At 35.0% G+C, this 72,089-nt stretch overlaps 2 protein-coding genes across 10 annotated transcripts; both read left to right on the plus strand.

Annotated features, from left to right (window-relative positions):
• The first annotated feature begins 1,536 nt into the window (after positions 1 to 1,536).
• LOC149531956 (uncharacterized) lies at positions 1,537 to 46,200 on the plus strand. Of its 9 annotated transcripts, XR_016358505.1 has the most exons (5): positions 1,563 to 1,878; positions 2,066 to 3,689; positions 3,799 to 3,988; positions 21,370 to 21,399; positions 42,385 to 42,781. XR_016358505.1 is itself a non-coding variant. In XM_089808965.1 (4 exons), the coding sequence occupies exon 2, from the start codon at positions 2,196 to 2,198 to the stop codon at positions 3,975 to 3,977; it is 1,782 nt and encodes a 593-aa protein (XP_089665091.1). In that variant the 5' UTR covers positions 1,563 to 1,878; positions 2,066 to 2,195; the 3' UTR covers positions 3,978 to 3,988; positions 21,370 to 21,399; positions 42,385 to 42,781. The 9 variants fall into 9 exon arrangements, 6 of the variants coding, with proteins under 6 accessions (XP_089665088.1, XP_089665091.1, XP_089665090.1 ...); XR_016358504.1 differs by lacking the exons at positions 21,370 to 21,399; positions 42,385 to 42,781 and adding an exon at positions 45,190 to 46,200; XR_016358503.1 differs by lacking the exon at positions 21,370 to 21,399.
• Positions 18,280 to 19,782, plus strand: LOC149531957 (uncharacterized). Its single transcript, XM_089808969.1, has 3 exons — positions 18,280 to 18,613; positions 18,736 to 19,134; positions 19,261 to 19,782. The coding sequence occupies exons 1-3, from the start codon at positions 18,392 to 18,394 to the stop codon at positions 19,378 to 19,380; spliced, it is 741 nt and encodes a 246-aa protein (XP_089665095.1). The 5' UTR covers positions 18,280 to 18,391; the 3' UTR covers positions 19,381 to 19,782.
• Positions 46,201 to 72,089: the final 25,889 nt, after the last annotated feature.

A 72,089-nucleotide genomic window follows, 5' to 3' on the forward strand; every position in this document is an offset into this window, starting at 1 on the left:
ATTTTACTTTTATAAAAATAAATTAAACAATATTATTTTTTAATTATATTTTATAATAGTATTTGTAATATATATAATTGATAAGTGTTACAATTTATAAATTATATCATTTATTATTATTATTATTATTAATTTAAAAAATTTATCATTTAGTTTAAATACATTTAAAACTTACATATATATTTTAATATTAAATTAATAATTATATTTTATATCAAATAAGCATACTAAAGAAATAACCACAAAAAAGAAATAATTCAATTCTAAAAGATATATAAATTATTATTTTATTTTTAAATTTTTTTTTTATCGATAAACGACCGTGGCCATGATTAAGATATATAAATTATTATTAAGTTTTTATAAACTATGTATTAAAATTAAATAGTTACATTTTATTTCTTATTTATTACATCATATGTATTCATCAACATCAAATTCATATGTATTACATCTATTTATTATTTACAAATGTACATATTAAATTATATAGATATTATTTCATAATTAAAAATTACTTAATTTTATGAAAAAATTGAAAATAAAAAACATTAAATTGTAAACCTTTTCTAATTGTGTAAAATTAAACAATTAGTTTTACTTATAAAATATTTTTATATTTCAATACATTTCATTTTTCTTATAGAAATGTGACTTTTAATATAAAAATTAAATTCTTAGTTTCATTAGTTAAAATATAATATATTTTACTTTTTTATTATAACCATGATTTTATTTTGACTATTTGTTTTATTAAGAAAAATAATTATATTTAATTCTCTCTCTCACACACACAACTTATGTTGGTACCACTCTATCTTATTGTTTTATCTCTCTTCCTGTTCCTCCTCTATATTATCTATCTTTTTTTTCCCTCTGCATATATGTTTATGTTGTTATTGTTGTATACTGTTATTTATCTCTATCTATATCTCTATCCTAGTTTTTGTCCAGTGCTAATGATTAAAAATAGTGTGAGTTCCATTTGATAATCAAGATGAGAATAATACATAGTTGGGGTAGTTATTCCAACTACTTATGGTTCTTAGTAGCATGCATGGTATGCTTAAACATATAAATGTGATAGTCCAAATGCTTCATCACTTCTTCAAGTTCTATAATTCAAATATTGGTATGGATATATTTCCTCATTGCACATAATTTAAGTTGTCAATGTAGAAGGTGCAAATTTGTCTAAAGGTATTGATCGTAATATGATATTAAGTACTTAGTGTCATATTGGAGACTTTGGCCTCTTATTCTTGGGCTTAAATACCCAAAAATATAATAATATAACACGAGAACTTAACAACAGAGAACTTAACAACAAAATATGAGCCATCCTATCAAATCACAAGCGCATTTTTAGGACGAGAATTTAACGACAAAATATGAACAATCCTATCAGATCACAATTGCATTTCTAAGCAAAAATTAATGCATTCACAATGTTAATTTAGATTCTCACTCATCTACCCCTACAACTATTATGCGTTAGGCAGGAACTATGACGCATTGCGTCTCTTGTTAATCGGCGTAATCATTCCCTTTTGGTGCAAGTGCTAGTAAAACAGGCTTAAAAATATCCGAGAGGATAAACTTTTCGCCATTCTAGCGCACCCTTGACAGCACACTAGTAATTTGAATATTTCACTCACCCGCAACGTAGTGATGATGGATTTCGTGGGATTGGTCTTATTTCAGTTTGATTTGTTAAACTTAGAACAAAACATGCCTGAAGTCTGAACTGGCCTCATGTTTCTCCTGTCGCTGTTGTCATCAGATCTAATGCAACCCCCATGCTAACTGTAGATTGCTTTGAAGATCTACGCACTCAAGAACAACATGACTGTCGAAAACAATTTTGGATCAGAACTGGTAAGTCTATATGTTTCTATTGATTTATTTTCCCTTGGTAAATGAGTGTAAGCACAAACTGCATGGTTCAAAAAATTCCTTTCCTTTGGTATATGTTGTTGCGGAGATTTTTTTTTATACCCCAAATCTTTTCACTCTAGTCATCTGTGGCTTTTCTTGGTTGTTTTCATTATGGTGTATTCATCAGAGGTGATTAGGAGGCATCAAAAGATGATCCGTGTAACACAAGAACGATATAGATTGAACGAACAGTCATAAGGGCAAAGTATTTTGCCCACCGGCGGCTTGTTTCCAATATTGAGTAACAGAGAAGAAAAATGTTTCCATATTCAAGTTTGGTGGTCTATACCGTAGTCTCTGTAGCTACAAGCTTCTTGGTTACAACGTTCAGGGTTTCTATTTGGATTATAGGCAGCTTGCACACCTATATTCATCCAGAGAATGTTGTGAACGGAGATGGAGGGAATGTGAGGGCAGCCATTAGGAGACCTGAAGATAATATAGACACAAATGAAAATTCTTCTAAATTGAAGGAAAGGTCAAAAGTAGACCCATCGAAAGGTTTGAAAAGAAAAAAGGATAAGCCGAAAGAAAAAACTGATTTCGATGAAACTAATGCTCAGATATTTAGAGTTAGACTAGCTGACTCACAGATCCAGACAAGACAGTACTTTGCAGAGTACGATGAAGCTGTATTGTATGCTTCATTAGGTCTTTCTAACCTTCTCACATATCAGTTTCTCCCTGGATGCTTATCATCCGATGATAAACGGGTTTCCGCTATGTTTTTTAGGGGTGACTTGGTTCCCATCCTTGTGGGATCCTTTGCAATATACAAGCTAGCTAGGTTTCTTGGCAGGGTATCTTTAGACAGGTACACCTCAAAAAAAACAGAAAAGCTATTGAGTGTTTTTGTGGGTGTTTTAGGGTTTCTTATATCTCTGACAATTCTTTCAGTTTCTACACCTGGACTTGTTGACCTTAGAGTTGGTGTCAGCAGCAGTGCAAAATCAAAAGATAATGATGGAAGTGAGATGTCTTTTCAACCTGGTTTTGTAAGGTTTTTCCTGGCATGTTTTGCTGGTTGGCTTTGTGGTCTTCTCTTCAGCCCTGTTCACAAGGCTGTTCGATCATTCTGGCTCGGTACAGATCAACTTCAATGGAATATGTCTGTCATTGGTTCTGGAAAAGTCATTCGAGTTTTGTTCTACCTGAATATCATCATGCCTGTCTTTACGTCCTTACTTTGGATTAGCCCAATGGCTGATATCTTTATCTCAAAGTCCAGTCAGAAACAAGGTTTGAAGAGTATGAAGCCTAGGATTCTTCCATTTGATAAAAACCCAATTGGTCAACAACCTGGCACAGAATACTCAGATCGTCTGACTGGGCAAAATATCGAAGTTGGTAATACAGGTATGCAAGATTCTGGACACCAAAGCGAAATGAGTAAGTGTTTTGAGACAAAAGAGGGTTTTCTAAGTCAATGTGAGCATGCATTCCATCAGAGGCAAATGAGTGAAATCAGTAATTCTGAAAAGAATCTAGATCTGAAGTCAGACCTGTCGGATTCTGGTGTTGTTTACAATGAAGGAGAAGATATAAAATGGTACACCTGGAGAGCCTCCCATTCATTCCATCAAGAAAATTGGGCTCAAGAAATTGGCATGTCTTCTGCATGTTTTGAACAGTTTAGGATTTGGTGTTTATTATTCACTGGAGTTTTGCAACTGTTACTAGTGCGGTCCAATTTGCAGATGTATCTAAATGAAGCTGTTTTAATCTGGTATCAGAGATTGCATGGTAGCAAGGTTCCCAATCTTGACTTTAGCAGGGCTAAACTCTTTCTACATAATTATTTCATCTGCCAGGTCGCATTACAGTTCTTCATTCCAGGTTCTTTGGTATTGCTGTTTGTAGGCTTGTCTCGGACGAAGAGTATTGCTATTGGTCCAAACTTGCCAGGCAGCTTTCTTGTTTCATCAACATTTGTTCAAGAATCAGCCATTTTCATGGCTTGGTGGATGCAATCTGTATGGGCTGTACTAACCTGCTTGAACCTTGGTCTATATCGTCTTGGATTTTTGATGGTTTCATAGTCTCACAAAAGGTAAGTGGTCATGAATTAATGGATTAAATTGTTTTAATTTTCCCCTGTATCCTGGCATCGATAATGTTCTACAGTTTTCTTTTGCTGAATATTGTGTACGAACCTACACAAATGAAAACTTCAAAAATCTTTTCAGTGTTTCCATCATCATTTTTTTCCTTTTTCCTTTTTATAGGCTTTCTTGTGTCAATGTTTGGTTTCTGATGTTCAGCTGTAAATAGTTTTCAAGATGGAAGATTAGGGCTTTGCAACTAGCAAAGCTATTGCAAACTGTGATAGGCTAGGAATTCTACAAATGTCTAGAGATATGTGGGGCATTTGCATTGAAATGCAGTTTTCTTTTGGTGACCTAATCGTAATATTCCATTGGCCAATTAGCACCAGCAGGTAAAAAACAAAGAGATAGCAATTGTGATTAGATGTTTTGCAAACATAATGTTTAATTTGTTTAAAGTGCTTGGTGGTAGGCATTATGGACAAGTTAAAAACCTTGATCAACGTGTATAGTTAAAGATAGCTGACATTTCTATGCAACAGCCTTGATCCTCCGATCAATACCTGTGATGATGAATATCCTCAGATGTTGCCAATGGGTCCGTTTGGTTTGTAGAATTGTAGAAATCGAGATTTTTACAATTCTTGATTTAGCCAAATCAAGGATTTGCAAATCTTCATTCCTATTTTTTGGATTTTACTTGAACCGTTTGTTTCACTCGGAAGATGAGTGGGAAGGACACATTCTTATGTGTAAGCTTGGAGTTGCAGGCAGACTCCAAAAAGTAGTCCAATCTATTGTTTTTACACTCAAAAAGCATAACCAGGTTTTGATTTTCAATTCCTAGTTGCTAGTAGGAAGTCTGGAAACCTGGTTTTGACACAAAATTAGAAGTCTGGTATTCTAATTCCATTTTGCCAATTTTGAAACAGACACAAAAATTTTCAAATCCGGAATAATGAAAAAGCCAATTCCTGTCATCTTCCACGAACCAAACGGACCCTTAGAGTGTGATCTTCATGGTATATACATTTTTCCAGCAGATACTGTATATTTGTAGGTAAGTTATGTTGCTGGTTCTTGTATGGATGTTTGTAAATTTGGCGAAAGAAAATTTGAAGCTAGGTTCATGTTGGGCTCATTCATACTAAAATATTAAAAATGATAGATATTGCTGATGGAGTTGAGTGTTATCTTCATGGTACTTACGTTTTCCAATGTATTGTCTATATCTTGGTAAATTTTTTATTGATGTATATATAGAACTGCAGACTATAAACAGATTGAAAACAGAAATCAAGTTTAGAATATCGCATAGCAAAATATAGTCAACAAAGCCACCGTGAACTCTATTGCATTTAAAATATAAATGTCTATAATTATAAATATTCACTGCGTAAACTTCAAGTTCAATATTAAAATAATAATATCATTTTCAACAATAATTTTTTAGTGCTATAAGGGTTTTCTAAATTATCAACACCAATTATCATCATTAACATTAGATGATGTAGGAATATTTGAAGAACCATAAGCAGGGCCATTGCCATTGCATTAAAAGTGTGCTCACTTTTTGAACTCAAATGTAACATGTTGGAAAATGAAAGCAGTTAAAAGTCAATTTGGTTTGACTCCATATCCCATTGATTCATGGAGATATGAGGGCAATGCTCCTAGCAAAATCAAGGGGTAGTGCCTCTCGGGGGTGGGGGCACTGCTCTTGGTGGGTGGCCTGTCATCATTTGAGATGGGGTTGAGGTGCGGAGTACCCAATATCAAGCCCAAATGAAGACCTTCAAAGGTGATGAAATTAGAAAAAAATAAAGGTAGAAGAATAGATTATTTCACCCTAGGTTCACTTTTATCCTGCTCAGGGTCATCACAGATGAGCCCAACCCTACTCTCTGACATATTGATTTTATTAGCAAGCAGATTGGACTGTATAATGGATCTGATTACAATTAGTTTGCCAACAGATGTAACCTAGGTTTAAAAGACCCACCTTGTGCTATAACTGTGTTAGCCTTCTGAGATTCATTTGAAACTGTAACATTCTTATCATTCACAGACCTCACCTAAACATTACCAAATCTGCATGTGTTCACACAATGACCCCAATTGATATTCCTCCATCCCGGCCTTACTGACTGAACTCTATATCTGCATTGATTAGCCTTCTGACCATAATTGTGACATGGCAATTTCCTTGAAAGATATTGTTCATTCTATTTCTCTTAACCGGATTAGACACTTGACTTTTGCATTGATTTGCTTTATGACTAAACTTATGACAACTGAAACATTGAACATTTTATTCGTTCCTCATCTTGCATTCAACAACCTAATGAAATAAATTCTTGCATATGAAATAATAACCATTTAAAGATAAGTACCTTTGAGCATTTGGTTGTCTTACAAGAGGCCTTCTTGTAGATGTTCTTGGATTCCTGACCTTGCTTCTTTCCTTAGACTTTGCTTCTGCTTCAACTACCTTCTCTTTGCCTTTGTCCTTTAGATTTGAACATTCACCGGTAAACCACAATCCTTCTTATTCTTGCGACTCTTTTGTAGGGCTAAAAGTTTATCCAAGATAGTATTGCTTTCACACACTTTTGCTTCAGATCTCAACTTCCTCAATTCTAGTTGCAACTTTTCGTTTTGTTCTGGACTCTTCTTGATGATGCTTATCATATTTCCTTCGGTCTTCTTCCAATCCTCCATTTTTTTCTGGAAATCTTCCTTCTGGAATCCTCATTACTTTTACTGTCACTCAGCTGTTTTTCCAGATTCGCCACCTGCTTGTTTGATTCCTTCAAATTTGTACTGGCTTCATTATGTTTTGTTTTGAACTTGTGGATCTGATCCCTCAGCGAAGACATACATGCATTTGCTTCCTTAAGATTCTCCTCCAGCTCTTCATTCTTTGATTGGGTACTCTCAATGTTGCTCATCATGGTCTGCCACTCCTCATCGGAATAGTACTCTTTTTCCATCTGTTTAAACATCCTTGATCTCCCTCAAGCGGTTAAACTCTCTATCTGTAAGGGACTATGCTCTAATACCTGTTAAGTTTTAATAGATTTGTCATTGCTGTAACTTGGATTTGTAAATTTTTGTATATTTCGAGTTACCTTCTCAATGCATATGTATATGATATTAACATGCATGTTTCTGTAGAGGCATGTCTCTTTAACTTATTAATCATCAATAACATTTGCTTATTATCATGATTAAGATTGTGATAATATATATAGATATCATATATCTAATATATAAATATATATCAATAATACTAATGCTCCATGATAATATTTTTGAAGGATAAACATCAAATGTTTGAGACCGATAGATCATTCAAACATTTGATTTCATCAATTGGAATCATCCGATCAACGCTACAATCATTAACACTCCCTCGTAGCTAGGGAGGATGATTTCTATACTAACAACATAGTTTACAGCTGTTACCTCATGGTAACATAAGGACTGAAGCTACAATTCATCAATACTCCCTCTTAGCTAGGGAGGATAAACACATGATTACCTATTACCTCAATGTAATATCAAGTTGGCATGATTAAGGATATCTTTGATTAGAAGATACCCACCATTTAGATATCATCTCATGATATTAGGAGTAATGGCCTCAGAATATCATGTTGCATGATATTCACCAAGTACTCTGAGTAATGGCCTCCGGAATGTCAAGATGCGACATATTCACCAAGTACTTTGAGTAGTAGCCTCTTGAACATCAAGGTGTAATGCCCCACCCGGAGATCCTTGGAACAAGGACAAATAAAAGCCAATGCATTTTTTTTAAAAGGATAAAGTATGGATACATACAACATCAACACGCAACTAATCACGAAGATCGCAATAGAAGACTCAACCAATGATCTCTGAGCATCACTACTTACCAACACATTCATTAACCATGTGTGTTGAACATACAATGTCCATTTCCAATAACAACGAACATACAAGGAATCCTGACTAGTCATCCTGAAAAACTGTGTAGGTTTGAAATCTTGAAACCTGCTAGGATCTAGAATCTTCAACTCCTGGAGGTCTGGTACCTAGCTCAAATGAATCGTCATGACATTCTCTTCTTTCTTATTATTTCTTATACTTAAGATATATTTTATATATCCCTTCACTATAGGAAGCAACAACTCCCAAAAGGGTATCTATAATACCTTTTGAAACACATCCGGCAAGTCCGAAGTTACCTGTTGTTTGCCAAGCATGTTTTCTCATAGACCCCGTGTGATACTTTTCTAGTATCATACGATACTATTCACTACTACCATGTGGTACTTTTCCAGTATCGCGCGATACTTTCTACAACTACCATGCGATACTTTCCACAACTACTGTGTGATACTTTCCAGTATCACACTATAAATTTTACTATTACCGTGTGATACTTTACTAGTTTCGCATGATACTTTTTGCTACTACTATGCAATACTTTCCAGTATCGTATGATAATTCTCACTGTAGCTATGCGATACTTTTTTAATATTGCCCAATGCTGAACCAATGTCGCCCAAGTTTGCAAGGAAACGCTAAACGACCAATTTAGAAGGAAAATAGAGTTAGAATCTCCACACTGGGGTGTACCAGAATCACCAATGTCAAAGCACAAACACTCAAAAGCATAAAGGAGATCAAATATCTCTAACATCTAATGCGCAACATCTAATCCATAACATCTAATGTGATCATGTGGAAAGCAACGTCCCAATGAACATCCACGTGCATAAATCAACTATCTCAAGAAGGAAAGCACAAGCAAAGAGACACTGAACTAAAAACAACCGTGCTCGTTTCCTCCCATCCATAATGGCATCATGAGACCTCAAAAGCCCTAACCATCACCCAAGCATGAATCTCAAATTGCCAACAAGATACTTGGAGTTGTTTCATGAGATCATTCTTACCAATAACCAACAAATAACATCATTAGAACAAGTATATCCAACATGCCAATCTACCAATAACATCACTAATCCAAGGTAATGGTAAGAAACATCATCTAGCTATATGATACAACATCATGATCAAGGAATGCATCAAGTAAACATACTAAACATCATATACAACATGATATCAATGCATCCAAGATAAACCATAAATCACAAGAGAACATATTCCAAATACATCGAAGCACTAAGTGAATATCCAATGCTAGCCTCAAACTGAAGTAAACTATCGATGTGTATCGGTCCCCAACAGTGGTATAGGTAGCTACGCCTCCCAACCACGTAGTACCCATAGGCCCACTCCCACTGTGCTAATGGAGATAATGAACCAACCACAATCACATAAAACAGTCAGCCATGGGTAACACACACACACCAATCAAGAACATGATACCAACATCTATATGATCACGAAGACAATGCAATACATCAACTTAATAACCCGATTTCCTAGGGCTTAACTAACAACTAACATATCAAAGAATTACAGTTATTACTTCTTTTTCATAGGAAGACAGTTATATCAGTGACGAATGAGATTAATGGTTACAATCAGTTAAATGAAATTTCATAACTAAGAACTGAAAACACTATCAATGAAGTTACTATGGAAATTAAAATCTACATACCATGGAATTCCAAACCGAAATCAATTTAGGGATGCTTCTGCAAACACCCAGGTTATTCCACATATACCACTTAGGATCAAATGATGATTACTATTGAATACCACTATATCAAAATCAAATGACGATTACCATCAAATACCACTATATCAATATCAAACGACGATTACCATCAAATACCACTATATCAATATCAAACGACAATTACCATCAAATACCACTATATCAATGAGGGCATCACATACTGCTGTATCAATTAGGGCATCTATTATCATTGGATCATTTAGGGTATCACATACCATCGTGTTAATTAGGGCATCAATTACCATTGGATCATTTAGGGCATCAGATACCACTGTTTCATTTGGGGCGTCAGATACCACTGTATCATTTGGGGTGTCAGATACCTCTGTTTCATTCCTTTTTTTCCTATTGCTAACTGTGGCAATAACATAAGATTAGAAGATATGCTCATAATCATTATTCTTATAAATGAAAGACTGAAATAACAATCCTATAGATATATTCCATATTCAGTTGGAAGATCATTTGATCTAACTGGTTACCAATTACATTGACGAGAAGGGTTGATTACGTCAAAGGAAATAACTGAATTCAATGATATAAATTAATCCATCATATTTTTTACTTGTATAAATATCATAAAAGTAAAAATACCTGTTACTAATAAATGTTTGAATGCTCAACTTATCGTTATCTAATACACATCCTGACATTTTGTTGAGAGGGGAAACATTGTAAAGGGCTTAACCTCCCAACCACGGACCTTGAACTTATCCCCACACTTTCTCTAATTAGAAAGACCCTCCCTACCCGAAATAGACATAGAACACCTTAACAGCCTCTGAGCATTCAGGTACTTAATTATACCATTCGACTTGACAACGGAGAATAAATTGGACATGCATCAGCTATTAAATAATTCCTTTTAAAATAATAAATAATTGTTATGTCACATCTGATTCTGTTTCATGTTATTGTAGATCTCACCTCTTCACGCTTTTCTTTGGCCATACAACCAGGTGAGTCCCAGGTGTTTAAATATCAGAGTAAACTAACTCATTCTGCTGATCCTCGACTAATGTATGAATATCACATGTTCCAGTATATCACAGCTTCTATGGTTTGAGAATAACATCTTAAGACTTGCAAAAGTACAATTCGATTTTGACTTACAACAATAAAAGAAAGATGTTTGGACTCAACATGACAATTTGTCTTTACTCAATAAGGAAAGATTAGTCTCTTTGATATTACAATGGAGACTTCTCGTGGACGTACTTCCTTCTACTATAATTTGTAATGCAGAAATAAAAGGATGAAGATGTATCACTAAGAAAAGAAGTGACCACTTAACCTGGTCTAACATAATACAGAAACGCGAGCCTTGGCCTGATGTTTGATAGTCGGCTTCCTAACAAAAGCAATCCATATGCAATATCAGAACGAGTTTGATTTTCACCTTCAACAATGGTGTAGAAACAAGGAGTAAAACTGTGGAAAGAAAATGTAAGAGTAAAACCGTGTGGAGGCAAAATACATATCTGACTTCTCTTTGCTTCCAAATATAAATTGATAAGGAAAAAATATATATACATATCAATTGATCATGCAAGGTCGACCACATAGCCTGGTTGTTGAAAGAAGGAAGAGCCTTGGCTGCGTGCTAACAATCCAATTCTTCCACTGGAGAAATTTCGAACACACAATCTCTAAGTGATTAATAATCATGACTTTCAGTTGAGGTAGAAAAGAGAAGGTAAGGGCGTGACAAATATTGCAGAGATAAATTGGAAATAGAATGGGAAGAGAAAATCAATTCTTCTTCTTGGTTTCTCATAGCTTCCAAATATATAGAGGCATTCGATTTCTCAAAGGCTTCCAAGAAGCTGTAACTCTTAAAGAAAATGTTTTGCCTTCTTAGACGCCGATATAATATGCCAAGTGTGCATTTCGGTTAAAAGTAAAGAATTGAATAAATAAGGAAAAGAACTTGAAGGTTATAAATCAAAAGAATATTATAAACATATTTATTTACTTGCACCTAAATATATCTTATTAAGATGGCATATAATAAATGTTTATCCAAGGTTGTACCTTTTAAATATGTATATCTAAATACATGTTCCATCGTGGAAAATTTATTTCATCTTCTTGTACATGCATTTAAATATACGTATTAAATAGATAAAATCTTGTATAAAAATAATATTATAATGTCACCTTTAATTTATATCTGTATACGTACATAAATATGTATTATAATGATGTGGTGGAAAAGTCAACCAAAAGCCATTTGAGGTACGCATTAATTAAGCTAAAATGATTAATAGTTTAAATATTTATTGAATAGCTCATCCATGTCTAATGTGTGTATTCTGTTATGCATTTGCTAGGTCTTCAACCATGGTGATTCATGATTTATACCCATTTGCCCAGTGATGATGATGCTCCTGTGCCCAATTCTTTTCTAACAATACTTCCACCCTTTTGATGTGCTCCCTACAAGGAAATTCTCTGTAGTTAAATTATATTATCATAACAAGTTATTAATCATAAATAATCATAATGGCTAACCGCCTTTTCAATTCCATGAATTCGTGATAAATAATCAACTAGCATGTTATCTTCATATTAAATTACAACGATTAACCATCTTACCTTTTCGCAAGATTATAACAAATTTAATTGTCAACTGACTTCATGTGAACATCAACGACTATATGAACATTTAAAATTAGGTCAAAAATTGGGATGTAACATACCAGTCCCCTTATGTTTCATCGTCCTCGATAAACTTGAACTTTATAAACGAGCATTTAAAATTGGGCCAAAATTTGGAATGTAACGTACCATTCCCTTTTGTGTTTCATTGTTCTTGATGATCTCTGCAATTTCTAGACACTAAAAGAATATTCCAAATACAAGATGTACATATAGCATCATGATATCATTTCTTTTCAAATTTGAATCAAAATCTAAGTCATGATCAAAATTCAAGGTCTTTTATTCCTTTACCTTAATGCTTCCAGAAAAACGCCTCCATGATATCATAAACTCAAAAATGGAAGACACTCACTTGAGTTTACTTTACCGTATTTGTGGTCATATTTGCATCACTTGAGTTGATCATGTTTTAGGATATTCTCTTTCATATTCCTGTCTTACTCATATAGACACTCACCATATAATTAGTTCAATTCTCATATTGATATCTTCATATAAGAGAATTTTCAGGGTTCAATAACTGAGAGTAAGATCAGTATTTAAAATTGTAATTCCTTAACTAACAAGTTCTAGATCATAACTTGATCACATAATTTAAGTCATTTATACATACCATCCGGCATATGGTACTCATTAATGAGTAGATCATCCTTGTAAACTTACAGTATCACCTGAAAAAAGTTAATAGATCCATGTTTTCTATTTATGTAATCTCGGCCTTCATGCCCATCTTATCACAATAACATTTCATCAGAATAATCATCCCATGATAGAAATATACTTCATCTCTAAACAATATAAACAACTCAATACGTCTTGTTATTTCATTACCATATAAAGTTAGTAATACATGTTTATTATACATGTATAGCAGTGTGTCAAAAGTTAGAAACATGATATACTATGAAAGATCATCATACTTCTAATCAAGATCATAGAGGTTATGTTTAACATGGTACCACACTATATGTATCCCGATCTTCTAGCACTTGAACTACATGCCCACACGCAATTTCTGAGACGGGGTGCAGTTTGATGCTTGAATGTTTTGTCTACCATATTCTGATTGTGGCTTAGACTCTGAGTCCACAAAAACTCTTACATTTCCATGGAACTCTACCTATCATGCTGAATTTTCTTAGCTCAACCCATCCTTGGGTCATGGATTGATCATAAACATCTGAAACAAATTTGCATAGGGTTCATATCGAGTAGCTCATCTGAGCATGGTTATCTTTGACTTGTAAATATTTGGAAGTTTATCTTTTCCATTAGTGTAACCTAGGCTTTCATGCTCATCTTGTCAGTGTATTGTTTCAAGAAAAAACTTAAGCCAAAGAAAAGTTACATCTATAAATAAGCATTGATAGTTTCAGTTACGCAAGTGTGTTTACTCCATACTGGAGCACAAAATGGCCTTCTTGTCATTTAATTAACATCAGAAAGGATTACCATTGTTAAATTAAAATAGTTCTCAAATTCATGGTTCACAATTTTTTTTAAATTTTTATTTTTCCTTCAGTTCGAGTACAAAATAGATAACAAAATATTACTACCATTTCTCATGAACAGGAACATAATTGCATAAAATATATTGCTAGAAACATTCAACCGAAAAGATATATTTAGTCACCATCAAGGTTATAGCAATTGGTTTGTACTGTGCAAGCCTCGACATTTGGACCTAGTTTAATCTTCTCATTCTCTACTGAGAATGACCCTCCCTCTTGGGATAAGGCATATGTACCATTTTGGGTCCTGCCACCCGAGCATCCTAGTGTTAAGAGTGTCCACTCAGCAACAAACAAGGTTGAGGATACACTTCCACCAACCTTCTCCCTGTCAGCTAGCACTACCGACCTCTTAGTGATTGATTTAGGCAAACATGCCTTTAATCTACCTTGGCCAAGGATTTAAATGGGCAAATGAACAGTCCGATCACCACCGCTTGACTTGCCAATGATGTCATTTTCCTTAGTTCTGATTTGTTGTGAGCTTCTCACACTATCGCCCCAAAAATTTTGGGGACCCCCTTTTTTTCGTTTGCCGTAGCACATTTGGAGTTGTCTAGAGGTTTTTTTCGATTTGAAAATTTTACACCTAGGACGCCTTTGGGCCAGGAGGGATTTGATTTGTTTTTCACTCGCTGCGAAATTTGATTTTCCAAAACATGTAATTTTGTCCTTAGGCCAAACAAGTTCCAACAACTTTTTTCAATGGTTAAAATAATATCTGGTAGGATAAAATTGCAAATTTTGGACTTAGAGGGATTTTTGAAAATTTGAAATAATTGTATAAGCTTGAGCATTTTCAAAATGAATTTTAGATTTAGTCGTTTTGGAAACTCTTGAATTTTTTTGGTGAAAAAGAAATCTTGATAGTGAAATTGAAATTGGAGTTTGAATTTTGACTACCAGGTGATGGAGCCCAAATTTTCACAAATTAAAGCCTCCATTTATTACATAATGTTAGAGATTTGATGTCATTTACCCACTAGATGGTAAAAAGAAAATATAAATTAGCCAATACAAATAACATGATTTGGCGAAGTTTCATAAAAATGAAAGAAGTTATAAAAATTTCACATAATATAGGAGATGAAGAAAGGTTGAGATATGAGAGTCATTGAAATCAATGGAGATAAACACTTGGGTAACATTTATATAGTGTAGTACTTCATCAATTATATTTACAAAGATATAAAGGATTGTGACTTCCAGACGAAGTTTCATAAAAATGAAAGAAGTTATAAAAATTTCACATAATATAGGGGATGAAGAAAGGTTGAGATATGAGAGTCATTGAAATCAATGGAGATAAACACTTGGGTAACATTTATATACTGTAGTACTTTATCAATTATATTTACAAAGATACAAAGGACTGTGACTTCCAGATTTGTCATATCACAATATAGCTTTGAACAAATCAAAGCATATATAGAAATCATCATGGGATTAAGAAGCAATCCAAGAAAGACGTTAGAATAGTGTTGATGACCAAGGATTGATGCCAACGGTATATGGTGAAACCATAAATTGACATGATTTCAAAATATGCATTTGTGTACGTGAATCCAAAAATAAATGGCAATATAAAACTTTATCAGACAACAACAATACCTCTTGAGACTACAAATGGCATCGAAGGAAATTATTAAGAAGTGAGTATATGAGATGAAGAAGAATGTTGGTTTGTGTTTGATGGAGCCACCATAGGAAAAAGACCGTACATTCACATAAAGACCGCCACAATATTCAAATGAATACACAGTATTGAGGACCCAATAAAAAACAGATACTTCATGCTATAATAGATTAGTAAACATAGTGAATGCCAAAGGCATCCTAAGTCATCCATGAATCAGCGGTGGAGTTATAACAGGTGTCAAAGTCATGCAGCAACAAAAGCATTGATAGGAATGAAGTTCAAAGGTGGTAGGAAACTCACCCGCTGAAAATTGTTCAGAGATAAGAAAATATTACTGCATATTTGTATCAGACGATGATATCCCTGCCAGAATAGTGCTTGAAAGGAACAATCATATCATATGGTTTGCAATCAATGTAATAATACAATCTCACAAAATAACACCTGACAAAGATGAACCAATTAGCGGCTTGATACTCATCAAACGACATCCAGATTCATGTTTGAATTGAATGCATCAGAACTAAATATATGCACAGTATTTCAAAGACATGAGTTTTGATGGAGGATATTGTATTATGTTCGTAAAATATCGTTCTCAAGTGGAAGGATGTTTATCGTGGACCATGGTGAACAATTCCAAGGATGCATAATGTCTCCATCGATTACATATATGGTAATGGTGAAGGCTTGATAACTACTGAAGTTAACGATTATCAAAAACGGTACTTTCATATTTGTGAGTCAGAAATATTAAGGTGGAAATGGTTTTTCGAAGATACTGGGTGAACTAGAATTCACGTATCGTGTTGCCCAAAGAAATATTTCTACCGATTAAAGTTAGAGTTAAGGCTACAAAATATTAATAAAAGTAATTTGTTAAAATATTAAAGAGGTGCATTTTATGAAGAGCAAGGATATTTAAATGTTATTAGTTATAATATGAAAAGACACATCTATTCGGATTTATCCTAAGTTGCCGCATTCGGACCTTGGAGCTTGGGTTCGAGTTCAGATTCATCCGAGTTCGGATTCGAGTCCTGGTTCGCGACGAGTCCGAGCAGGGTTCGTGTTTTGCCCTCAAGCACGAACCTGGGCGGACCCGCAGGGCAAAACACAGACCCTGCCCAGACCTGTCGCGGACCTGGGTGAATCCGGGCGAACTTGTGGCAGGTGGGGCCAAAAAGTGGCCCAAAAAAGCGTTAAAAATATGTTATTATTATTATTTTTTTGCCAAACCCTAAAGTAAGGCCTATTAGATGCATTTCATTCATCTAATCTCTCATTTGCTTTGTCATTTTGCTCTCTCATTTTGGTGTGGTCATTTTGCAAGTTTGAAGAGAAGGTTGTAGAGATTGTTTGTGGAGTCTCAAATCCTTCAAATAATCAGTGTTGAGTGTTCTAGGTATGCATTTGATCCTTCCTTTTGCTTCTTTCATAGTTTGTTTTTAGTTTTTTTTATATTTATTGTTTTAAATTTTTATCAAGTTTTGTATAAGTTTTTAAATATTTTTTTAAATTTGTTTTTATAGATTGCAAGAATCCAAGAATGAGTAGTCAGGGTTTAGTGGGTGGGGTGGGATCTCAAAGATTTAAAATTGATAAAGGCTCTCCTTTGTGGAAGTATACAACAAGAATTGAGCAATGTGTTGGAGGGGGAGGGTATATATGGAAATGCAATTTTTGCCAAAACCAATATAGAAGTTCTTATTACTGGGTTAAACATCATTTGATAAGTCCACCAGGTCAAGGGATTTCTATGCGTGAGGGGCTCCCAGAGGGAGGTAAAAAAGGGTTGCCGGCTCCTCAAATAGCAGACATGTTAAAAGAACAACAAGAGGCTGATATGTTAGTGTCAAATGCAAAAAAAGATAAGTCAAAGCAAAAACCACCAACACCACCCTCTCAAACAATCAGTAGACCACATCCCTTCCTACCTACCCCATCTGTGGATGAAGATGAAATAGAAACATCCCCATCCCGCAAGAGAGGCCCATTAGATACGACATTTGAAAATGACAAGAGAGAAATTGTTGACATAAAGATTGGGCGTTGCCTCATTACAAATGATGTTTCATTCAATCTAGTGAGATCCCCTTATTGGAGAGAGATGGTGAAAGCAATAAATGATGCACCTCATGGTTACCGATCCCCTGGATATGAAAAGTTGAGAATCACCATATTGCATAAGGAGAGAAAGAATGTAGAAAACCTCCTCAAACCAATAAGAGATTCTTGGATCCAAAAGAGGGTGAGCATTGTCTCTGATGGATGGAAAGATTGCAAAAACCACCCATCAATAAATGTGATTGCTGTTTGCCCCAAGGGGGCAATGTTTTTGAAGGTAGTTGATTGTGAAAGGCAAGCAAAAGATGCAAATTTTATTGCCCAACTTCTCATTGAATCCATAGAGTCCGTGGGAGCTGACAATGTTGTCCAAGTAATAACGGACAATGCTAAAGTTTGTAAGGCTGCAAGTGCTTTGGTAGAAGCACGATATGAGCATATCTTTTGGACACCATGCACTATCCACACCTTGAACTTGGTGATGAAAACAATGGGCAGCCAAATTGAATGGATGAAAAATGTGTATGAGGAGGGTGAGTAGATCCAAATGTTTGTAACAAACCACCATACGTCACAAGCAATTTTTAGAACTTTCTCCCACTTGGAATTATTGAAGGTAAATTTTAAACTTTATTTAGCTTCATTTATCATTTTAATTTTTGTGTCATACTTTACAAAATTTAATACATATTCTTAAATTTTTGTGTTATCAACTTATCATATTAACTTACAATTTGAATTAATATGGTAATGGGTTGCTGAAACAAGGTTTGCTTCACACACAATCGTCCTTAGATGACTTGTGAGGGTGAAAGAGGCATTGTGTCAAATGGTTATTAGCAACAAATGGGGTGGATGGAAGCAAGCTGATACAGAAAAGGCCAAAACTGTAAAGGATTTGATCTTGAGTGATGATTTTTGGAATAGGGTGGAATATGCATTAGAACTCATTGAGCCCATCATGTCTATGCTTCGGTATGCCGACACGGATGAGCCTTGTTTGGGGAACATATATGATGCCATAGACTCCATGCTAGAAAGAATGAAATTAGTAAGTTTAAATTTTTATACAATACTTTATCCTTGTTTATTGAGAGATTTTGATTTTTGATTTTAATTAAGTTATTAACACTACATCAAGATAACTTACATGTACATCATTTCACATCCTAGGTCATTCAGAGGAGAGAGCAGGATCCTGATACCTTGTACACTAAGGTGGAGAAAATTGTTCTACATCGTTGGAACAAGATGACTACACCTTTACACCTCCTGGCATATGCACTTTCTCCTAGATATTATAGCAGTGAGATACTTGCTATTCCTGGTAGAGTGGTACCATATAGAGATCTTGAAATTGTTGCTGGGTATAAGAGGGCACTTAACAGGCTCTTTAGTGATCTTGATGTGGCATCAAATGTTAGGAGAGAGTTTGTTGATTTTGTCTCAGGCAAAAATGTAGAACTTGATGCAATCAATGACCAAAGTAGATTGGATGCCATTGGATGGTGGTACATACATGGAGAAAGTTACATGTACCTCCAACCTCTTGCCATTAAGATCTTGTCACAAGTATGTATTTAAGTTTTTTTCCTTTTCTTATGGCCACTTAGCTTGTTGAATTAGTGCTCTTAAATTCCCTATTGTATTGTAAAATTATTTAGCTAATTTTTTAAAATTTGTTGGTTGTCTCTCTAGGTTGCGAGCTCTTCTACTGCTGAGCGGAATTGGAGTACATACTTCTTTATCCACTCAGTGAAGCGTAACTGGTTGGGTTTGAAGAAAGTAGAGGACTTGGTATTTATTCACAACAACTGACGCCTCCTATCACACGCAAGGATCCAAGATATAAGAAGGGACTAGAGAAGTTGTGGGATGTACTACCTGAGACTTCTGACTTGGATATGATTGACCAAGATATATCTCGAATTGCCTTGCTAGATGTTGAGGAGGACGAGGAGGAGGATGTGGCTGCATCTGGGGCTAGTGGAACCGGTTTGGATTCCAATGATGAGGAAAATGTCAATGATATAGATGAGGATGAAGCCATTGATCCCTCATATTTTGATGACCCATTTGACCCTTGAAGGGCATTGGCATACTTGATAAACTATGTTTAAACATTTGTCATTGACTCATTGAGTCATTTATGATTTATCACCATGTTTCATAGTTTCAAACTTAATTAAGTCATAATTTATTATCTATCAATTTGATGAAGTAGTCTATGTTTTGAAATTCCATTTTGCATTTTAGTAATTCAATGTATGATTTTATTTACAACATTAACATAGATTAATGAGTAAGTATTTAATGTTTATCTTTGACATTTGGCATTGATCAATAATCAAGTAACATTGATATATTCATACTATGGAATGACTTAGTTTTACTTTTACAACTATGTGAGGTTTTTTTTTTTTCCATATATATATATATATATATATACTCACGAACCCACCCACGAACCCAAATGGGAAATTTTTTTTTTGCCTTAACCCACAAACCCCTAATCCGTCCTCGAACCCGAATTGGCAACTTAGGATTTATCCTTTCAAACAAATATAAAGATAGAAGTTATTTGGAACAAATTCAGTATCCGAGCATTCATATTTTGAAGAAGCATTTTATATGACTTGTACGGAGGAATAAGGGCTATAATATGGCTTTGTAATATGAATTCAATTATTTTATTTTAATAATATAATAAAATAAATTGTTCTTTGTTTATTATTAAAGGTGTGGATATTTAAATTGCAGATGCGTTGTCCTTTGTAATTATTTTTTTGGAATTTGTATACAATTTAAATGTCGGATAAGTGGACATGGTCATTTAACATTTCAAATTTGATCATTACAGATATTGTGAAATATTAAGTTGTTTCTGTATTTGAGTCTAGTTTGTCTCCCTACTAGAGGAGTTAAAGTTCAATTTGGACTAATTTAAGATTGCGTATATATTTGATCTGTTGCATCTTAATTATTTAATTGTTGGCAGTAAAGTGTGTAAAAGATTATAAAGTTGTACGCGATAATTCATTGAAGTTGACTCTATTGCCCGGATGAGTAGAGGCATTGGTCTTTCTATTATTGAAGTCAAAAAATTTATAACTTCCTTCCTACAAGCATCTAATCCATTATTTACAAACATTATACAAAACATCCAACCAACACTTAGCATTTAGTTTCATTTTGATTGAGTTCGAGGACTTTGCCAGCCAGAGAACTCTCAAAGCTTAAATTTGCTTTAGAAAAACTCTGAACCAAGTGATCAGGTTCGAGAAGGTCTACCCCCTAGGTGTAGCAGAGCTTGAAGTGCAGGGGAATCAAGGTGATTCCCATTTGTTGGCCAGAACTGATTGCAAAATCCTATTGGAGAAGTGGCAGGCTCTTGGATTTCCAATCTGCGGTTTTGGGAACCAACACTAGGAAAAGGATTTATTTTGTTAAAAAAGTTGAAATTGTATTGCAAAATTGAAATTGGATTAAATTGCAAAATCTCATTAATTTTTGGTTGAAATTTTTGCTTAGAGGATTTTAGAAATGTTAAAGGAAATTGGTAATTTGGAATTGAAAATTGATTTTGGCTTGCTAAATACAATTTTAATGATATTTTAATTGCCAAAACATTATTAAATGAAAATTTTGACATCTCCTCGGCTTACTTTGTTTCTATTTTGCAATTTCTGATCAAAACTAGCAATTAAATGGGCTAATTTCACTATAGGGCTAAGTAATTTTAATGTTGCATTTAAATTTGGGCTATTAATTAAGGGACTAATGTAATTTTGTTTTCCTTCCAGGCAGGTCGGCCCACTTGGAGAGGCAAAAAGTTTGGTATAAGAAATTTCCTCATTCCCTTTTTCCTCCTCCTTGGATGTGTGATTTTCTTTAAAGGGTAGCGAATTTGAGCTTGGGTGATTTTTGGGGCGGATTCTCCATTTCTTGTTGCATTTTTCTCCTTGCTTGGGCGAATTTCTGCCCTAGGACGATTTTTTGCGCAGATTTGATTTTTTCCAGCTTGGGCGATTTCTGATTTCTCCATCTTAGGGTTGTGATTTTCTTCTTCCAGCCTTGGCGATTTTATTTGGTGAAGAGGCAAGGCAATTTAAGGTCAAAATTCAGTGGTATGGGCAAATTTTGCAAGGTTGGTGGATTTTGATTTTTGCTAGTGCATCATATTTGCAAGTGGGATTGAAATTTTCAAGATCTGATTTGAATGTGAGAGAGCCCGGTTATTGGTAAAGGTAGATTTAAGGTAAAATTCTGATTCATTTTTTAGAGGTGAAGATTGGTTTTAAAGGCGGATTCTATTCCGTGTTCTTGCTTGGTTCATTTCCCTTATCTTCTTCTTGCATTCATCATCCACCACTCCATCATTTCCATTGATAGGTTGAAGTTGGGAGATATAAGTGTAGATTTTATGATAGGACACTTGGAGAGGTTGAAATATGTTAGACCACCCTAGAATTGAAGTTGGGAGATATAAGTGTAGTCTATCCTAAGGTAACGAAGAGGTAGAAATAAGTGGTAGTCCCACTCGTAGGATTGAAGTTTGGAAATGGATAAGTGTAGAGATAGGTCTTGGAGAGGCAAACATAAGTTAGATTCCATCGATAGAAAAAAGGTTGGAGATTGATAAGTGTAGTCCATATTATTTGGAACGAAGGGGTAGAAATAAGTGTTTAGGATGGTAAATGTTAGTGCAAGCAAGAACCCAAAGAAAACAAATACCAAAAAAGACAAGGAAGACATGATACCTAAGACCACTTTCTCAAAAGTGAGGCGAATAAGTGATACCGATATTGGCACGGTGAACATGGTACAAGGATAGATTGAGGGAAGGACAATCCCCCATGACGAAGAAGATCTACAAGAGCAGAATTGTATATGTGGCGGCTTTCCCTCCTACCTTGCCTTGTTTGGAATTGGTAATGGAGTGTGCATCCCAGTTTGATATTGTTACCAAGTCCATTTTTGATGAAGGGAAGAGAGTGTTGGCTAACATCAGTAGACAAGTGGTCAAAAAAGTATTCAATATTCCCTAGCATAGAGGCATGACGGTGATAACGATGGATCAAACAACCAAGTTATTTTAGGGTAACTAGGAGGCCTACTTCATTCATCTAAAGCAGAATTGGTTACACGAAAGCAAGAAAGGAGTCACTAAGTTGTTAATGCTCACCAAGTCAGATTTCAAACTAGAGTACAACAATCTTATTGTGCTTCTTAGCCGAATCATGGGCGTGGCTCAAAGTATGCAATTTGAGAAGTGGATGTACTACTTTATTGATGAAATTGAAAATGGAAAGAGAAAATTTGATTTGGGCTAGAATCATAAGTGAAAATCTAGAGTTGCAACTTAGGACAGTGCAAAGTCAAAAAAATTCTATATGGGATCCTATCTTTTCTATTTGATTGCGAGACTATATGAAAATCCTAGACTTAAGGCCTTAGGAGTGATTGGCAATGGGCTGGGGCAATGTTTGATGCATGAGTGCTATCCACAGCTTCATTTGCACAACACCAAAGATTATAAGATGTTTTATGATGCCTTTGCCTTGAAGACAGTAAGGATATTACAAGGGACAACTACTAGAAGGCTCTCAATGAAAGCGAAGTAAAAGTTAAGAAGTATGAGAGTTGGTTCATCCAATTTCCACAATTCACATGAGTAGCAGGAAGTATAGTTTGTCCCAAGAGACTTCTAAGGTATCCATCGGACAAAGTAGTTTTGATAGAGTTGGCTAGGCAACTTGAGCATTATGACAAGATGATGAAACTTAAAGGTGAGATAGGGATTACCTTCTCATTTGGAATAGACAATGATACTTGCCCCAATCTTATTGCCTTTGCAATGCGGAGGAGGAGTTAGAGCAATATCATCTAGGATAGTATAAAGCAAGACAAGGATTCAATCCTAATGGTCTTGTCAAGGCATCTCACGAAAACATATTCAAACATATTCCTACTATAGAAGATTTTTGGGCCAATGCATAGGTTGACTTTCATGCGAGAAAGCTAACTTTTTCAAAGTTGTCAGTGAGCATGATGAGGGCAATTAGATGGAGAGTTCTTGATATTCCTGGTCAATTGGAAGATGATGAAAATGTGCTAAGAGAGGATTATGATACAGTGGATGGAACATAATTGGTGGATGGAACAGAATTGGGATGATCATCAAGATCCTTCCTTAGAGGTAGTTACAAGGATAGTTGTTCTACACATTGAGTCATGGTACAATATGAAGTTAAGGCAATTATAGAGTTGGAAGGTACACCTTACTTATGAGAAGATGAAACCAGAGGAAGAGGGTCCAACAAGTTAGTCAGATAGAAAGGTGGGGGCAGTAGCCAACAACAAAGAGTAGTTAAGAGCAATAAGAGAAATTTGGAGGTTGAGAAAAGTAAAGAACATCAAGAATCTCCAACATAGAGACAGAATGCAACACCGTCAAGAGAGAGCATAATTGAGGCTAGGAGCTAAGAGATTAATACAAGTGGACAAGGGGTCGTAGTAGAGGTGAGCTCTGATTCAGAATCAAGTGGTTTACAGTAACAGTACCGAGTACTCTCCTCTCTTAGAGAACCAACATGAAGATGTGACAGTCACTAGTGAAGAAGAAGATAGACTAATTGATATTGAGGAAGTAAGCCGGGCGCCTGAGGCCTTTGGTGATGCTTTCTTAGTCGAACCGAATCTAGATTTGGGGAGATGCATTGCACCATTATCGTTAAGGTAAATGCTTATGCCAAGAGGCGAGGTGGTGACTATCCGAATAGTTGAAGATATTCAAGGGTTAGTGGAAATGGAAGATAGCGAGAAACAAAGGCAAATTGCAAAAAGGGTGGTAATGGTAATCAGGAGTGATGATGAGGGTCATCGAAAAGTTCAGATTGCTATACCAAAGTTTAGCAAGGTAGTGGATGAAATTGTAGCCTAGGATTATGAGATTGTAGAGCATAACTTGGGAAGAATCACTGATGACATGGAATGTGAGGAGATCTAGGAAGGCATGGTTTCAATTAGAGAAAGGTTGAGGAAAGCAAACAAGAGGATTGTAAAGTTGGAGGCCGAAAACAAGTATTGGAGAGATTGCTAGCCTATCCAACAACTGTACCACACAACCCTTACGCAAAACAACGGGAGCAATATAGAAGAGATATCGGCTCAACTATGTGAAATCAAAGATTGGATCAATGATATAATTCAAGATGGGCGAAATTTCTTGCCTTTATCTTGACATTCAGGTCACTGGTGGCTATTAGAGACAAATTCAAAACATTTGAAGGGGAGTGGAAGGATTTCCTTCTAGTCAAGGACTTGGCCATTCCCAGGCTATAGGCATTTATTGAGCTACTAGAGAGATATTTAGAGAGAACCAAGTTGGTAGATGAAGGATGAATGGGTACGGTGGAGTCTTGGTTTGTTGTCTTAACTATCAGATTGAGGATACTTGAGGAGATACAAAATGAGGTTACACAACACAACCTAGGCATTGACACTTTCATTTCAACCATGATAAGTGATGTTGGGACTGCACTTGATTTGAAGATATCAAAGAGGAGAATGCCAATGAGATAGAGTTTGGGTTGAGATTGGATGAGTTGGGGAAGGTTGCCATCAAGAAGAAGCATTTGGGCACCCTTGCCTTCCTGAGTGCCTTTATCGTATATGCAAAATAGTATGAGAATGATCATGAGAAGACATTGCAAGTAGCGAGTAACATGATGAATTCAGCTGAGCTCAAGATGAAACACATGCTTTGCCCTCTCGTGAAGGAAGTCAACGACAGGCTAGCCAAGTTCATTGCCTTGGCTAAAAAGATGAAAGAAAAAGGTAGAATTATATTAGAGGATCATTTAATGTAAGCCCAAGTGGCAAATTCTCCTTCTTCTTGGGTAGGATAGGTGTTTGATTCTAATTGGCTACCATTTTGGTGCCTTCTCATTGGTTGCCACTTTTTTTTTTTTTTTTCATTGGTCCATTGATGAGGTGGCACCTTCTCATTGGCCGATGGGGTGGCAACCCTAATTAGGGTTTCTAGGATTCGATATGGATTGTTGATTTTGCCGCTTAATCTCTACTGTTGGTTGTAACTTTGGCCTCTATATAAGGCCATTTGCTCTCATTTGTAAAGGGTTGAAGAAAATTGTTGCTTAAGATAATACCAAAATTGCTTCTTTATCATTGTTGTGACTTGCATGGTGATTAAGAACACTTGGTGCTATTGCATGGTTTCTATTTCCAATAGTTAAAGTTAAATAGGGTTGAAGAAAATTGTTGCTTAAGATAATACCAAAATTGCTTCTCTTTATCATTGTTGTGATTTGCATAGCGATTAAGGACACTAAGTATTATTGCATGGTTTCTGCTTCCAATAGTTAGAGTTAAATTTCATTGAAGTTGTTAAAGTAGATTTCATTCCAAGAAAGTTGTTAAGAGTAATAGTAGATGGATAGTTGTATGGTGATATTAATGGATGATTGATAAAGATCTATAAACTAGGCTACTAGCATCCTAGCGGTTGGTTAGGAAGCCTTGCGTGGTAGTCTAGTCTTTGTTTCCTTGAATCATTGCATCTATGGAGGTAAAACCGCTGGTAAGCTTTCATCAGATTCGATCCCCGTCCATTTGCTAATTTTTCCATTCATAGGACTAGGAGTAAGGCAACAAGTAGTGTAGTAGTTGGAGTTCAATTGATAAGGAAGAGAGGAGAAGCATCATTGGCAGAGATACCCTCCATCACCATCACTATCAACATCATTTGGTGCTAGTATACATGGCAAAGCTAGATTCATCACCATCACAACAAAATTCCAAGCTATCGTTGAATGAACAACATAAGGCTGCCTATGTGATTAACCAACAAATCACATTAATATAACTGAGTTAGTATCCATAGGTGTAAGGAACATTGGAGTTTTTCTCATGTTGTCATGAGTATTTACTTTTCAAGAGAGGGATTGAGTGTTTGATATCTCATATCAAGTGTTCAATCGCTATATGTTATGTAGTGGTACAAAACTGACATCAACATGATTCATCTTTATGATTTTGCAGTTTATCCATCTATCCATTTTATATGGACCACACCATCATCTCAACCCTTCCTCGACTATTCCCTGTTGTGATTTTATTTTCAGCTTGATTGTAAAATATTCAGTTATGTAAAATAAATTTTTTTCAACATTACATTCTCAGTTTTTTTTTCTAAAGCTGTGTTGGGCCCAAGGTTTCAGTCTCGAATCTAGTGCTTTGATACCATATGCAACAACTCGATTTTCCAAGCCTCAACTAATAACTAACATATCAAAGAAATACAGTTATTACTTTTTTTTTCATAGGAAGATAGTTATATCAGTTACGTTCATGTGAATGAGATTAACGGTTACAATCAGTTAAACGAAATTTCATAACTAGGAATTGAAAATACCATCAATGAATTTACTATAGAAATTAAAATCCACATACCATGGAATTCGGAACCTAAATCAATCTAGGGATGCTTCTGCAAACACCTAGGTTAGTCCACATATACCACTTAGGATCAAATGATGATTACCATCCAATAATATTATATCAAAATCAAATGACGATTACCATCAAATAACACTATATCAATATCAAATGACGATTGCCATCAAATACCACTATATTAATTAGGGCATCACATACCGTTGTATCAATTAGGGCATCTATTATCATTGGATCATTGAGGGCATTGCATACCACCGTGTTAATTAGGGCATCAATTACCATTGGATCATTTAGGGCATCAAATACCACTGTATCATTTGAGGCGTCAAATACTTCTATATCATTTAGGGCATCAAATATCACTGTATCATTTGGGGTGTCAAATACCTCTATTTCATTCATTTTCTTCCTATTGCTAACTTTTGCAATAACATAAGATTAGAAGATATGCTCATAACCATTATTCTTATAAATGAAAAACTGAAATAACAATCTTATAGATATATTCCATATTTAGTTGGAAGATCATCCGATCTAACTGGTTACCAATTACATTGACGAGAAAGGTTGATTACATCAATGGAAATAACTGAATTCAACGATATAAATTAATCCATCATATCTTCTACTTGTATAAATATCATAAAAGTAAAAATACTTGTTACCAATAAATGTTTGAATGCTCAAGATATTTTTATTTGATACATGTCCTGACATCTTGTGGAGAGGGGAAATATTGTCAGTGGCTTAACCTCCCAACCACAGACCTCAAACTTATCCCCACACTTTCTCTAATTAGAAAGGCCTTCCCTACCCAGAATAGACATGAAACATCTTAACAACCATTGAGCATTCTGGTACTTAATCACACCATTCGACTTGACAACAGAGAATGAATTGGACATGCATGAGCTATTAAATGATTCCTTTTAAAATAGTAAATAATTTCTATGTCACATCTGATTCTGTTTCATGTTATTGCACATCTCACCTCTTCACCCTTTTCCTTGGCCATACAACTAGGTGAGTCCTAGGTGTTTAAATATCCAGAATAAACTAACTCATTCTACTGATTCTCAACTACTGTATGAATATCACATGTTCTAGCATATCACAGCTTCTATGGTTTGAGAATAACATCTTAAGACTTGCAAAAGTACAATTCGATTTTGACTTACAACAATAAAAGAAAGATGTTTGGACTCAACATGACAATTTGTCTTTACTCAATAAGGAAAGATTAGTCTCTTTGATATTACAGTGGAGACTTCTTGTGGACGAACTTCCTTTTGTTATAATCTATAATGTGGAAATAAAAGGATGAAGATGTATCACTCAGAAAAGAAGTGATCACTTAACCTGGTCTAATGTAATACAGAAATGTGAGCCTTGGCTTGATATTTAATAGCCGGCTTCCTCACAAAAGCAATCCGTATGCAATATCAGAACGAGTCTGATTTCCGCCTTCAACAAAAGTGTAGAAACAAGGAGTAAAACTATGGAAAGAAAATGTAGGAGTAAAATCGTGTGGAGGCAAAATACATAGTTGACTTCTGTCAACTTCCAAATATAAATTGATAAGGAAAATATATATACACATATCAATCGATTATGGAAAGTTGACTTTATAATGTAGTTGTTGAAAGAAGGAAGAGCCTTGGCTGGGCGCTAACAATCCAATTATTCCATTGGAGAAATTCTGAACAAACAATCTTTAAGTGATTAATAATCACGACTTTCAGCAGAGGTAGAAAAAAGAAGGTAAGGACATGACAAATATTGCAGAGATAAATCGGAAATAGAATGGGAAGAGAAAATCAATTCTTCTTCTTGGTTTCTCACGGCTTCCAAATATATGGAGGCATTCGATTTCTCAAAGGCTTCCAAGAAGCCGTAACTCTTAAAGAAAATGTTTTGCCTTCTTGGACGCCGATATAATATGCCAAGTGTACATTTTGGTTTCAAGTAAAGAAATGAATAAATAAGAAAAAGAACTTGAAGGTTATAAATCAAAAGAATATTATAAACATATTTATTTACTTGCACGTAAATATATCTTATTAAGATGACATAAGTAAATGTTTATCCAAGGTCGTACCTTTTAAATATGTATATCTAGATACATGCTTCATCTTGGGAGATTTATTTTATCTTTTTGTACATGCATTTAAATGTACGTATTAAATAGATAAAGTCTTGTATAAAAATAATATTATGATGTCACCTTTAATTTATATCTGTGTACGTACATAAATATGTATTATAATGATGTGGTGGAAAAGTCAACCAAAAGCCATTCGAGGTATGCATTAATTAAGCTAAAATGATTAATATTTTAAATGTTTATTTAATAGCTCATGTGTGTCTAATGTGTGTATCCTGTTATGCAGTCGCTAGGTCCTCAATTATGGTGATTCATGATTCATACCCATTTGTTCAGTGATGGTGATGCACTTGTACCCAATTCTTTTCTGACAATGCTTCCACCCTTTTGACGTGCTTCTTATAAGGAAATTCTCTGCAGTTAAATCATATAATTTTAACAAGTTATTAATCATAAATAATCATAATGGCTAACTGCCTTTTCAATTTCATAAATTCGTGATAAATAATCAACTAGCATGTTATCTTCATATGAAATTATAATGACTAACCATCTTACTTTTTCGCAGGATTATAACAAATTTAACTGTCAACTGACTTCATGTGAACTTCAACGGCTATATGAACATTTTAAATGAGGACAAAAATTGGGATTTAACAATCAGGTCACTGGTCAGGCCCTCTATGGGATAACCATGTAGGGACTCTAGTAGAGTGTAAGTCGGCCAAGCTATAATTGGCGCGAAACGAATCCCTCACGAAACCATCACATCGGTGTGGAATGAATCCCTCAGGAAACCATCACACCATGCTCTGGGATGAACCGTACAGGTCACACCCTCGGATGAGCCGCTTAGGTGTTCACTTATCTGATATTAAGTTTTTGTACCCATTTATTAATTTAGTTATCACATGTTAGAACTTCTTCATGCTACCTTGTTAGAATACGTACCGAGGTATACGAGTGAAGCCACCCCAAACGTCTACTCTACATACCCTTGCTCATCACACGATGAGTGTCCAAAGGCAATGCAAATTCCCAATCCAACCCCCAAATGAACAATCCCTTAATCGGCCTATATCTAGGAGTTCGGGTCTCACAAGATCCTGCCAAATGCACGCACACGTGCTCATGTGTGGGCACAACCACTACACGAAAACAATACTAAACAAGGGTTGGATGAGAGAACAAGATCCATTACATATAAAAATCACTCAATCGAGCACATAGTCAGGAGTATGATTCAACACGAATCCCAATGCAAGCAAAATACATCTATGGCTGGATTGGGAACCTCACAAATAATCCAAATCCACGACCAACATAAGTGCCAAGAAACACCCAAGAAAACACAAATCAAGGCAAAGTCAGAACACTCGAAAACCAACGTTTACGAAAATTGATAAAATTAAAACCCATTGTCCAAATGGTTATCAAACATCCAAAAATCCAATAAAAATCAAGTTTCAAGCACGTATACTAAAACGACCAACATAACGGCTCAAAACTTCAAAACCCAAAAGCCAAAATCCCTAAATTGCTCACAGAGGCCCAACTGGACCAAAAAAACATGCGAAAATAGAGGGGAACACTAGTTCTCAACCTCCAACTATAAAACAATTGATAACAAAATTTGAAATTGGCCAAAACTATTTAAACGGAAAAGTCCTACCTCACAGCCAAAAGGGCCAAAATGGAGAAAGATGCTATAAAATAATTGGAGCACCTACGCTAACGAAAAGCTCGGCAAGGGAAGAGTTTCCCGCTCCGAATCCAATGCACCTATCCTCGTGGCAACACCATGATCACAACTCACCCAACGAGCAAAACACTAGAAACTCACATGGGGGTTTGGAGGATTTGTTTCAATTTCTTGTTTTCCAAAATGTGAGAAGTGAGAAGTAACTCCATTTTTGGGATATATATTCACTTTAAAAGTGCAATGTAAATTAGGAAAATAATTGGCTTACTAGATTAAACCCTTGCTCAACCTAGATAAAATCGGGCAATTCCAATTAAATGGAATTCAATAACGGCAAAGCTGCTGGTAATAAAATTATAAAATCAAATACTAAAATACCCTTAAGACATTAAATCACAATATTCCCTAATAATTTTCGCGAGAAATACAGACATCTAAATGCACAAACATAATACCGGTCTAGTCACAAATGCAAATGAATCCGGATTATTTAAATCATCAGAGGGTTTAATTAACAATTAAACAAGATATGCCGCCCATACAGGGATGACATTTCCTAGGTGTAAACAGCCAAATCAGTAACTCCATGTGCCACTGCTGGAGATATGAATCTTACATATTAAACAACACGATCAAGTGCAATTGCATATAATAATATAGCCGAAGCGATAAATGCATTAAATCATGTAATTAACCATTTATTTAATAATATTAAAATAATCTATTTACATCACTCATTGCATCATAAAACATCTCAAAGCAAGAATGAAGTAGATATATGTAGCATCAAATCATAGTATCCACAATCCAATAAGTCCATCATATAATCATAAATAGAGTATATGTCCGAATACAAAATAACCAGATATCTTCATAGAGCATCATGTCACATCAATAAGCATCATCATGCATATATGATCAAACTGAGCAACATAGTATCTATCATCTATGATACTGGCAATTGAAATATGGTATCTGACCATCAAGTCATCTCAAATATCATCTAACATGAGTATCAAAATATCTCGAATCAAAATATAACAAGGTACATAATGCAAACACGAGAGGCACTACACCAGGTGCATGATATTCACTAAGTACTCTGAGTAATGGCCTCTTGAACATCAATTTGCATGACATTCACCAAATACTCAAAATATCCGTAAGGTATGTGCACATGTATCCTCAATGATACTTATCATAGGAACATTATATTCATGGTCTGTTTAAGGAAATTAATCCACCATGCAAGATATAATCAATCATGATCTTCTTAGGCATCATAAGATATCTATCATAATAGAAGATTAAGTTATTGTAAGACCGTCACCTTTAAATAACTTCTACAAATACAAGTGATAATCATTTGGAAGTTGTCACTTCCTCATGATGTACACAGGGGTGCAGGCCCATTGAAATCATGCAGTCGCACACATGGATTTTTAGACTCCTTTTGAATATCAATCTTTTGAGCTCCTCATCCAATGTTGCCTTTGATGAAGTGTCACTCTCTTTGAATCTGATATCAGTCTTCCTTTTCCTGCAAGAATATCCCCGGAGAGAATGGAAAAGATCAAGTCAAAATTAACTATAAGAAGTAAATAAAGGTAGTTCTTATCTCATTATTTTGGAGCAAATATCGAATGACATCCCACACGATGTGAGTCCTTTCTACATGTATGTGAAAGTCTTATTTATAGTTTCTTCTAGCATCTGCTTACTTAGAATGGCTCCAACTAGATCCTTATATTCTTTCATAGACTACTTCCAAGGTTATTATATCTCCCCTTATTACTTAATCAATGCTATTAATGTTTTGAGACACTACTTATATCTCCCCTTACATTCCTTTATATATTATATCAAATACTCTTCTCTCTACCTTTAACGATCATCCTCTTCCTATTCACCTATTTATCCACTTCCCACTTTATCATCCGACGGGAATAGTGGGGGATATATTCTCCCAGAAATTTCCCACTTATGTATGTATATTACCTTAATGATTAGCACCCCGTTTTGTGTCTGCAAAGTATGGTCATCGAACAGTAATATGCCTTGATGCTGTTTGTAATCTAGACACACTCTATTCATAGTATGAGCACTGCTCAGCCCCACCATTGGCTCCTTCACACGTCAGTCACTCTACTCAAGCACCCCGCTGCACCTCTGTCCTATCAGTAAATGATAGCTTGGGGAACCCGTGAACAGAGCTTACCCGTGAACCTGTCTGAGGATGACTTCTATGTAAATAATTTTGTGCCAAACTTGAGATATTCATCCTAGCTTCTAAACTGATACGGCTATGATTGCACACTTATGGGGAGTATCTTCTGAGACATTGAAGGCAATTGGAGGGCCAAAACAACGATTTTACAGTCCAAATCTGAAAACTTATGAGATTGGCGATTTTTTTAAGAAATTCATGGAGATATTTTTTCATGTGCCAAAACTGCCAAGCACTTATTCTAAACCAATCCCTCATCCTTGGGCTTTGATTCTGAAGCTGTTAGAGGGCCAAATCAAAGGTATGTGCAGGCACAGATCTGAAAATTCCTCAGATTGGGCATTTTTTTTGAAAATTCTTAGAAAATAATATAAGTGCTAAGGCCTCTCAGATTCATTTGTAGGTTATCCTTTGATTGAAAACACATTTTTTGCAACCAATCTGAGGCGTGAAAGAGCCGAGACTGGGATATGATAAATCTGAAAACTGCAAGAACAGGGGTGATTTTTTTTGAAAAATCATAGAAAATTATCAGAAGGTTATAAGCATCCAAACTTGTTTGCAGATTGTTTGGTGACCAAATACCTTTCTTTTCCAATCATTTTCGGTCACCAAGGCAATAAGGTGTAGATGCTATGAGTGGATATCTGAAAACTACCTCTGAAGTTTTTCATTTAAATCTGGTTATGTTTTTTGTTCACAATCTGATTATGAATGTATTGCAGACCATTTGGGGATTGTTTAAGCATCATTTGAGTCATTTTCAAGGTCTGAAAATACAATTTGTAGTCCTAGGTCTGCAGACAGCCTACGGCAGGGGCGATTTTTAATAAATTCCTCATAATTTCCAGACTTCACCAATTCATGACTTTGATATTGCTGAGTAAAGACAGGGTCCTTCATCATCTAAATCATTAAATTTGCAGCCTAAGTTCACCCAAAAAGTGCAATTGCAGGTATGTCTTCAGACATGACATTGGTGATAAAATGTGATCTTGGTGCTTAATGAAGTCACAAGTTTAACTCGTATGTTCACACCTAGATCCATGCACATGATGTATGGTAAGTTTAAGAAGTTGTTAGGACTAAATCCATAGCCAATCTTCAGACTTGTCCAATTTGTTCTCAGAAAATGAGATTTGAATGCAAGACTAATTTTGCTGTTTTTTGAGGCTAACTGTTGATCAAACATTGTCTAAGGATTCTTATCCCAATGCTTGTTTTTATTACAACCTTTCAAGGGATGGAATCACCATGTTGGCAAAAAATTCATGAATTCATGTAGAGTTTTAAAATCTGAATTTTAAGTCCCGTAAGACCATATTGACATCGAGCTTTATACCAGGAATCATGTTCGGATCAAAGGGAAGGATAGTCACAAGGAAATGAATAAAGGAAGGTGGAAGACACGTTCAAGTTCAAGGCCAAGGATAACAATGAAAGAGGACTAGTCTAAAAGCAATTGAGTGAAAAGGACAACACTTCACATAAGGAAAACTCTGAGATTGAGAGAAACAAAGAATCCAAGGACAAGATTCACATCTAGTGAGTGATTCTAATGATGATTGAACCGTACAAAGAAGTGGATTAAGGAAAATTTAATTTGCCAAGGAAGAAGTTAATGTGTTCAAGCAATTGCTCCAAGAATCAAATCCGAAGATGAAGAAGAAAAAGAAGAATTCCAAACATTGACGGTGGAAATAAGTCAAAGAACGATGAAGAATTCATAAGGATAAGGAGGTGGAATTAAGATAAATATTGCATGGAGAAATTAGAGGTCATGGAGTTATAGCATAACAACCTTCCTAGTATTGACATGTAGGAACTTAGAAAAATTTTGCTTAATTTTTTTCAATTTTGCCAGAAGAAAGAGGGAAAAGGGAGTATATATCTTGGATGATGATTTGTATGATAACGAGGTGACTTCCTTGTTTCTTATTGGTCCTCAAGCCTTTGAATTTTCTCATTGGCTTATTTTGTGGTGCTTCATTTCTATTGACTACTTTTCATTGTAATGGATTAATCTCAGCCATGGATTTCAAATCAATCTTAATTGTTCATTGTAATTGGGGCTCCTATATAAACTTCATCCCTCTCATTTGTAAAGCATGACTTGTTGGGGAATTGTTGCTAATATAATGTCAAATTTTCTCTACTTTTCATTGTTGTGTCTTGCATGATGAATTGTTGTGATCAAGTTTACATTATTGCATAGCGATCCATATTTCCTCACCTAGCCTAAAACTTTTATTCCATGTTGTTTAGAAGTAGTTTAGTTGGATGAAAGAATTGTGGATGTTTACTTGCTTGGCTCGAATATGAACTAGGCCGCTAGCCTCTTGCTCAATTGATATCCAACTTTTATTTTGCATTCATTGATGGGATTGAAGAGGGTAGATGTCAATTTGAAAACCATTTGAGTATATCCTTAGAAGTTTGCACTAGGTGGGTGGAGTTGCTGATTAAGCTACATTTAGTAGAGTCCATGTTCATCCACGATTCTTTGCATTTATATTTAGAAGTAGCTGTAGAAGTTATGTTTAAGTTGAGGGTAGGAAAGTTGGAAAATCAAACTATATTTTCGTTATACATTATAAAGCTAAATCTTTAGAAGAGCAAGTAGTTGATGTCCATTGAAGGAATGGTGTAAGTCTCTTAGGTGATTACCAACAAATCACATTATTTCACTGAGTGAGCATCCAGCATTGAAGGGAACCTTGAAGTCATTTCATGATCTTACTTTGCAAGCTTAGCATGAGAAACCTATATCAAGAGAGAATTGAATATTTGGTGTTTCACTCTGTATGTTGTAGTGGAATAAAACTCACATAAACAGGATGGAATCAAATATTTTCTTAGACTTAAGAAATTTGGATCATCTGCCTTTTCTTTTGGATTTAGAATTGAAAACTCTTTACTCATTCCTTTGTTAGTGCTCATCATCTGCCAAAATTAGACTAGTCAAAAAGAGTAAGTTTGTATAAATGCAAAATTGGACTTAATCTAGGACAAAAAAATTCAAAATAGACATTGCTAAAAATAGTAAGTTGTCCCAAATTGAAAATTAGGCCAGTCAGGGACACAATGAAACTTACTAAAAATATAAATCTCCAAAAATAGTACATTCATCCAAACATTCAAAATTTCCCCAACATTCGCTTTGAAAGATCGATTCCCTTTTCATACTTGACCAAATTCACAATCCCTCTCAAAATTCCCCTTTTTACAACCAAAGGCAAATGATGTTCCACTTCCAAACTTTCATAAATAATTCTCTGCATTTGAAGGGTCAAGAGATGATATTGACTGGAAAATGACAACTTATTCAGTGAAAAAAAGGGGTCCCCATTTGTAATGAGATGTGTGAAAAGGTCACAGCACTACTAAATTGCACCTTGCGCAGTACATCCAATCTCTCAATGATGAGCTAATTAGAGTAGGGAATGATCTTCCATCCCTTAGGAGGGTTCTTCAATCTCCTCTTCAATATCCTTGACCCCTTCAAATTTTAGAAATTAGATACAACAAATTAATCTTTGGAAACTTCAGTAAAGATTCAAGGTTGTCATTTATACTTATTAGAACCATGGAAACAAGATGTTGTGTTCACCAAACCTTGGAAATAAGATGTTGGGTTCAATTGAGATTGCATCCTTTTAACAAGAAAGACTTATATTTGAATTTCCATTACAATGGCTTAAATGGCACATTCCAAAATTAAAAACATGAAATTATCATCTTGTTTAATTGAGATTGCATCCTTTTAACAAGAAAGACTTATATTTGAATTTCCATTACAATGCCTTATATGGCACATTCCAAAATTATAAACATGAAAATATTGTCTGAAAAAGGTAGGATAGGAACTGAAAACATCTTTTTTGACAACACACTCATTGACTTCATATAATATTTATTGCTAACTCTAATTTGAATCTATTTGCTTAAATTTATTAAGCACTCCTTTTAATCAGAATATGGATTTTTACAAATCAATTAACTACCCTTTTAGAAGATCCTGCAAGAAAATGAATAAGATGAAGTCAGATTTGACATTTGTGTTGGTCTTTTGTTTTTCTTCCACGTCATTGTTGGATCATTGCACATCAAGAGTGATAAAAACTAGCAGCTACATGTGCGTTTCGTAATTATACCAGTTTTTTGAGATTTTTTCTTGTCATCCTTTATCATATTATTTTCCACTTCAATGTATAGGAGATTTGTTTATGTTATGTCTCAAGTTTTAAGTGGCAACTAATTAAATAAATTTTTGTCAAGTTGTAAAAAAAGAAGAAATATTCAGATGATTGCTTGATATTAATTGATTTAATAAAATAAAAAAATACTATTAATTTTTAGGTTGGCCAAGTTGACCTAATATTCTAAATGATTCTTGGAGTTCTTTAGGAGGCTGTATGGAGGAAATACACATGCTTTTGGATTTGATAATTTGTATGAAACAAATCTTCGAGGACAGAAACCTTCAGAAGATTGTGAGAAGGGTTGGACGAAAACCTAACACTTCTTAAACAGTGGATACTTACAAAGGTAGTGGTCAGACATCCCAACTTTAATATTTTGCTAAAGATCTTATGTTTAGCTAATGTGGTGTTTAATATTCCTATGAAAACTTTTGGAATATATAGTTCAAGGAAAAATATTTGTTTGTGGGGCCGATGCTTTTGATTTCTTTCCCAACCTTAGAGGAAAGTAAAAGAGTAGATTAAATATAATAAATATTAATTTATAAAATTGAGACTATATTCAAATATAATATTTCATTGGGGCTTTGGTTATTAAATTCTCTAATGGCACGATAAGAATCATGAGATTATTGTGGCCACTGTAGCTTTAGTGATTTTGGGTATCTTCGGCGTGGTGTATTTGGGAATTGCTGTGAATGCACGGTTTCTATTGTTATTGAATTTAATGAGATCACGACTCATCTATGAGTTTTAATTTCAAGACCGTTTTCTGCAAATGTAATAACTTTGTCATTATTTTTGTGTGTTCCAAATGTAGATTCAGATGTAGAAAATGTGTAGAGCTATGTTAATTAGTTAATAAACATTTAGATAATATTAACATTAATAAATATATTTATAGATATATATTATATATAATAATAATACATAAACATATATATAGTTTGTCTAATTAATGATTAACCAATAATCATAGAATGATTATCTCTAGGTCAATTCAATCCAATTGAAGCTACAACATTAACACTCCCTCTTAGCTAGTGAGGATTTATTATAGAACACATTATTCTCTCAAGCATATAGAGAGATATCATCTCAATATGATATTCTTGGAATGACATATTTTAAAGATATCAACATATATCCAACAAAAATAGATGTTATCTTTCGATAGCATCAGAGGTATGATTCAACAAGGAATATCAATCATATGATATTCATCATACTGATATTCTCTTGGTATGTGCACTAGCATTACCAAGAGAGTATGTTATATCCTAGAAGGATATGTGTTATCTGATCTCCGACACACTCCAGGACAACAACTGAATGTAGTCTATTAGATAACAGTTATGATCTCAAGGACACTGACTTAATGCAGTCCATCATGACAAGTCTCATGATCTCTGACACATTCCGAGACATCAACTTGATGCAATCTCTATCATTATACGTTCATTATCATGATCTTCGACAGAGTGATATAAAAGATCGATGAAAGATTGTCTTAGAGGGTGGATCCACCATAGCTGCTCCTAGAGGGTGGTACAAGGGTTTTCACCTCAAATTTCTCTCATAGAGAAGAATGCATTACAAAGAATTTCACCTCAAACTTCTCCCTCTCAATCTATTGACTTTTTCTATTCAAGGTTGACTCTGATGGAATGTTAGACTCCCTCTGAAAATGTTATCAACCTTTTGACCTCCTCATACAAGGTTGGCTTTGATGAAGTCACATACTCCCTCTTTATATAGAATGATACTCATAATCTCAACCATCAAAGATATTTGCTTCAAGAGCCTCACTTTATCCAGTCTAATCATTAGATGATTAATGAATTCTAGATCACAACTTCTTTGGAGCTACTGTCATAAGATGAAGTCTGCACAATATTTGGTAGCATGTATAAAGTACCGACCTTTTCCCGCAAGAACATCCCTAGAGACAAGTCTCATGATCTCCGACACATTCTGAGACATCAACTTGATTTAGTCTCTATCATTATACATTCATTATCATGATCTCTGACAAATTCATATAAAAGATCAATGAAAGATTGTCTTAAAGGGTGGATCCACCATAGCTGCTCCTAGAGGGTGGTACAAGGGTTTTTACCTCAAATTTCTCTCTCATAGAGAATAATGCATTACAAAGAATTTCACCTCGAACTTCTCCCTCTCAATCTGTTGACTTTTTCTATTCAAGGTTGATTCTGATGGAATGTTAGACTCCCTCTGAAAGTGATATCAACCTTTTGACCTTCTCATACAAGGTTGGCTTTGATTAAGTGACATACTCCCTCTTTATATAGAATGATACTCATAATCTCAACCATCAAGGATATTTGCTTCAAGAGCCTCACTTTATCCAGCCTAATCATTAGATGATTAATGAATTCTAGATCACAACTTCTTTGGAGCTACTGTCATAAGATGAAGTCTGCAAAATATTTGGTAGCATATATAAAGTACCGACCTTTTCCCGCAAGAACATCCCTAGAGACAAAGGAAAATATCAAGACACATAGCTCTCTATAGCATGTTTAGAATTACAAATAAGGGAGAGATTACAATGAGTAGATACATGTAATACTCAAGGATAAGAATTTCTTATCTGGAAATGAAGGTCGATAGACATCAAATCATAAAATGCCTTCTTAGTTTATTTGAGAATGGAACATCTCCCCTCTAAAGTTGATTCAAGTGGGATTGGAACTTTGGTTATGATCCCCCTCACAATGTAAAATTCCCACTCTTTCATTGTTTAACATATTGTTTGATTAAGAATCTGTTGTCACTTATCTGTTTGTTATCTCCTTGAATCATAATAATAGTTTGCTGCCACTGATCTTCTAACTCCAGTAGTAGTGAGATCATCAACTAGTCTTCCTTATTCCCGACCTTTGATATTTTCCTCTATATATATATATATATAAACATATAAATCTGATCTGGTGCAAATCTTTCTATCAATATGTTATATATATCTCATAATCTCTTTGCTTCCATAATCAGTACCTAAATGTATTTTTATGTATTCCCCCATTTGGAAAGACAAGCAAATGTCTTCATTTATGTCACACTTGAGTATAATGGGTTTTGTTCTCAAAAACATCTCCTGTTTCTATTCAAAATAACCTCTTTTCCTTTAATTGCAAACTCTAGGAATTAACTTCTTCATTGATTAGTAATAGCTCTTATTACTGACATGGTGACTGCAGTTATCATCATCCTTAATCCAATTGTAATTGTAATGGTCGGTTGTATATCAACCATAGTGTGTGACTTTGCTTAGTATGTAACCATGTAGGTGATTGCAGGGTTGGTTTATATTTAGTACATAACTCTGTGCACCCCTTAAATATGCGTCAGAATTGGAATTGATCTGCACCAATATGTAATCATACTTGTCTTCTTTATTATACATTTCTATAATTTTTCCTCTGTTTCCTGCGGCATTCGTTACGTACTTCCCTTGTCAGTTTCTGCCTTGATGGGTTCGACCAATGAAGGGTCTCCATTCGTAATTGCTGTTTTTAAAAATCTTTTTATCTTTGCTCATTGTGCAGGGTTGTAATATATTTCTTTATTCCACTACTTCCATTTGGTATATTTATTTTTCCTCCTTATCACTCCGTAATACATGTCGATTCCTACTAACCACGATAACTTTTTCGATCGTTTATTAGGCTCTTTGGTGAATATGATATTTCATCCTTATATCTCTCACTTCTGTAACTATGCTGTCAATTTAGTAACAAAGTCTCTATTCTTAATATTGCTGATACTATTAATATTAGCAGTGATGCATAGTAATTCATATGCTTGTTATATTTAGTCTTAGTCTACTCTATTGAATTGGTGTGGATTGATGTCCCTTGATGCCAGGCTCCAGGGATATTTTCTGCTCAGACCCTCCGTTTTCTGATATAATAGTTCAACCATCATTTGTATCAAACATTATTATGAGGCCTGCTATCATGTATATAGGAAGGCTTAATTGATCCCATTGATATCCTCCCTATTCCGAATCTATTGTTCGATTGAATGACATTGCTTGCCGAGTTAGTATTTGGTTTTTGCAAACTGTATAGGCATATCTCTTTTGGTTCAGTCTTGCTTGGCCGCTCATTGCTGATTGGATCTATGATCTCCTGCTTCTTTGATGACAGTTGGGTGCCTTTGATTTCAATCTCTGTGAGTATGTTGCATTCCTTCATCGCCAGGATTATGTGATATTCCCGTTACTTAATTCATAGAATCACAAAGAGATTTGTATGCCTTTGGAAGTGTCATATGATACTGTACGAGATAACTCACTGTGTTTCAAATATATCATTGCCGTCGCTCCAGTGCCTTTAAGAAACCTTGTCATTTCCGCAGAATTATCATGGGATATGCACTTCACAACTATATCCTTGAACAAGTATTTGATCAAGTGCTTCATAATCTTTACCGGTGTTATACCCATCCATGTCAGAGTATTTATGTCTGACTAAGCAATTGTTAATCCACGATCGAAGCAAGCTTTTATTCCTTTCCATATGGGCCATGCAATTATATGCCTTTCTCTTTTTTATCTTTTACTTGTCCAATGTGTCACAGATTTTATGAGACCTAGCACTGATTGATATGCAGTGGTTTTTTTTTTGTATTCTCCCAAGTGGCGGTAATGGTTGTGATGTCACCTGCAATTTGATCTTTACTCATGCTGTGCGAACAGATTGATCTTAATGTTTCCGCCCATCATAGGCCACGTAGGTTGAGTCTATCCAATTATTCTTCCCCTATAATTATCTTTGTTTCTAGTCACCTCACTGGTTTATTACTGCTTATGATATTTACACATTCTCTGGCTTTGTAATCTCTATGTACTGTTAGATGCATGCAGTATTATGTGGAGCTGTCATCAAGCGTAATAGATTATCCATTCTGAGTATATATTAAAGGGACACCGTCCTTATCCTCTGTTTAATACTATTATTCTGCCTTGCTTTTCCTCCATACACAGTATGTCTGAAATCAATGCCATTGAATAGGAATTATTATTTTGGGTCTATGTCACGTCCGTCTTCCTGAATATATCTTTTTGTTGACTGAACAGGACTGATTTGGTCGCTCAACTAGGCACGAGTAGAGGTGATTCTTTACCGAGTTTCTGTCTGCTGGATGTATAACTTTCGAGCTTGACTGGAACTCCATTTCTTACATCAACTTTATAATTTCTTTTATGGTATCTCTGCAAACTGATCCATTTTCTTCTCTTCTTATAATTAATTCTTCTCCATATCATTTTTATTCTTTCCCATGTGCAGCCTAGCTCTGATACCATGTTATTTTCAAGATTGTTTTCTACGAATGTAATAACACTGCCATTATTTCCATGTGTTCCAAATGCAGATTCGGATGTAGATAAATATGTGTGGAGGAGACATGTCTCTATGGTTTATAAGTTAGTAACCATTTAGACAATATATATATATATATTAGAGTTTGTCTAATTAATGATTAACCAATAATCATAGAATGATTATCTCTAGGTCAATTCAATCTGATTGAAGCTGCAACATTAATAATGAGCATACACTGGGTTGTGAGGAAGGATTACTATTGTGCTATGATGCCGGTTTGGGTTCAGGTTTGAAGAATTGATTTGCTGGTACGGCAAATATTTGAAAAAGGGTCTGGGTTTGTTAGTACAAAATTTTGTAAAAATTCTCTCTACACACACACACATGCAGCCTAGAAGCATTAGCTAAGATTAGGATGTTTTATAGTATCATAAAAACAAGAAGAAGCTTGTAAGCCTTTGACCATGCCATCAATGCTTCATATACATTTAAATAAAACCAATTAAAGGCTTTGTGGGATAAAGGAATCCAAAGCAATTTGTATCCCATTTGATCAATGACTAGAATCATGTTTTAAAGATTTCAAGTAGTTTATGGCTTTGGGGTCTTAAAAGCACCTTGTGAAGCATCTATATAGAAGTATTTGAATCAATGGCAAATGTAAAAGACGAAGCCAAGGCAAAAGAGGAATGCATGCAAAGGAAATGAATAAAGTTGTTAATGTTGGCTTCTCAACAACTTGAGAAGACCTCCGAATGATATTTAGCCTTCAAACTCATAACACTAAAGAGGATGAACCATTTTCTTCATGTAACAGTTGAAAGAGTATTATGTGATCTTCCCATTGTTATACATTTCTCTAGGATATATAATGAAAAGCAATGATAAATACTTTGTCCATATGTAGAATAGGAGCTTTTGAAACTGCTTCTATGAGCCACTTGGGCTATTGATTGGAAATATCAGCAGTCTCCACACGATGTGATTCCTTTACCTTGCAAATTCATCTATTTTTCATTTCAATTGATTTCTAGTATTTATTTGTAATTTAAATATATGCACAAGAGTGTTTCTCACCCACTTTCTTAGATAAGTTTGTCTGTGGTTCTTAGAAATCGCCCAGGTCCGCTCAGGTCTGAACTGGGCATGGGCTGGTTCGAACTACCCTCCTGCGGGCTGGAACCACAGGCAGACTAGACCAGAACTATGTACCAGTTTGTACCATGGCTGGTCCAGGGGCCTTGCGGGGGGGGCGAATTGGACATCCTAACTATTGTGTGAACAACACACTGGCTGCACTGCATCCTCATCTTTTGCCAGCGTAAAGACATTATTTTGAGGTTTCTGAAGTTCAGATTCCAGTCAGGTCGCTGTGATCATCAAAGGTGTCAATCAATAGTGTGTGGGCTGATACAGGTAATCACACCAATTATACACCTCTGCAAATCAATAGAGCTGTCAGCCAATAACCAGATCAAACATAGGTCAAGTAAGCTCTTGGGGAAGATTAGCGACCAATATATATATATATATATATATATATATCTTGCATTCACCAGTGCTGTGAGAGATGGTTAGTGGAATGCTTATCTTGGATTAGAGACCATGCTAATTGTATGATATCAAGTTTGCAATGGTTCCAGAAATTCTCCCACAACCTTTCACTGTTTATGCTTCACCACATGTCTTTGTGCAACTATTTACCATCACAAAGTTGACTTGAGGAGAATGGCCTGCATCAAGGCTGCCTGGTGAACGCTCACGACTGTTGGGAAAGTCAACATGGGCTTGGAAGTGAATCACTGTGCTGAATTTGATTACAAAAACGAAATCTGATCAAGTGAAATTTTTGGCATCTCAGTAATATCTCCCATTGTCTTCTCCATGCAATTCTGTTTCCTTCATCAAATTCTCACCTGTTCTGGTACCATATTAAAAATATAGAGAACGAGAAGTTAGGAGCATATTTTGCACAGAAAATATCATATTAACTTCATCTTCATATCTCTGACTGACTATAATTTATACATATATAGGAGAACCTACTCCTATATTCAAGGTGAGATTATCTCCTCAAATCCCTATTTAGTAATTTAGTTGTGATTGTTACTCACGTAACAATACACATTCAAATTATGAGTTAGTAAAACAACTCCAAAATTTTCTATATATGATTGTTAATATAACAATAATATTACTAAATACTAACATTTACACGATAATAATTACCCACATAATTATTATTTATCCACATGCATGGAGCACTAACTCATATTTTCTAACATCTATAATGTTCTGAGACTGTCTATCGAGTCTTCCTTCTGGGCAAGCAAGGTAAATAACTGCTTCCTTTACAATGAGTTACTGTCGTAAGTATTTCTGTTATTGTAGGAAGAAGGCAATTGACACATAACTAAGCTTCTGTTATTGAATGATATTATCGTATTCCTTGTTTTATGTATCAAACAATATCTGTCGTGATATGAAAAATAGGATGGTAGCAGATTTAAATTGTTGAAAATCAGGACTCTGCTAACAGTTCAGGTTCGATGGTCCAGATTCATATCCAATTCCAAAGCCATAGCCCTATAGATAGTAGGGGGAGTTGGTGCTTAGAGCGGAAAAAGCCCAACAGCAGACCGCGTGGAGACCACCCACACAGGCATACTGCTGCGCACCGGACGGGTTAACACAGAGCGCCTGTACACAACATAACGAAGCTTAACCCCTGGCGGAACGGAGCTCACCAATGTATTTAAGAGTGAAAATTGAGGAAGATATTCCTATTCCTTTTTTAGGGATATTATGGTGGTATCAAAGCTGCAAGGCTTGGTAGCCTGTTTGGTTGATTGCATGTGTGGAAAAGGTCATTACTTGAAAAAACAGAAAGGACTAATGGCAGGTTCAGAGCAGCCATTATCATCAAGATCAAGAAGCCAAACAATTGTTTTCAAAAATGCTAAAGCTGTTAAGTGATAACAAATGCTAATACTGTTAGGGTCCGTTTGGCAGCGGGAATATGAGTGGAATAGGCATATGTAAATTCTTAAAATTTCAAATTCTCCATTTGGGTGCACCAAATTGGAATTGTGAATAGGAATACGTATTCCAATTTTTGCCAAAAATGAATATTTGCAATTCCACCTAAATAGGTAGAATTGGAATATGTATTCCTATTCCAGTTTTATTTATTTTAGAAAACATAAATTTTTGGGTCTGTGAATTCCCCATCAAATTCCGACTGAACCAAACAAGAATAGGAATAAAAAATGGAATGTACCAAAGAAGAAACAACTGAACCAAGGGAAGTTGAATTATGGGCTGCAAAACGGGTTGGAAAATCTATTTCGCCTAGTTTTGATGGCACATAGAAAGGTACAGCTAGCGCTTGAAATAAAAAAAGATGAAGGAGCATGAGGCTTTAATGCCCCCTTTTGTTCAAGTGATCACCTAGAGGAGATTATTAGCTGCAGGCTGATTGGATTTATTTAAGGGAATACATAAATTAATAAATTGTTAAATAGTCTATAAGCCTAATGGGATTATTTAAATTTATTTATTTTTTGATAGGTAATGAGTCAAAGCCTAGATTAATTATTATTATTTGTTGAAATTAATTATAATTATGTGTTAAGCTCGAGTAGACTTGAACTAAAGACCTCCGAGATGAGAGGCATACAAATCACCACTGTGTTGTAGGCTCTTGCCTTAAATTTAATTAATTAGCACCTTGAGATACTTTATTTTATAAAGTGACTTTATGATAATGTCAATGTTACTTTTGAGGGGAAAAAGATAAATTAAAAGAGAAATAAAATAAAGTATTACTTTCGAAAAGAAAAAATGTCTAAAAAGGAGGAAAAGGTGAAATGAGGTTTCATTCTTGATTATTTATTTTCATAGAAACTTTTCCTTGAGAGCTTCAAGAGGTTCAACTTGTAAGCAGTAAACCCTAGGACAAATGCCCTAGAGGTTTTGGCTTTTAGGATGAAAACACCTAATTAGTTCACTTGGTGAATTCATCTTAGGATTCGTAGTTGACCATTATTGATTAGTTTTCATGGAAACTCATGGAGCTATCTTGCAAAACTTCAAAAGGTTTGTTATGTATGGAGGGATTTTGTATGTGTTACATGATGGCATTGCAACTTTTTCTACTTGTAATTGTAGATGTTTGTAAATAACAATACATTTCTATATCGCAAGAATACCCATTGACTAACTTTGATTCTTTGTATTTATTGTTTATCTTGCATGTTCAATCTACATGTTTGCATGTTATAATAATACATTATGACAAAGTAAAACACAAGCAAAAATCTATATCTAAATTAGATTTGAAGCATTATTAGGGTTTGGGATATTTCAATGGTATTAGGGTTGGTGATCTTGCTAGCTTGTTACGGTTACAATAGTATATGTCAGACTTTGTAGTTGCATGTGTGTCAAATGCTATTGCTTGACAATTTGGTGAATACCTAGATGATTACATCTTAGTTTAGGATAATTTATGAAGAGGGTTACCATTGCATGTTATTTTTGAGTAGGCATGTTAAATGGATTTGTGTTGCAAGAGAGTGGTGGATACCTAGATGCTTGCATTTTAAACCAGTTTAATGAAATGGGCTTCTTTTGAATGGCATTTTCAAGCATTACAAATTTTTGGATTTGATTGCATGATATTTCTTACAAGTTCTCAAAGGTGGGTTTACTCTACATGTTAGTATTTTGACTCATGCGTGATAGTGAATGAGATCAAATGTATATTGCTAGGAACAAAGGAAACAAAATCAACGTTTATCTCAGAGATCTATAGTAGGTGTATAAAAAGCTTACACCAATGGCTAAAATCAATGACGAGAGATTGTTGCCTCCTTTCCTTCTCGGGTCACCAATTAAAGAAGGGATAGCAAAAATAGTGGAAGTCCACAAAGAAATGATCGACATATGAAAAAACTTATGAATGGTATTGGTGTGACAATCAATCTTGCTCCAAAACCCCAAGCTCTTCAGGGTCTCCACTAGGTCATTCACTTGACCAAATAGGGTTTCTACACACCCTATGCCTCTTAAGGATTCTACCCAGTATCCTACTCATTCGACTGGTGCACATCAATTAGATAGTACAAGCTTACTCATTAACTTGTTCATTGGATCTTCTCACATGATCAAATGGACACCTAGGTAAACCTTTAGGTCTCTCTCCAAGATTCCAAACCTAAAACAATGTCACAACCCTAATTGAGTTGCAGTTCACAAGAGTAAATGCACTAAAATGCTTGGAAATAGGCTACAAGGATTAGCCCTCCAAATGCACAAAAACTAGGATATCTTGCAAAACCCCTTAACAAGTGCCCAAACAAACTACCATTCCCAATACCCTTTTCAGAGTTCTTGAAGATTTTGTAGTTTGGGTTTTCCAAACTGTCTATACTTCACGGGCACAATTTTAGCCTAGAAATCAGGGCTTATATGTTGTCTGATACAAAAACTTGTTTTGCATTCCTTGGTTACACACCAAGACTAGTCCATAACACCTACTAACTCTCCACATGCTTGGATTGAAGTATCAATATATTCAATCCTCTCTATAGCTCTTTCTCTGCTCTGTGATCCCTAACCAAGTTGACTAGGGCATCAACTTGAAAACCATTGCTGTGCTTTCCATGGGCCCATCTATAGTGTACATGGAGTCTAGTTCCAAATCCCAAGAAACCATACAATGCCAATGGTGGGAAGTGGCCCTAGGACTCCATCTTGCACTCACACCTTTGTTCAGACCAGCAAACTGGTAAAAACCAAAATAATTATCCTAAGCACTCCAAATTTTATAAAATAACAAACAAACTATGTATAGAACTGCAAAACAATTACTACTACTAACACTTCCAACACAAAAGATACTGAATCTAATCCATACACATGCCAAGAATACTCAAAAACAAGAAACTGCTATTCATATCTTGCTGTCTAGTCCGTACAGTGTAATAACTCAATTCTCCAACCCCATGGTTAGGTTGAGAATGACCTTATAAAGGCTTCCCATGAGCGCTTCCAACTGCTTTAGACAATTGAAAAGCTTTAACTAAAAAGTTGCTCGCATTGCAAGAAATTGTCAAAAAAGTTGTCAATGACAACTTTTTCAAGTTTGAGCAATTTTTACAATTTTGAGCCTTTGCTCCTCAAACTTGCTCCAATTGATACAAAACTATGCAAAAGGCCTTGGATGGTTACTAAACACCTAATAAGGTCCTTAAAACCCTTGACCTTTTTAGCCACCACAACACAAAAATACTTTATAGAGCCAAATGAGCAATTTTTGAGCAACTAGGAGCAACATTGCCATTTTGGGCTCTTCCAACCTACCTATCCACACCTTAGGACCAAGTTAGTCCTCTTATTGATCTAGTGATGTGGCTAGCATCATTACAAGTCAAAAACACCTAAGAAGCCCTAGGTCTACCACCAGCCTACCTAGATGCCCCTACACCATACCCCCCCCCACAAAAAAAAAAAAAAAAACTAAGTTGTACCTGATGGCAACATGTCTAGGGGAATGCCAACCTTCTTGAAGTCTGTCTCAGCAACCCAAGCAGCCTCTGAAGTTGGCTTGTCCTTCCATTAGATGAGGTGCTCCAGATATATGTTGTGCCTTGTAGAGTTCTTCACTTTTGAATCTAACACCTTCTCCACCTCCAACTTGCTCACACTAGGTGCTGCAATAGGTTCAATGCCATCTTGAACACCTGGACTAGTTCGAGGTACTGTGCCTTTGAATGCCACCAAGTCTTGTACATTGGAAATAGGGGATATGCCTAGGTTTGATGGTAAATCTACCTTATAGGCATTTGCTCCATACTTTGCCAAGATTTTGCAAGGACCTACCCTCTTCATCTGTAGCTTGGTAGGCACACGTTTTTGTAGCCTTGCTTTGTTCAAATGGACCATAACATAGTCACCAACAACAAATTGAACATCTTTTCTCTTTTCATCCACTTTGGCTTTGAGTTTTTGAGTGTTAGCTTGGATGGTCTTTTGACTTGCTCTTGAATCTCTTTCATGGTTTGCACAAAGTCTTCAGCTTGACCACTTCTCTAATCCGTGTCTCCAAGGTTCCTCAATTCACATAGACCCCTTTGATGCATACCATAAACAATCTCAAAAGGACTCTTGCCAGTAGTCCTATGCTTGCTATCATTAGAGGCATATTCTACTTGTGAGATGATAACATCCCAAGTTTGGCCATATTCTTTAGTTAAGCACCTTAGAAGGTTACCTAAGGTCCTATTAACCACTTCAGTTTGACCATTAATTTGGGGATGGTAACTTGAACCAAAACACATGTTTGTGCCAAGCTTTCTTCACAAGGTTTTCCAAAAGTGGCTCATAAAATTTACATCTCTATTTGATACTGTGCTTAGTGGAAGTCCATGAATCCTCACAACCTCTTTGAAAAACATATAGGCAATATGACTTGCATCATTAGTTGTCCTACATTGGATGAAATGCCCTATTTTACTGAATCTATCAACAACAACATAAATGCTATCACACCCTTGCTTGGTCTTGGGAAAACCTACAATGAAATCCATACTTACACTATCCCGTGACCTGTTTGGAATTGGTTAAGGCTGATAAAGACCTGCATTGCTCATTCCTCCTTTCGCTTTCATGCATACCATACATCGCTCCACATATTTAGTTCACCCTTGACTAGTTTGGGCCAATAATAGAACCATTTCACTAGTTCTATGGTTTTACTCACACCAAAATGTCCACTTACGCTACCATTGTGTTTCTCCTATATTAGGTTCTCTCTCATTGAATCCCTTGGCACACACAACCGGTTACCCTTGAATAGCAATCCATTTTGTAAACTATACTCTTAAAATTTGCTATGAAAATGATTCTCAAAATCAATGCATACCTTGTAGGCTTCAACAAAGTCCTCATCTTCCTTGTAGAGGTTCTTAAAACTCTCTATCCCAATGCTATGGAGTTGAACCTCTTGAACTGCCATGACGCTTCTACTTAGGGCATCTGCCACTTTGTTCAATTGCCCCTTCTTGTGCTTGATTGTGAAGGTGAAGGCCTACAAGTACTCCATCCACTTCAAATGTCCGTTGCTCAGCTTTTCTTGAGTGTTGATGTAGCTTAGAGCTTGATTATATGTAAACACAACAAATTCTTTGGGCAACAAATAGTGCCTCCACTTCCTAAGACACTGAACTAAGGCATAGAGCTCTAAGTCATAGGATGAATACTTCTTAGCCTCATTAAGTTTCTCACTATAGAAGGCTATTGGCCTACCTTCTTGACTCAAAACCCCACCTATTGCTAAGCCACTTGCATCACATTCTAGGGTGAATAGTTTTTCAAAACTAGGCAATTGTAGGATAGGTTGAGTAGCTACTTATTTCTTCAACATGTCAAATGACTTCTTAGCTTCTAAAGTCCACTTAAACTTAGACTTGAGTCCACCCTTTATAGTATTAAGCAAGGTGCACAAATATCACTGAAATTCCTATGAATTTCCTATAAAATTGGGATAGTCCATGAAAACTTCTTACCTTAGTAGATGTGGTAAGTGTTGGCCAATTTAGTGTAGCATCAAGCTGCTCCTTGTCCATTTTCAAAGATCCCTTGGACACCACAAAGCCCAAATACACCAATTCTTGCTTGAAAAAGTCACACTTTTCAAGGTTAATGGCTAGCTTCTCTTCATGAAGTCTCTTCAAAACTACCTCTACATGCTTGATATGGTCCTCCTTAGTCTTGTTATAAACGAGTATGTCATCTAAGTACACCACCACAAATCTCTTTGTGAAGTCTTTAAGTATTTCATTCATGTGCCTCATGAATGTGTTGGGAGCATTGGAAAGATCAAATGACATCACAAGCCATTCATAAAGACCTTTAGTAGTCTTAAATGCTGACTTCCATTAATCTCCCTCTTTTATCCCAATTTGGTGATAACCATTCTTCAAGTCCAGCTTGGTTAAGTACATGGCACCTCCAAGACAATTCGTAAGGTATTCAATTCTTGGTATGGGAAGCCTATACTTGAATGTAATTCATTTAATAGCCCTTGAATCAGTGCACAACATCCATTTTCCTCCCTTTTTGGATGCCAATACCACATGGACTGCATATGGGCTTATGCTCTTTTGAACTAGTCCTTGGTCTAACAATTCTTGGACTTGTCTTGCCACTTCCAAGTTCTGGTCTGGAGTGAGCTTGTAAGCTGCTTTATTTGCAAGGAGGCATATGGAACAAAGTCAATTTGATGACCTACAACTCTCCTAGGAGGTAGGGTAGCTGGAGTAACATCACTCACTATGTCCTTGTACTTTTCAAGCAAAGTTTGGACTTCAATTGGTAAGGGTTCCTTGATTGATTTTTCTTCATTTGTGGACTTCAATACCACTGCATATCCTTGGCTTTCCTCATGTTTGACGTCCTTTACAAACTCTTTTCCACTACATAACAACACACTAGGTACTTTAGACCATGATTCCTCCCCTTCCAACAAAGATTGAATTGTAAAGGTCTTACCCCACTTTTTGAAGGTTATGGCATTAGCCTTGCCATCATACACAACCTCCCTATCAAATTGCCAAGGCCTACCTAGCAAAAGATGGCAAGCATCCATGGGCAAAACATCACACAACAATCTATCCTTATATCTTGCAATAGAAAAATCTACCCATGGCTGCTCATTAACTAAGATGCTCTGCCCTTTGTTAAGCCAAGTGACCTTGTAGGGGTTGTCATGGGGAGTCTTCTTCAGTTTCAACTTAGTAACAACCTCCTTTGATATCACATTATTAGTGGACCCTGAATCCACCACCACTTTGCACGCTTTCCCTAGGATTTTGCATTTTATCCTAAACAAGGCCCTTCTATGTCTAGGTTCATTAGGAGTTGGTTGTTTGATTAGTACCCTCCTAAACATGAGATTCTCACCTTTTTTAGATTCAATGTGGTCTACATTTGTATCCTTACAACTTGAATTAGATGCCACCCTTTTGTCTTGGTTTGAGGAAGAAGGCTTCTCCGGGCATCTATAGGTTGGATGGCCCAACTTACCACAGTTATATGAGTTGGATTTGCCCGATCCTCTTCCCCTATTTGACCCTCCTTTGTTGCCTCTCCCTTTATTATAACTACCTCTTGGTGAGTTGTCACTAGTTTGCTCTGTGAGCTTCTTGTCACCTTGATTTTTCTGCTCATTACCTCTACCTTGGTAGCCTCTTCTTTGTCCTCTCTGATTTCTGCCATTGCCTCTATCTTTGAAGTTGGAATCCTCTTTCCTTTTGTTCTTTTCCTCCACCTTCAGAGCTAGCTGATGGCACCTTTGGATTGTGGTAGGTGCCCACAAGCTAAGATCCTCTTGTATATTCCACTTCAAACCACTTAAATATCTAGCCACCTTGATTGACTCTTCTTCTTGCTTTTTGGAGCTCAGACATAGCCTCCAAAATTCCTAAGTATAGGAGGTTATGTCTAAGTCTTTTTGCTTTAGTCCTTGCCTTCTTTTGTGGACTTGGGTCTCAAAGTCTCCAGGTAGAAAGTTCTCCTTCACTTTGGTAACCATAGCATTCCAATTAGCTATAAGAATCTTGTTCATGCTAACTCTCTCATCTTGTACATATTTCCACCATGTTAGAGTTGAGCCTTTGAGCCTTGACTTAACCATTTCAACCTTTTGTGCCTCTGATACCCCTTCACATCAAAATGGTTCTCCATGCCATCTATCCAATCCATAATTGCATCTATGTCCATCTTTCCATTGAAAAGTGGCACACCTTCCAAAGCTTTTCCTCCTAGGGCTTTGATAGCCTTCAAGAAAGGCTCGTCATTCAAGACAAGCTCAGGTTCAGGTACAACATCCTCTTCTGCTACCTCCTTACCCTTTTTAGTGTCTTCTTCTTCCTTCCTTTTTGTGCATCAACAACTTCCTCTAATTTTGTCTTCACCTCTTCCAAGGCTACTTCAATGAGCCTATTCTTCTCCCTCTACTCATCAACTTCCTTGGCTTGTTTTGCATTAGTCACCATACTAGTTTCACCTACTGATTCCTTAGTAGCTGTAGACATCCACCACTTTCCCCAAGTCTATAACTTGCTCTGATACCACTCTGATGTGACAACAAATCTTGCTCCAAAACCCCAAGCTCTTCAAGGTCTCCACTAGGTCATTCACTTGTACACACCCTATGCCTCTAAGGATTCTACCCAATAGATCCCACTCCTTTAACTAGTCACATCAATTAGATAGTACAAGCTTAGTCATTAATTCCCATCAACACACATAGCCCCAATGCTCATTGGATCTTCTCACATGATCAAATGGACACCTAGGTAAACCTTAGGTCTCTCCAAGATTCCAAACCCAAAACAATGTCACAACCCTAATTGAGTTGCAATCCATAAGAGTAAATGCACTCAAATGTTTGGAAAAAGGCTACAAGGAGTAGCCCTCCAAATCCACAAAAACTAGGATATCTTGCAAACCCCTTATAAAGTGCCCAAACAAACTACCATTCCCAATACCCTTTTCAGAGTTCTTGAAGATTTTGAAGGTTTGGGTTTTCCAAAATGTCTGTATTGTATGGGCACAATTTTAGCCTAGAAATCAGAGTTTCAAGGGTTTACATGCTGTTTGATAAAAAAACTTGTTTTGCATTCCTTGGGTACACACCAAGGCTTCTCCTCAGGATTGGGACTAGTCCACAACACCTCCTAACTCTCCACATGCTTGGATTGAAGTATCAGCACGTTCGATCCTCTCCATAGCTATTTCTCTACTCTGTGATCCCTAACCAAGTTGGAATGACTTGCTTAGGCATTAACTTAAAAACCATTGTTGTGCTTTCTATGGGCCCATCTCTATAGTTCCAAATACCAAGAAATTGTACAATGCCAACAGTGGGAAGTGGCCCTAGGACTCCATCTTGCATTAACACCTTTGTTCAGACTAGCAAACTAGTAAAAACCAAAATAATTATCCTAAGCACTCCAAACTTTATAAAATAACAAACTATGTACAGACTTGCAAAACAATTACTACTTATACTTCCAACACAAAAGATACTGAATCTAATCAGTACACATGCCTAGAACACTAAAAAACAAGACATTCACATCCTGCTATCTAGTTCGTACAGTGTAATAACTTAATTCTCCAACCCCATGCTTAGGTTGAGAATGACCTTATAAAGGCTTCCCATGAGCGCTCCTAGCTACTTTAGACAATTGAAAAGCTTTAACTGAAAAATTGCTCACATTGCAAGAAATTGTTAAAAAAGTTGTCAATGACAACTTTCTCAAGTTTGGGCAATTTTTGCAATTTTGAGGCTTTGCTCCTCAAACTTGCTCCAATTGATACCAAGCTATGCAAAAGGCCTTGGATGGTTATTAAATATCTAATAAGCTCCTTAAAACCCTTATTTGAACTTTTTAGCCACCAAAACCCAAAAAAACTCTATACAGCCAAATGAGCAATTTTTGAGCAACTAGGAGCAACATTACCATTTTGGGCTCTTCCAACCTACCTATCCACAACTTAGGACCAAGTTAGACCTCTTATTGATCTAGTGATGTGGCTAATATCACTACAAGCCAAAAACACCTAAGAAGCCTTGGGTCTACCACTAGCCCACCTTGCTGCTCCTACACTAGGTATGAATGATGTATTTCAAGCATTTTAAAAACATCAATTAGATTTGTCATATTATTAGAGAAATTGCTTTTGGAAGAAGCTAAAAAGATGAATAAGAGGAATAAGATCAATGGACATATTGAAGTCCCTAATGATGAGCATAAAAATTATCCCAATGTTGAAAAATTATATTAAGAAGTCACTTGTTCACTTCAACTATATGAGGGTTTGAGCAAAGAGGAACCACATATTGTTCAAAGGTCTGTCCTAGGGTTCGCCAAAGCAACAATAACTGATCAACTATGTGGAGGCAAGTGAACCAACACTTGTTGATGGCCGTCTGCCCAAGAAAGGAGAGGTGAGTAAGTTTTATGAAGAAGTCACACAAACACATGAAGAAAGTACCGATTCCTTGATTTGGAACAATAATCCCTTAACTATGCAAAATCATGAGTTGGCATCCCTTACACATGAAGATGATGGTATTGTTGAGTTTTCCAAAGTTGTCACTCAACTTGAAGGTGTTAAACACAAAGTATATATCTAGATTCAAGCCACAGAGGTTCTAATTTTGACATCATACCTTGCAAGATGTTAAAAAAGCACAAGATATGTGTGATGGGTGGTTACAAAGACCTAAGAAGACAAAGATGCTTGCTGCCCATACAAGACAAAACCTACAAGAGGTCAAGGAATGATGAAATCAGCTAGAGAATGCAAGGAAACAAAGGGAATCATACACAACCTTATTGTTCTTCCAAGGGAATAATTTATACAAGTCAAGGGTGCAAAGGAAAATCTTCTTGAGCTAAGTAAATAAGAACACGTTGATGTGTGTGAACAAGAGAAGTGGTACAATTCTAAAACTTGAGTTTGTACTTTAGAAACTCTTGAAGGTTAAAAACTATGATACTAGTGGACATTCACTTGGTGGACCAACCACTAGTGTTATACCTATTTGGGTAAAAGGAAACATTATTGATTCCATTTTGGTTGAATATACATCATGCATATTAGATGAACATTTCCTAAAATCTTATGAGGTACTTTGCCTTAGAGAGCTGATTATAGTGACTAAGAGATTGCCTAATTGGAATATCATTCAATTTGTAATGTTTGGTTTGTTATGCATACTACATCTTGGCGTTGGTTAGTTATGGAAAACAAATCGGCTCTAGCAACTTGAAATTTATTTTAGTTGTAGCAAAACTCACCTCATAAGCCAACATTCATGGAGGAACAATATTTCCTCATAAAAAATACAAGAAAGAGAAATGGATACATCTTGGAAAAGTATGAGCATAGTTTTGGGATTAGAGTTGGCACAACAATCTTGTGACATTAGACAATACTAACTCAAGAAAGATAGTGGTGACAAGAAGTGTAACATGGTTAACATTTATGGATGGATATATAGGTATGAGGTAAAGGTTGAAACCTCCATTGGCCAACAATGTAATTTTATGCCAACAATTGAAGAAGGGCATGAATTAGCTTCTGATGTTGATACCTTGATGGACTATGATGATGACATAGTTTTAATACACGAAATGCTACAAGATAGGGTTGCCAAGTTTATGTAAGTCTAATCTAGCATTGAAGATTTCAAAGGCATTGAAAGAAAAGGTACACTTATTCTTCAGTCTTTGATTAAGGACAACATATATCTCTTTATATCATAGTTACACTCTCGTCAGGGACATGCATACAAGATTCCAGAACGAGGCAAACAAAGGGATGATGGGGGAAGGGGGTGTATAACTATATACCATACATATGGTACTTAAAATGCTAGCTATAAAAATATGTATGAGACATAAAGACAAAATATTAAATTGTGAAATCAACAAATTGAAGAGTTCTATTATATCATATGATATGAAAAAGCTTTTGATGTAAGAATTTTCCCAAGAGAAATAATGAAATGCCAAGATCTAGAAGCTCAATTGATAACACAAATAAGAGACACACAATGATAATTATCAAATGATTGAATTTTGCTTAAATAATAATTGATGCCCAATCAACTAAATACAAAGTAGATGTGCTTGGATATATAGGCAATGTGTGATAATTAGGAGATATGTATGTGATAACCTATCAACTAGGAAAGGTGTAGTCATATGTCCACCAAAGGTGGAGCATCCTCAATTGTATTACAAAGTATGTGCAACAATGATAGGATGATAATGTTTTGATCAAGTAAAAACATGTTTTGAAAGGACCCGAAACCTTGTACAAAGGGACAAGAAATATATAACAATGAGGATCTTAAAACAATTGTGGAAAACCACTCGACAAACTAGAGGGACACACCAAAGTTCGCAATAGGAGGGAAAACAATCCAAGAAGCTACAGACTATCAAGATTTAGATTTTGGTCCAGTCTTTTGAGAACATTAAGACATCAAATGAAGGTTTGGAGGATTTTCCTTTTTTTTCCTTTTACTGATGTCCAACCATCCTCCACCTTCCCATCAACCTTCTGCCAATCCCCACTAACCCCCAAGACCCTCATAGTAGGAGAAGCACCAACAATAGTGTTCTGGACAGAGTCAACAATAGAATAAGGGACAACAACAACATTCTGAATCAAATCCGTCCAAGGGACAATCATCAAATCATCATAATCAATTGTAGAAGGGTCAACAACAATATTCTAAGTCAAAACCGTCGTGGGGACAACATTCAAATCATTAAAGACAACAACAAAATCTCAGCCAAAGAGAGATCAACATGAGAAGAGCTATCCAACCCATCCACATTCATGGATACTTTTTGAACTGTATAGTGATCATACGAAACCACTAATTACTAAGAAAGTGATTTCTTTGATCTAACCTTGTCAGAGGAGCATGACACAATGAGATGGCTTGTCTTATGCCATTTCCTGCATCTGAAGGGAATACCCTCATAATCAAGAAGTTGAATCAAGGATGATAATGTTAAAAGAGCGCTAAAGGCAGATTTCACACATAAAGAGATATGTGATGACACATAACTCCACCTCAAGTGAATTTCTCTAACACCATGTGCTAAAATAAAATGCAAACTCCTACGTGTCTACATGACAATATGCAAATGCATTATCCAAGTAAACTTTAGTGTAATTAGCAATCTTAATTACACCAACACACCCTTAAGTGCAACCTAAAGGAATGCACTTAAGCTCACAAAGCTAGACGATAATGACTAATAGGTTCCTGCCAATTGGCCATGTTAGGTACTCATGTGCAATATGCAAAATCAAACAATATACAATGCAGAGAAAGATGGAAAAACTCATGGGAATAATCTTTGTTCAAAAAGAGATGAAAAACAGACAAGATGCATATACAATCAAATATCCCGCCATATGAGAAAATGAGACATTATATCAATTTCTCCCCCTCCCCCCTCCACCCAATAATATATAATCTTCCCCATTGATGGTAGGTGTTTGAAGCAAAATATAGTCCAATGCATGAGAACAACATTTATCCCCTCAGGAAGAAGATACAACAATTACAAGTGGAAGAATGCTTTCCATTGTGGATAGGAAGAAGGAAGGGGAATCTAAATGAAGTATGATGTCTCAAAAGTATGCTCATGTGTAACCATGTTATTGGTTAATGAAGAAGCCACTAATCAATCAGGAACAAGGCCAACATAAGGTGACAAACAAGGAACCAATGGTAACTACTTGTGAAAAGGCCCCAATGACAAAGATGCCTCCTCAAAGTAAGAAGTAGAAAGAGAAGCAAAATCGGCCTCTCAATGTAGAATGTACACCCATCATAGATGATCTTAGACCAATGTAGAAATTGATCCAATAATATTGAATGATGTTCTCCCTTTATGAAGAAATAATGCCATAGGTGTATTGATGAATCCTCCTCAATTTCTATGAAGAATCCTCAAAACGTATGATTTCTCAAGAAATTGAATAGGAATCTCCAACGAGTATGATCGACCTGAACAATGTAATGCAACATCTCAAGTGAAGTTTGAGACTCATGGAAACCAATCTCCAAAGACTCAAATGTCTTATTTGATGTAAAATAGAACTTCTCCAAATGTTGTTTCAAAGGATTCACAATCATATCAAACTTGAAAGAAGGATTGAGTAGAGAATGACGAGGGTCAAAGTGTTTATGTAACGCCCCGCCAAGGGATCCAAAAGAATTAACCTAAAGTTTTACTAAGTTTTTCAAATATATATTTTTAAAAATAGAACATCATACACATCAAACATGAAGTAGCGGAAGCATTAATAGACAGTCATATATAAGCAAATATAACAGATTACATTCCTTAAGGATCCCAAGATGTTGAATCACATTTTTAATTTAATTAATACTAAGTCTAATTAATACCACATGCGCATGAAAGAATAATTACAAGTCCAAGTCCATTTAAATAATATACACTTGTTTCGAATGCCACTTGGCAATAAATTCAAAATGCACAATCATCCAGTGTACATGTCACAGGGTATGAAAGGCTAAAATAATATACATTTATAAAAATAGATAGCATCATCCCTTTCGGATCCATGAAACCAAGTACAATACAATAAGTGAAATCATCCATCATAATACACAAAGATAGAATGAAAGGAAATGTAGACAAGGAACTCCAGCAATGACATCAAATGGATGAATCTCAATGGTAAGAGTAAAAAGCACTACCACCCAACCACGTGGTAACCCAAAAAGGCCTGCTCCCACCGCACTGAGGAGATAGTCTCAAGTCCCAAAAATGATATCAATTCAAAAATCAAAAGTAATATCTACGTCAAGGAAACCCTAAAAATAATCTAACTCAAAGGTTCCAAGATAAATTGACATCTAGACCTAGAGGCAAACATAGACACGTAGGAAATCTATACTGCTAGTGGACAAGTGTCATCACACGAACCAACTCTAGGGTTACTCTGCTAGTCTTAATCCTCCAACCCCCTAGTGACTCTATGCGGCACTAGTATCCTTTCGTACTGACAAGGCATACTAATGAGTCAACTCTAAGGTTATTCGGCTAGTCTATTAATCCTTCGACCCCTTAGTGACTTTCTTGGTACCAATATCTTATTAATTCATTTTGAACTCATTTACTGAAATGTTATCACTTATTAAACTACTTACAATGGGTTACCCTAGTAGCCACTCTGGGCCTCGACCTCCATTGCAAGCCACTTCCCAACTTAACATACAAATTATCTACTTTAGGCTCATAAAAGTACAAATCAAAGAATCACAATTTTCACTTCAGTCCTATACAAGTGACTGGAAAGCATCAAAAGATAATTCACAATAACCCATTAGTTCTTTACAAGCAACCAAGAAAATATCCCAAAAATACTAATCGAGGACTAAAAAAGGTTAAGTCATAACATCCATCTTGTTATCCCACAAGGACATTGAAAGCAAGAACTAACAATATAACCAATCTCATCATAGAGCATACTAATCACATTACCATGTTTGAGTTTAAAAGATCAAGATCAATTCATCATAATATCGCAAACACAGAACTTCTAAGCCTTTGGTAGACGTCCTAAAACTGGTCAATACTCTAGTCAACCCAAACCCAAAGCACAAACAACATACAAATAATAGTGTAGTTTGTAGTGTGGTTTGATTTTGAACACACATGGTTTTGAGTTAATAGTAAGAGAGAGTTTTTGTTTCAATGTATGTTTCAAGTAGATGGGATTCACAATTTGCCCTTACAATTTAATTCATTCTTATATTTGAATAAAATGCACAATTACCCCTATTTTATTATAAGTCAAATATTCTAAAAACAACTTAAAGGTAATTATTTATTAAATTATTAAATAGTTATTATTGACTTTCAAATAAAATAATTACAGTTTTATCAATATCATTAATAATAATAAAATATTCTTAAAACTATATTAATTAATATTCACTACTAATTAAACTTAATTTAATTTAGTTATTAATAATTATTAGAAAACTGTATTAAATATATATGTTAATCATTAATTAATTAATTGTTAATAAAGTTTTAAAATAAAATTATTAACAATAATAATTTAAATTTAATATTAATTATAATAATAAAAAATGACAAATAATAATAAAATGCATTTAAAAAGCATGTAAGGCTCGCATGACCGACCTTAAAGGTTGCGGCCGCAGTGGCTGCTACCATGGTAGGGTTGCCACTACAGTAGTAACAACACTTTGCCGTAAAGGCAAAACCTATTGCTACGACATCAATTGTAGTTGCCATGCAACCCCACATGTGCCGTGGGTGGGTGGGGGTTTGGTGGCCCCGCCCACCCCTTATTAATTTTTTTTTTAATATTTAAATTTTATAATATTTGTTTTAAAACAATTACCCCCTCCATATATATATATATATATATATATATATATATAAAATAAAAGTTCCAGGAATACCCTAACAGGGAAAATATGGCCAACTAGTCAAATTTTCAATTTCCTTTTCAATTCAAAACCCTTCGTGGTTTAAATTCCAATTTTTAAATCTACTGAACGAGGATTCTAATGATATTTAATCTTCCCGTATATAGAAGAAATTCTATATGAAAGAACAAAAGATTCATACAACAAAATTTGGGAAACAAATTTCAACAATCATGAAGAAGATATGAATAATAAATAACGTAATTAACTTGGTGAATTAAAACACAAGAATCTACCTAGTTTTGATGCTAAAATCGCAAACATCCAAAAATATTTGTGAGAGAAATTTCCTCTCTTAAAACCTTCTCTCTGAAAATTCTTTCTCCAAAATTTCTGGTCCCTCAAAAATGAACCCTCAATTGTTGATAAGGAGTTCTGTCCTAAATTCGGGACACTAATTGTGCAATGACCCAAGAGGACTCCTTGGCTCACAACTTTTTAACTCTCTATTAACTTTTCAAAATTTCATGCACACTTTATGCAATTTTAAATATCTTTATTTAAATTTTACTTGTCTTCTATTTTTAATTAATTTATTATATTTTAATCTCATACACACTTTATGCAATCTAAAACTTTTCAATACATTAATATCTTTTTCATTCTTTAATTTATTTTCGAAGCATTAATTGATAAAATATTTATTAACTTAAGTAATAATAATATTTAGCATTAGTTTACAAATGATCTCTTAAATATATTATTATTAAATTCAATAAATATTATTACGGTCTAAAATTAAACTATAATTTTATCTTTAAATTTAATTTTTTAATTTAATTAATTTCAATTAATTAAATATAATTAAATATTAAAAATATAGTAATAATTTTTCATTGAATTAAATTATTAATTAATCTTTTAATTTGATTTCATTAATAGAAAACTCACCAAAGACCTATAAGAAGAAATATGAAAACCCATCATAAATTTTCTTTGTTATGATTCTATCTTTGTAGTGGCTAACAAATTTTCTAAGATGACACAATCATACCTTGTAAGAAGACATCGGATGCAGGTAACATAACAAACTTATTTTTTAGAGAGATTGTGAGACTTCATGGATTGTCTAAGACTACTATTTTAGATAGAGATACTAAGTTTACTGGTTACTTTTGGAGAAGACTTTGGAAGAAGTTAAATATTGAACCCAAGTTTAGTTCTACATTTTATTCACAAACAAATTGACAAACTAAATTTATTAACAAAAGTTTGGGTAACTTGTTGAGATATTTAATTGGAGACAAACCTACTAATTGGGACTTGGTTTTGGCACAACCATAATTTGCATATAAACAGTTCAATGAACAAAAGTGCTATGAAGACACATTTTGAGATTGTAAATTGAATGCATCCTAGAATAACTACAAAGTTGAGGACTTGAATATAGAGTTGAAACATAGTGTTGAAGGTGAGGTATTCATAGACTTTATGAAGGATTTGCATGCGAAAGTAAGTAATCTGAATAACAAGAATCCAATGTATAAGGAAATAGCAGATAAGAGTAGAAGAAATAAGACTTTTGAGGTTGGAGATGAAATGATGGTACCTTTAAAGAAGATTAGATTTCTCATTGGAACTTTTATGGCAAGTTGAAGATGAAGAAATTTGGTCCTTGTAAGATCTTGAGGAAGTGCGACAATGGAAATGCCTTTGAAATTGAATTGTTTGATGAATGGATATTTCACTTATTTTCAATATTTCAGACATTTATGAGCACTTTGAATCTGATGAAGAAACATATGATAAGCATGATTATATTATTCAGAAGATAGAGGGAATTGACAAAATTTTGGATACTAGAATCAATAAAAGCATTAGAGGAAAATATTACAATGAATACAACCAATGAAAGACAATTCTTGGATTTCTCAAGATAAGTTGGATCTTTATAATACATCTTAAAACATCAAGGCTTCATGATGTGGACATCAGTCTTTATTTACCCTAGGCATCTGACACAAAATCATCTTGGTTACTTTGGCAATCTTGCATCAACCAATAAAACATTTCCTTTCAAATGTTCCTATTTGTCATTCATGGAATGACCTTTTATATTCGTGTTTTCTCTTTCTCCGCAGTTGGATCTTTAATTTGGACCTATTGTGGATCCTTGTCCTATATTCGCAGAAACTAATTTGATCTTATGTGGGAGTTATCCTTTCTCTTTGCTCGCGACATGTTCTTTCTTGGGAATTTGAGTAACGTGCAAGTATGGCTTCAATGAGGTTACGTGTGGCATCAAGACTTTTTGTGACCTTGGGAATCTCTTCTTGGATCACATGCAAACCTACATTTGTCCCAACATGTGTTATTTTTCTTTATTGTAAGCTTGCTCATTTCTCCTTTGGGGCAGGACCTATATTTTGTAATAATTTGTTTGATAGGCCAAGTTGTGGTTTTGCTGGCTCTATATTTTGAGATCTAGGAATATGATAGGTAGAATGAAGTTAGATAGAAGGAAAACAATAATATTTGGCTCTGGAAGCCAAAGATTATAAGCTCATAGATTGAATTTTAGATTTTTATAGCTACAACTAGGCAAGTCTTATACTTGGTATGTTAATGGAAGATTGTCTCATGATATCTACATTGAATTCTATATAATTAATTGTCGTTTTTCTTGTATATTGGCTTTTGTGTGCAACTCTTAGCAATGGTAGCTTGGGGTCGCTTCCTTTTGGCATCCTAGTCTTGCATCAGTTGAAAAGCCAGGTTCATCCACGACAGTGACCAAAATCATGCTTATTTCTAAATTTTGCAAGGAGGTCCATTCGTCATGGATACTTAACTGTACTCAAACCAGTCATGAAATGCATCAAATGAAGAATGAATTATAAGGAATCTAAGGGTTAGAATGTGTTAAATCTTAGAGCCAACATGAGTTTTCTTTTACCAAACTTTATCACAACAAAAGCTAGATGAAATTGGTGAGGTGAGTTCAAACTACATACGATGACTAGAACAAAATGGAAGTATTCCAATACACCAAAAGATTTTCATTCCTTGTCAAACGTACTAAGTGCTACACATAGTGTAGAATTCCATTATGCAAGCAAGAAAGCCCATTGTGGAAGCATGAGAAGTTTGGAGCGTATTTCAACACAGTCTATTCAAAGATTAAAAAAATCCACATCTATTCTGAAATACACAACACATAAGACAATGCAAACCAAGCAGGGTCATGGAAGCATGAAAAATGATTAAGTCTATCAAAACTTCAAAATCAAGCTTCGGCATCATTTTGGAGCTCATTTTGAGGTGGGTGATGAATTTGTTCAAAAAACTTAAGTGTACAACCATATTTAAATCCCTCCCAAGCACATGGATTGTGAACAAGATTAAAAAATTAACTCTTTCAAGTCCAAGGGGGAGATCCTTCTAACCATAGTAGCTACTCACAAAAATCAAGTTAGCAATCATGAAATGTCAAAATCTCTAAATAATTATTTTGATCCTCATCTTTAAAAGGACATTGCACAAAAATATATCTCCATGCACAAGGGTATAATTGAACGAGGATAAGTAAAGTCTTCAGTGAAATTAAATGATAGTAATATCATAATGTTGAGGTTTATAAATGTTAAATAATTTGAATGCATTACATATTATAAATAACTTTATCTTGATAGAGAGGTTGCAATTTTGAATTAATCAAATCAATGACAAGTTGAACTTAAAAAATATGAGAAATTATGATCACTCTAAGTGTTCCGACATCTTCATATCTCAACCCCCTCAAGTTTACACCCATGATGAGAAATATACTGGTGAAGATAATTGTTAAGAAAGAACACTTGAATAAGGAAAATGGGTACAACAAGTGTCTTTGAAGGGTTATCAAATATTGAGTTTTTTATTTCAATATTTAATTAAATGAAAAAAAATCAAATCCAAATTTTATTTTTTCTAATTAATTTAATATTAATTTTATTGATATTTAATTAGTTAATTTTTAGAAAAAAATAAAAATTGGCCAAAATTAAAAGTTACTTTCTGTGAAAGAAGTGAAATTGCTTACAATGGTGGAAATTCTAAATTTAGGAAAAACTAGCTTTTGAATTTAAATTTAAAATTAATTAACTATTGATTTTCATTTATATTCAATCATTATTTTTTAAATTTTTTTTTGGAAAAATCCCAAATTCAATCTCAAAGTGGATGAAACTCCTAATGGAGCAAAAGAGCTCACATGGAAAATGTCCAAAAAGCGATAGGGAAACTATGACAAATGACAATTTCTTGGGAATCTTGGAAGAGAGACAAAGTAACTTCCTAATTTTAGCTTTCAACATTTAAAGTAGTTTTTTTGAGGTGCAAGCCTATATACGAGAATTTTCTCTTATTTCACATTCACACAAACTGAGAATAACTAAGTTGAGAAGTGAATCTTGAAGATTCAAAAGGCTTACAAGAGGTTTCTGAAAAGTTTTTTAGGAAGAGCGTGAAAATCCTTGGAGGAGAAATTCTCAAGGAGAAATAAATTTATTTCTTAGAAAATACAAAATCATCATTCGTTGAGAAAATCTTGAAATTGTAAGATTTTAGAAAAGAAATGAATCTATTAGAAAGTGGGAAAAGTCTGGAAAAGAGAAAATCCAATTCAAGAGGAATTAGAGAAATAGTATGTGTTTTTTTAAATTTTTAAAAACATTTTCTTGCATGCTCTTATATATGTGTGTTTCCTACTTTGCACGAAGCTAGAATGGAAGAGCCCCGAGGAAAAAGCCTAACTAGGAGGTAGCTGATAAAGAATGAGAAAAGATAATTCTATCTAGAAACCAAGATTGTTTCAAAATGATCAGAAATTGGAGACACCATACTCAACTTCTTCTATAAATCAAACACTTAAAACTTCAATAAGCTTAACCCAATAGGCCACGTATCATAACTATTCACTATAATCCAACTTATTCATTCCATAATAGTTATTTGTTCTATATGTGCTGATTTGTAGAAACTTATTACAGGAAACAATAAACTTAAACTTAAAAATAGTAAGTTGGATAAACACACAACATACATCCACACAATGTTTGACAACAAAATTTGATGTGGAAACCCAATTTGGGAAAAAATACCAAAAACATGCTACCACTTTTTCATTCTTCTAAAGTGAGCTTTGTTAGGAGCCAACCCTGTTAAAGGCTACAGAACACATTGTTAGGTGTGGATTTAATCACCTTGTTAGGAGTGGCCTTGTTAGAGGAATTAAGAACATTCCATTATAATGTCACATTATTTACAAATGACTTTTAGGTCAATCTTATCAAAAGGATTTTACAACTACCACAATGGTTAGAAAGTAACAACGAAACTTGTTTGATAACATACAACTCAGATTCCTGTAAAAATTGGTTTTTTGTGTTTTCTTGGTAAATTTTAGGTTTTAGGTCCTTGTAAAACTTGGGGTGCTTAATGCTGATCTTTATCTTTTGTTGAAGGATTTTGGGTCCCTTCAAAATATGTTTTTTCCTTAATCTAAAACATACAACTCACTTTGCAAATTCAGACCTCTATTCAGCTCAACTCTAGTTCATTGACTAGACTCCATCATTCTCATAATCTCAAATCTACTTGGAAACTCTTCAAGCTATCCTTCACCTCACAAACTTCACACAACTCCTTGCAAGTTTTTCCACTAGTTTTCACAAGCTTCCAGTCCAACAACAACAAAAAAAACATATTAGATAACTTGTTAAATAGGTAGTCTTGATCTTTTGCCGCTTAATCAAATCATGGGTCTTAGGGTTTATGATCAGATCTGAGACATTCAATGAATTTGTTCACCTTATTATTTTTCTCTTCTCAACACTTCTAGAAACATCTCCTCAAATCTTAGTATTTGATTGCTCAACTAATCCATTCCTTGCATTGAATAATACAACTCATCAATCCTTATCGTCAACATGTTTTGCTTATCCCAAGATTTTAACTAGGTCAGCCACGAAACTTGATTCTTTCTCAAACTGTTCTTATTTTGTCACTCGATCATCACTATATTTTTCTGCTCGATCTTCATTGGATCACTCAGTCATCACTATGTTCTTCTACTCGGTCTTCACTATATCACTCGGTCGATACTATCACTCAACAATCACTATCACTCAACCAACACAGATACTCGACTGACATTGTTGTGCTTGATAATGCTTAAGTTCCTTAGTCTTCTACTTCAACTCCTTCAATGATCGTGCAACATTGATATTTGGTAAAGCTTATCATTATGACTTCTTTAAACTCTAAAATTCATCCAACTGTCTCCTACACTTCATGTATTGATTTGAACAACACATTATCTTGTCAAGTACCAACTTATCAAGTGCCCATTGTAATTCCATTTCACTTTCACATCTCAAGTCAACTGTACACTAGTTTATCTCATGATCTCTTCTTTTCAAACCCTCTTCATCAATCAAATGATATGACACTCTACACTATCAGTGAATGTCTCTCCAGTAGGTTTGACACCCCTCTTACCAATAGGTTTGGCATCAATGGCAATATAACAATTGTTCCAATTAAGTTATCGACAACTGTAGCTCCAAAAATCTCCCTATTTGGCATCAATGGAAACACCCTCAAGTACATCCTTAAGTTACCATGCAATCCAAAAGTAACACAACATGTGTTCAACAACATTGCATTGCTCCCTTTGTCTTGAATAGTTAGATCTTCAGTAATATCAGTCTTCATATCCTATGGTAATTGCCTATTGTTATCTCTCCCTCACAATAGTATCATCTCCCTCTTTGATAACGATGCCAAAGACAACTCAATCACCATAGTAACATTAGGTAAACTGTTAAACATCTTCTCCATGTATATTTTATTAGTCTTTCTTGTCAATTTTCTCCCTTTATCACTAGGTTCATCTTCAAGATCATCTCTTTACATCATTTCACACCTTCAGGTAGATCCTAAAGTGTGATATCCTACATCAATGTGTATAATATTCTAATAATAAATTTTGATAGAATTCCATGTCTCCTTAGTTAGCATCAGAGAGGGGAATGACCCCTAACTTGTCTCTCAAGTACTCATGTGCTTCTTTGGGTAATGCCTTATTAAATACGTCAGCTAACTGTTCCTTTGTGTTCACATATTCAAGCCTCACTTCTTTGTCTTGAACCAAATCTCTCAAGTAATGATATTTGATCTCAATATGTTTTGTCTTAGTGTGCATCACATGATTCTTTGAAATATTTATAGCGCTTGCATTGTCACAATAGATTATTATAGGATTAGTAATATCTTCCTTCATACCTTTCAACAATTACTTGATCCAAACAATGTTAGAACAATTTACTACTACATCGACATATTCTACTTCTATTGTGGATTGAGAAATGCAATTGTGCTTTTTGCTTGTCTAGGAAATCAGCCTCTTTCCAAGAAACAAAACACCCTCTCCAGTGCTTTTTCTGTCATCAACATTTTCAGCCCAATCTACATCAATATATACCTTCAACTCAAATTTATCATTCTTATACCATATGCCATAATCCTCTATTCCTTTAAGATATCTCAGTATCCTTTTCACAACTATGATGTGATATTCCTTAGGATTAGCCGATAATCTTGCAACTATTCCAACTACTAATACAATGATAGGTCTGCTATGAACTACATACTGCAATTTTCCAATCATTAACTTGTACAATGTCTGTTTCACCTATTTAGAATCATCATTATTTGAAAGTTTATATCGAGTAGCCATAGGTGTTCCAATTGGTCTTAAATCTTCCATATTGAAAGTTATAAGTATCTCTTTGATATATTTTGAATGTGTAATGTAGATGCCTTTCTTCATCTGATATGCTTGCATGCCAATAAAGAATTTGATCTCTCCAAACATGGACATTTCAAACTCTCTGTTCATGTCATCAACAAATGATCTACACAATTCATCTTTTCTTCCAAATATGATGTCATCCATAATTTTTTTAGCTAACAATATCTTGCTTTCAGATTCATTCTTCAAATAGAAATATTTTTTGTCATTTGCTTTTGCAAAACCAATTTTCACTAAGTACACATGCAATCTCTCATACCATGCTTTAGGAGCTTGTTTCAAAACATACAAAGCTTTGTGCAATTTACATACCATGTTTTTCTTGCTAGGTTCAACAAAACCTTGAGGTTTCTCAACATAGACTTCGTCTTCAATACCATTTAGAAATGCAGACTTTATATCCATTTGATAAACTTTGAATCCTTTGTAAGTAGCATATGCAAGAAAAGTTATTATTCCTAGCCTTCCAACTAGAGAAAAGTTTTCTCCATAATCAATTCCTTCTTCTTGTACATATCCTTGTGAACTAATTTTACCTTATTCCTTGTGACTTCACCTTTCTCATTTATCTTGTTCGTGAATACCCACTTTGTTCCAATCACAATCTTGTCCTTTGGTCTTGGTACTAGAATCCATGTCTTGTTGTTTTTAATTTGCTCAATCTCTTCAATCATGGTTGCAATCCAATCTTGATTCTCAAGTGCATCCTTGACTATCTAGGCTCATACTCACACAATAAACATGTATCACTCCTTAGTCTTTTTCTTGTCACAACCCTTGAATCTTTGTCTCTAATGATTTGGTCTGGTGCATGATTTCTTCTCACATACTTTTTTAGGACATGTTCTTTTCTTCTTTGTTCTTACCAATGTTTACTAGGGTCTCATAGCTCAACATGTTCAATCACTTTAGGTTCCTCTTGTTGTATTTTTGTCTGTATTAGGTTCATTACTTTGATGGTCGACATTCACTTCTTGTTGCTTGACTTCGACACTCTAATGCTTGGTAGGCTGCTGTTTCTCGGTACGACCTTTTTGCTGTGACTTGGAAGTGTTCACATTTTGTATTTCTTCAGCTTTTATCTTAGGTCTAGGAATGGTGTTAGGTTCTCCTTCATAGATATATCCAAAATTTGTAGTCTTCAAGTTCTTTCTTCTATCTATAAATTTTTTCACTTCTTGAAACTAATAGTAAATCAAGTGCATTCAACATTATTCTATCTCATATCTAAATCATCAACTATATAGCCATAAATTGTGATGGCAATTTGCGATGATGGTGTAATTTGTGGTGATTTTTATATTTTTTTGTAACTATCTCCAATGCCGTCGTAATACCAATGTTGGTGTTGTAATTGCAATGCTTGTGTGAGTATAAAAAAAGGAAAAGAAAACACAACATAAACCATTCCCCATTTTTGATTGTAAGCACTATGTGCTAAAGAGGTTGGAGAGCCTCAAATGAGGGTGAAGAGCTCTGAACATTTCTGTTCCCTTGTGATCAGTTCATTTTGTTGTTGTGTCCTTGTGATCTCTACATTTTGTTGCCATGCCATTGCTCTGCGATTTCATTGCCGTGCGGTGCCCTTGCGATCTTCATGCCCTTAGTCTACAATTTTCTTCAAGGAGCTATGCAAATGTTCTTTATTTTTCCTTCTAAACATGTATCTCTTTATATTTCCTTCTAAACATGTATCTCTTTATATATACAAAGAGATATTTTTTAAGGTGCTTATTACATCTTAGCACAACAGAAAAAATGATCGAACTGCATACATATTCCAGAATCCAAATAATAAAATAGTAAAACTTCATACGCTAGCCCAACAATGGTAGCCAAGGATGTAACCATGCATGTAGTGGCACAATCTCCTTGCGAGGGTCCCAATTATCTACTACTGCTATTAATTTGGGCATCACTATATGATTTAGAATGTTATGAAGTTCTGAAGCCGATAGTAACTTATCCCATGTCTCCAAAAAACATAGCATAGGTTTAGGGCCCCTTGGCTCCAAGGAATTTGTAGCAACTATTCTCACTGCTAGAAGAATAACTTTAGTGAAGAGTTGAGTGTAAGGAGTTGAAGAAGCAAGTTCTGCTTTTGTGTAAATGCCATAATCACAAGGCTCATTCCCTTGCATAAGCCTTTGCCACAATGACATTACCTCTAAGCCATGCAAAAGATGTTGAAGTGGTTCCCAACCTTGAGACACTCATATAAGCAATGTATAGTTGAGATCATTGCAAGGAGACTGTGCCAATACTTGAAACACTCTTATAAGCAAATACAGATGAAGTACATTGCACAACTTGTAGTCCTCTCAATATTTGGACTGTAAATTCTCAAAGGCACTTGCAAGTGATTCCAATGTCATAGTACCCACCACAACACTTTCCTGAATTCTATCTAGTGGCTCCCATAATATCGTCTATGTTGTCTAGCTACTGTTTTTTCCATTCAGTCTCTTTCTAAAGTTGTTCCTTCTCCTTTTGGTATATTTCCATAGAATCTCTCTTGTGCCTTAAATTTTGATTATCAAACTTCTGAATATCTGCCCTACCAT

The sequence above is a fragment of the Cupressus sempervirens genome, chromosome 11 (genome assembly GCF_028749045.1).
Source record: "Cupressus sempervirens isolate cs-2001-9-10 chromosome 11, ASM2874904v1, whole genome shotgun sequence".
In the NCBI taxonomy this organism is placed as follows: Eukaryota; Viridiplantae; Streptophyta; class Pinopsida; order Cupressales; family Cupressaceae; genus Cupressus; species Cupressus sempervirens.

Excerpts from the sequence above, each read along its gene's own strand:
- LOC149531957 (XM_089808969.1), top strand. The coding sequence starts at position 18,392 with ATGGTTATTAGCAACAAATGGGGTGGATGGAAGCAAGCTGATACAGAA. Across the intron at positions 18,614-18,735 it reads TGCTAGAAAGAATGAAATTA|GTCATTCAGAGGAGAGAGCA; the intron begins GTAAGTTTAAAT and ends TTCACATCCTAG. Across the intron at positions 19,135-19,260 it reads CCATTAAGATCTTGTCACAA|GTTGCGAGCTCTTCTACTGC; the intron begins GTATGTATTTAA and ends TTGTCTCTCTAG.
- LOC149531956 (XM_089808962.1), top strand. The coding sequence starts at position 2,196 with ATGTTTCCATATTCAAGTTTGGTGGTCTATACCGTAGTCTCTGTAGCT.